The 72,089-nt window shown below is 36.1% G+C and overlaps 1 protein-coding gene across 1 annotated transcript; it reads right to left on the reverse strand.

The window, feature by feature from the left end:
* Positions 1-1,815: 1,815 nt before the first annotated feature.
* On the reverse strand, positions 1,816-48,215 carry LOC141491111 (dnaJ homolog subfamily C member 15-like). Its single transcript, XM_074191722.1, has 5 exons — positions 47,972-48,215; positions 25,756-25,807; positions 20,272-20,345; positions 8,528-8,604; positions 1,816-1,927 (listed from the first exon to the last, which is right to left on the reverse strand). The coding sequence occupies exons 1-5, from the start codon at positions 48,068-48,070 to the stop codon at positions 1,831-1,833; spliced, it is 399 nt and encodes a 132-aa protein (XP_074047823.1). The 5' UTR covers positions 48,071-48,215; the 3' UTR covers positions 1,816-1,830.
* Between the last annotated feature and the right edge of the window lie 23,874 nt (positions 48,216-72,089).

Genomic DNA, 72,089 nt, shown 5'->3' on the forward strand with positions numbered 1-72,089 from the left:
TAAGACAACCTCACCTTCAGTGGTTATAATATGGATGCAAGAGCTTTCATGTCTAAATTCTCTCTGTTATTTTGTGTTTTTATTTCATAACTCTCCTTATCTTACAGTTATTTTTATTAAAAGTATAGATTCATTTTTTCCTATTTCCTCTGATTCTACTATCCCATAAAAAAATCAAAACCAATCAGGAATCAGGTTCTATACAAATTCTCATTCTACCAGTTATTAGCTGGATGAACCATGGACAGATTAACCTAAGAGTTAGTTTCTCATTTTTCAAGAAGGACCATAATGTTTGGAGCAATCTACTTAAGAGAATTTGTGTGGGGACCAAAAGAAAATACATAAGTAATTGTTTCATAATTGAAAAGTTACATAAACATGAGTTATTACTACCATTAAGTGTGAAAATATAATCTGATAGAAGATACAATCATGAGATAAGAAATATGGGATTAGTTCTTTACAAAACTAAATAGAGGAAATCATTAAATAGAATAGTAAAATATAGTTAGTATATATAGTACTTGGACTATATATGGACCAATTCATGAAAATTATCACTTTAACATAACATTCCTTGTAGAAAGATACTGCGGCTTAAAAATAAAGGGAATGAAATCAAGCATTTATTTAAGCAAGAGCAGACCTTAAGGTATACTTCCCCCCACCATAGGTTTGAAAAAAATTCTCTTGTACTGTATTTAAAAACTCTGTTTCCTTCCCACCAGGCACAATCAACAACTAGTCCATCATACAGAGGCCTCAACTGCCTCAATTCCTGACCCCTATTACAAATCAATCAGTGGGGGTGCATCTATTTGATCTGGAAATGGTAGTTTTCTGGAGACAGGAGATTTAATGGAAGTACCTATATAAGGTTCTTTTGAAATAAGATACTTTGAAATACTGAATAAGAATTAAGACAGTGGAGCAGAAATTCCAGTGACTGATGGAGCTCTCTGAAAACATTAAAAGCAATTTTTTTCCACAATTTAAATTTTTATTATTCACACTAAAAAAAAGTATACAAAAAGCCAATGGGATGGTATTTGAAAAAATTATTTTATAGAAAATAATTAAGAAAGGAAAAGGTCAAATGGAAGACTATCTCATTTTGATAGGAGTGGGAACTGGTGGAAAGCCATGTTATCCCCCTACCCCATTAGAAAACTAAAATTGTCACAATAAGAATTTTTTAAAAAACCCAACTCTCCTCCCCCTCCCCCTTTGACTTCTGAAATATAGGGCAACTCTTTACCATCTGTTATTTTAAAGCAGAAACAGTAATGAACATATGGGCTTTTTCTCTCAACCAGCTGTAGTGTAGTTAAAGTTATAATAATAGCTTTTCTGTAAGATAAATTTACATTAAAAACCTGGCCAGTTAAAAACAAATGGCTCAGCTTCAGAGTCTTACAGAATAGACCTAAGAAATTCAGAATAATCCATACTATGTTATACTCCATGACTTAGAACAGATCCCTCAGAAACTCATCATCATGTTCAGATCAGTTTATACAATCAAATAGTCTATAATTCATGCTTTCTTTTCCTCATCCAAAATGCCAGAAGCCCTAAACACGTTCAGGTTCTTATATATAAAAAATCAGTAACTAAATCCTCTAAAGCAGATAATATAAATCTACCACTTCTGTGGGTCACTAAACTCCAATATAGTCTTATTTATTTATGACAGAAATCATAATATATGTGGAGTATAAACTGCCATCCCAACTGTATATCATTTAGTGAATTTTATAGTAAGTTATTCACAATGAACTTAAATGAACTAAAGGGAGTTCTTAGCATATTCTGATCCATATGATATTATAGAAAATAGAAATTCCATGTACCTTTATCTGGGTGATTCAAAATCATGATTCTCTTGTGAGCTGTTCTAATCTTGGCCTTGCCAGCAGATGGGCTGTAAAAATAAATTAAAGCGCTTACAATAAATAGTGTCAAATGCAGATTGTAAATTAACAGCTTATATGGGTTTCTGAAAATTAAAAACCAGTGAGAATTTCACCATCTTGTGGACAAACATGAAATGACAGTTTTTCAACTATCAGAATAAATTTTTGACCCAATTTATATATAGTTTTGTTTCCCTACACTTCTATTCTCTGTCCTCAAGAAGCTTTTATTAAATATAATATACAAGACATAGGAGTCACTATAAATATACACTAAGAGTATGCTAAGTAGCAAACTAGTCTTCTTTTTATAAATCAAATGATCTTTTTTAATAAAAAAAGATTTTATTTTGAATTTTACAATATTCCCCCAAATCTCTATTCCCTCCCCTCACGCCCCACAGAACACAGTCTGTTAGTCTTTACATTGTTTCCATGGTATACATTGATCTAAGTTCAATGCAATGAGAGAGAAATAATATCCTTAAGGAAGAAAAATAAAGTATAAGAGATAGCAAAATTACATAATAAGATAATGTTTTTTTTTTTTAATTAAAGGTAATAGTTTTTGGTCTTTGTTCAAACTCCACAATTCTTTCTCTGGATACAGATGGTTTTCTCCATCACAGATACCCCAAAATAGTGCCTGATTTTTGCACTAATGGAATGAGCAAGTTTGTTAAGGGTGATCACTACCCCCATGTTGCTGTTAGGGTGTACAATGTTCTTCTGGTTCGGCTCATCAGCATCAGTTCATGTAGATTCTTCTAGGCTTCTCTGAATTCCCATCCCTTTTGGTTTCTAACAGAACAATAGTGTTCCATGACATATTATATACCACAGTTTGTTAAACCATTCCCCAACTGAAGGACATTTACTTAATTTCCAATTCTTTACCACCACAACAGGGCTGCTATGAACATTTTTGTACAGGTGATATTTTTACCCTTTTCATGATCTCTTCAGGGTATAGACCCAGTAATGCTATTGTTGGATTAAAAAAGATGCACATTTTTGTTGCTGTTTGGGCATTAATTCCAACTTGCTCTCCAGAAAGGTTGAATGAGTTCACAGCTCCACCAACAATATATTAGATTTCCCACATCCCTTCCTGCACTTATCATTGTCCTTTCTGGTCATATTGACCAATCTGAGAGGTGTGAAATGGTACCTTAGAGATAACTTTAATCTGCATTTCTCTAATAAATAGTAATTTAGAGCAATTTTTCATATGACTATGGATTGCTTTGATTTCCTCATCTGTAAATTGACTTTTCATATCCTTTTGACCATTAATCAAATGACATTTTAACAGAGGATTCTTCGCAGTGATATAATTAGAAATTAACCTGACTCTACAAAATATTTATGAGAAATACTATGAGAAAAGTTTGGCTGTTTGTTTTTATTATCTAGAGTAAATATAACAGGAAAATTTCACTTATCTGGCATTATTGGGGAATGAAGCATTCCATACAATTGCTAAATGAAGTCTATCTCTAAGTGCCAAAAACATTTTGTATAGTGTAGCTAATATGCCTTCTCTACCTCCCTGCCTTCATGAATGGAATGTACTAAGCTTGACATAATCTTTCTTGATGACTCAGTATTCACCAAGAACATCAATTATCACTAACTTAGATTACAGTCTTATTGATGTGAATTACTTAGGTCAGTCTGATTACTTGGACCTATATTAAATGGTCCTAGATTGCTTCCTGAGCCATCGTCCTCACTATGTATAGTTAGTCTGTGGGCCCATTCCTTGTTCCAGGATATCACTTGTTTGCCACAATCAATGTACTTCTCTATTTTGCTAATTCTAATCTACTATGGGCTAAAAATCCAGATAGTCAAACTTTTTAGAACTGTATTTTTTTTTTTTTAGTTTTCTTGCAAGGCAAATGGGGTTAAGTGGCTTGCCCAAGGCCACACAGCTAGGTAATTATTAAGTGTCTGAGACTGGATTTGAACCCAGGTACTCCTGACTCCAAGGTTGGTACTATCCACTACATCACCTAGCCGCCCCTAGAACTGTATTTAAAGAGTAAATATGTTTTAAGTGAAATCTGACCTTTCTGAATAAAGTATACAAGCTTTACTTAATATAAAGTTTTTTTTATATATTTTGATTATTTAAAGGTCCTTTAAAAATTAATTTCTCTGAGGCAACCACTATGTCCCAAGATGTGTTGAGATTTCACAATGATAAGTGAAATATTACTAAATTAGAAGTTTAATTAGATTCTAGAGGTTAATGATGAATACATCAAGTTCATAGAATTATTAATGATCAAAAAGGATTACTGATTTTGATCTTTATCCTATAGACTGGACAGTTTTTACTGTGTTTTTTCTTAGGAAGAGCCTTAAAAATACCAAATGTTAGCTTGAAGAGATGGTACCTCATGTCTCCCAGAGGCAAAAAAGATATCCTATAGGAATTGGCACCATTGATCTTTTCCCCCCATGATACCAACAGAGTTTCATGTACAGTAAGGGCTGAATAAACAATTTAATATGTAATATGTGCTTAATATATATTTAATAAAGCCCTCCAAAAACTTTACTGCTATGGTTTAGTGAAGAGAATGCTTGATTTCATCAGAAGTCATGTAATCAAATCTGAGTCAGCCACCTACCTGTGTAACTTTTAGCAGAGAGACCGTCTGGTTATTTATTTATTTATTTATTTAGCAAGGCAAATGGGGTTAAGTGGCTTGCCCAAGGCCACATGGCTAGGTAATTATTAAGTGTCTGAGACCGGATTTGAACCCAGGTACTCCTGACTCCAGGGCTGGTGCTTTATCCACTACGCCACCTAGCCGCCCCTATTTATTTTATAAAATGATAATAATGGGGCAGCTGGGTGGTATAATGGATAGAGCATTGACCCTAGTGTCAGGAGGACTTGAGTTCAAATTTGGTTTCAGACACTAAATAATTACCTAGCTAATGTGACCTTGGACACTTAATCCCATTGCCTTAAAAATATAAAAATGAAAAAAATGGAAAAAAAGATAATGATATCTGAACTCATCCAGGGTTTTTATGCTAATCAAAGGAAATAATCTATGTAAATTGCTTTGTGTATTATATATATATATAATAATGGCGCTATATCAATTTGAACAATTATCAAGGATCAATTATTAAGGTTCAATGTTGGTGAAAAGGATGAGCCCTTTTTTGAAAATATCAATTAAGTTTTACTTTTCTTCTCAATTACATTAAATTTCTCAATGACATTAAAAAAATTAACATTCATTTTAAAATTTTGAGTTCCAAATTCTCTTCTTTCCCCCCACCTTGAGAACCAAAAAATTTTATATAGCGTATATATGTGCAATCATTCAAGACATATTTTCATTTTAGCTATGTTGCAAAACAAAACACAGACCAAAAAACAAAATTTTAAAAAAAACTTAAAAAGTATGCTTTGATCTACATGCAGATTTTATGAGTATTTTCTGGATGTGGATAGCATTTTTTCATCCTAAGTTCTTAGAGTATTGTATTGCTGAGAAAAGCTAATTCATTCACTGTATATAGTACTGCTGTGACTGTGTACAATATTCTTTTGTCTCTGCTCACTTCACTTTCCAATAGTCCTTATAATTCTTCCCAGTTTTTTCTAAAAGTATCCTGTTCATTATTTGTTATAGTACAATAGTATTCCATCACGATCATTTATTACAGCTTGTTCAGTCATTCCCAAATTAATGAGCATGCTTTTGTTTTTTTTTTTACAAATAGATCCTTTTCCTTTTTCTATGATCTCTTCAGGATACAGACATAATATTGATGGGCCAAAGAGTATGCAATTGCATTGCCCTTTGGGCATAGATCCAAATAGTTCCCAGGATGGGTGAATTAGTTCACAACTCTACCAAGAGAACATTTTTTTCAACATAACTATCAAGTCTCGAAACCACGTATTTTAAAAGCGACTTAAGCCGGGCCATTTGAAGTCAGAGGAGTTAGATTTCAGACTTGGCCTTGACATCTACTAAGCTGAGCTCTGCTTCCTCATCTGAAAAAGGAGACTGTACTACATGACCTGCAATCCCTTCCATCTCTAGATCCATGATCCTATGATCCTTGTGGCTCTAACCCCATGATCCTAGAACTTTCAAAGGAGTCCTGTTCTGTCCTAGTCAGACTCTACTACTTCCTACACGAAGTTCAATCGATTAGTAAATATTAAGCAGCTACCACGTGCCACACTATGCTATGCACTCTGCTAAGTGTTGGAGTCCAGACAGCCACTCTTTTGAAGGGCTGGGGCACACAATTCAATCAATAAGCACATTAATCATGTGTTGTGTGAAGAGGTGAAAGACAGTTCTGTCCTCAAGGAGTGTACAATATAATAGGAGACAGTGAAGAGAGGTTGGGAAAGGCATCCTGCAGATGGTGGGGTTTTAGCTCAGACTAAAAGAAGCCACAGAAGTCAGGAAGTCAAGATGAAATGAGACAGCAGAGCAGGCATGAGGAACAGCCAGAGAAAATGCCCAAAGTCAAGACCTGGAGTATCTTTTTCATAAAACAAAAGACTACTATAATCGGAAGAAAATGTTGTAGAAGCAAGTTGTAAGAAGACTGGAAAGTTAGGAGGGGGCTAGATTATTAAAGGCCTTGAGAGCCATACAGAAGTTTCTTTATTTGATTCTGGAGTTAAGGGAGTCACTAGAGGTTAATGAGTAGAGGTCAGCACGATTGGACCCTGCATTTTAGGAAAACCATTTAAGCTGCTAAATGAAGGATGAACTGGAATGAGGAAAGACTTGAAGCAGATAGACACACCAGCAGGTTATTGCAATAGAGTCCAGGTGTGAGGAGATAAGTGTGCCCCAGGGTGGCAGAAAAGGGTATATTCAAGATATTGCAGAAGTGAAACCAACAGGCCTTGGCAACAACTTGGCTATGGGGGGGAAGAGACAGTGATTTTAGATTATGAGCCTGAGAGAAGGGGAGGATGCTATAATAAGAAAGGTGGGGATGAAGGGAGGCTTTAGAGGAAAAGGTAATTGAGTTCAGTTGTGGATATATTGAATTTAGGATGTCTATTAGACATCCAGTTTGAGATGTCTGAAAGGCAGTTGAAGGAGATATGAGATTATAGGTTAGCAGAGAGATTCATCAGTGCTAAAAAGACAAAAAACTTGACAAAGAGTCAAGGAGAATGAGGATTGAGAAATGGTCACTGGATGGCTGTTGCTTAAATCTTGACCATTCATTTCTTTACCTAAAAAGTAAAAAGTCAAACTCCTACAGGCACATATCAAATTTGCTTTGAGAAAAATCCCAATAAGTAGGAGCTAGATGAAAATTTTACTTTCCAGGAAAAATAGGAAATGAGAAAAAAATGGAAAGTATGGGGATAGAATGAAAACATAAAAATGATAACAAAGAACTAATCAACAAAAATAAAAACAAAACAAACAAAACCATATCAAGTAAAATGTACAAGCCTTGCAAGTATAGACTGTTATCAGATGAATAATCTACAGGTTTTTTTGTTTTTTGCTAGAATGCATTAAATTGTTTTAAAAATATTTTCATATGCATTTTGACATAATTATTTTCCTTCATGATCCTGTTTTATTTTATGCATTTAAAGCATAAAATGTTCTATGCATTTATGATTCTGAGAAGTTATTCATCAAAGGGATCCTCGACACAAAAATAGTAAGAACCCCTGGTCAGAAAGAACAAACAGTCAAGGAAGTTAAGGGATATATCAAGAAAAACAGGATTTTCTGGAGAAGGATCAAAGTCTAGCTAAAATGTTAACTCTGAACACAACCAGCTTTTAAGACTTCATAAACCTCCCTCCGGATACCAAACCCCATTTAAGAAGGCCACAACAAATGGGTGAGATTCCTAGGGCTGCAGTTACCCAGTTGCCCACCACAGGGCCTCAAGACTCTACTCTCCTATAATCTAGTCAGGAGTCACGTCCTGTTGATGCAACCTCAGCAGCATCTCCACATCTATACCATCCTTCCTGCTTCCAGCCTCACTCTTCTCTAATCTAATCTCAACAAAGAAGGAAAAAAACAATCTTTCCCAGGCATATATGTGAATTGTGTCATTCTCCTGGTTAAAAGTACTCTCTCATAATGTAAAATTGTTACATGATTCCTTGTTTTCTGTCTTCTATAAATAATAAGTGAGAACTAAGATGAAATAGATGCAATGAAAATAAGCAACATATTAAGGGAGGGAGGGGGGAAAATAGGAATTTTTTTAGCAACAGATTCCACAATGCAAATTGTGATATATCAATTTAATAGTCAACCCAGTAAGCATTCGAAGTACCAGAGTCAGTGAAATTTTGTTTTCTGAAGGTTTATTATTTCAACAGCTGCAGATTTTTGTCCTTAAGGGATGAAGGCAGATCTTATGATTGTTTATACTTTCTGCTATTAGTAGATGCCTGGATTTGATATTTCACAATATAAACATTCAAAACATCTCCTTTCCCTCCAATTTTGAAATGCAAGGATAATTCTGTCTTATCCATGCATCTGGCATTTTCTCCTTCTGTTTAAAAGGGCAAACTTGGTCAAAGAAGAAAAATAATACTTACGCAACACACCTACCTTATTCCTAAAATAAGACTAGCTTCTCGCCTACTCATTTTCTGTTCAAATCCTCCTTTATAGTAGGATGAAAGGCTCTGTATAGCAAAAAGAGAACAAGACATGATTAGTTCCATATATGAAGTGGCATGACTTCAATCCCATCACAGAGCTATCAGAGAAATCATGTACTATTCTAGGATTCAACTTCAGATTGTGAAATAACATAAAACAATATTCATTTGAAAGCAACTATGTCAAGGTGAAAACCATAGGGCTAAAAGGACCAGAATACTTGATAATACTTCAAAAATACTTCAAAAAGACTGAATTGTTTCAATCAACACAGTGCATTATTAAAAAATTCATGTCAAAGACAATAAAGATGAAATTTTTATTTCAAAATAAACTACTTATCTGTTTTTAATTATTTGTATTTAAAATGGATCAGCATAGGTAAAAGAAAATACTTAATACAAATATATTCCCTTGTAACCATTTATTTCAGAATTGTTTTTTGCATAATTTTCATTGTGCATTTGCCAGACAGGTTTTTTTTTTTGTTTTGTTTTGTTTTGTTTTTTGGCAGAACAACAGTACTTCATAGGGCCACAGGTGGTGTCCTGGGCTGGAGGAGCCACCCCACTTTCAAAGTGCTACTTGAACGACTTCCAGGATAGCCTGCAAAGCAACATTTTAACATTTTCTTGTAAAGTAGTCTGTATCAGGATTTTGCATTGAGTTGTTTTCTGAAGGGCTGTAAACACATGGATGGAGGGTCCATTTAACAGACTTGGATCTCTTACACTGGCAGGAAATCTCAACTCCTCTGTAGAGTCCAAACCAGAGTCTTCTGCAGCAGCCTCTGGGTTTTCATTCCTTCTGCAGTTCTCTAAGGTTCTGACACCTCTGCTTTACACGATTGAAGGAAATAAACATCAAAAGATGTAAGATAATTGCTGCAGTGGTAACCATTCTTCAACACTACTACAGCAGTTACACTAGTATCTTGCTTCTACTATTGTCTTTTTTTCAAGTAAAAGAATTCATTGAACAAGTATTTGTTTTTGGTTATCTACTGCCAACCAAAATTTCAGGCCAAATTTGTCTGATTTGACATTAGTTGAATAAATTTACAGCATGTCTTGCAAGGCAGAAATTGCTCATCAGTTGCTATATACACACACACACACACACACATCAGGAATAAAAGCATTCTGACAATTTTTTGCAAAAAAAAAAAAGAATCCCTTGATGAGAATGCCAGACAAAACTTGTCCTAAAACAGATTTGACTCCCTTTCATTTTTCAGGTCAGAGAGAAGGCATCTCATTCTATCTAGGAATAAACTATGTGGCTTAATTTTACTGAAAAAGACACCTCTTACCATCTCACACCTCTCAGATTGGCCAGTATAACCAGAAAGGACAATGATCAATGTTGGAAGGGATGTGGGAAATCTGGGACACTAATACATTGTTGGTGGAGGTGTGAACTCATCCAACCTTTCTGGAGAGCAAGTTGGAATTACACCCAAAGGGCAACAAAAATGTGCATACCCTGTGACCCAGCAATACCACTACTGGGTCTATACCCTGAAGAGATCATGAAGAAGGTAAAAACATCACCTGTACAAAAATATTCATAGCAGCCCTGTTTGTGGTGGCAAAGAATTGGAAATTAAGTGAATGACCTTCAATTGGGGAAGGGCTTAACAAACTGTGGTACATGTATATCATGGAACACTATTGTTCTATTAGAAACCAGGAGGGATGGAAATTCAGGGAAGCCTAGAAGGATTTGCATGAACTGATGCTGAGTAAGATAAGCAGAACCAGAAAAACACTGTACACCCTAACAGCAACATGGGGGTGATGATCACCCTTAATGGACTTGCTCATTCCATCAGTGCAAAGATCAGACACAATTTTGAGATATCTGTTATGGAGAAGACCAAACACTATTACCTTTAATTTAAAAACAAAACCGCTATCTCGTTATGTAATTTCGCTATCTCTTATACTTTTTTTTTCTTAAAGATATGATTTCTCTCTCATCACATTCAAGCTCAGATCACTGTATACCATGGAAACAACATAAAGACTAACAGACTGTGTTCTGTTGGGGGGTGGGGGGAGGGAAAAAAGATTAGGGGAAAAGTTGTAAAATTCAAAATAAATTAATTTAAAAAAAGGGCATCTCTTCAGGAGCTAGTCCATATACTTTTTTATAAGTATGTTTCTTCTACCAATAATGCCATGAAAAACAAAAAAACCCTAATTTTCCTAATTCATCTAATATAAAAGACTATTTATTTAGAATTGTCTACCACTCATTGGTCATAAGCATTTTGTGCCATTTGTGCATTTCTAAATGTTTCTAAGTATTGGTTTACTAAACCAAATTAGGAAAGAAAAGGGCCTTATCTTGAAGATGTGGGTTGTGCAATATTCAGCTGGGGGGAGGGGCAGCTAGGTGGCACAGTAGATAGACTGATCAAATCCAGATTCAGACACTTAAGAATTGCCTAGCTTGTGTAACCTTGGGCAAGTCACTTAAACCCCACTGCCTTAAATAAATAAAAATGTAAAAAATGGAAGTATATTGATATAAAACTATTGCAAGTGTTCTCAAACTGCATGAGAAGCAGCTGAATAATCTTTACCTTTCAGACAGTTCAGCTCTTCATCTATTTTGTCATGAGTCTGGGTTTGACATGTACTATGCTGTTTATTTCTTTCTAAAAGGTACTTCAATGATGGACTTATCTCTGGAATCAGATAAGGAATTCTCTTCCTCACACATTACAACTGTAGCATTTACATAATCAAATTCTCTATATGTAAATTTGCCATGATTTTAGATGTGCTATTTCTTATTAGTTCTAAAATCTGTTGCTTAAAAAACACTCAAGATATTTTAGCAGCAAACATACAAGCAAATCCATATTATTATGATAACTGAACTGTAAATTCTGAAAAAAAAACACAAAAAAACTGAAAAACCCCAAAATTAGTCAAATAAGAGGACAATGCATATAAAGATGCAATTCTATTTTACTCTATAAATATATTAAACATGAGATATTTTAAATATTTGACAATTCTAACTGGTACACCAGGGGAAAAGACTAATATGAGTAAAGAAATGATCCAATAGAAATTAATGTTGAAGAATCTTCTTATTTGCAGCATAAGTATCAAGCATATAAGTATTTGAAACATTTGGTTCTTACTGATAGGACCACATGTTTTATTTCTTTTGTTATCTATTAAAACTTTAAAATGCTAAGCAAAGATATAAATTTTGACTTTGGTTTAGATAATCCCTTTTGTAATATGAAATTTAGGGTCATAGGATCATTCATCTGGAGTGGGAAGGGACCTCAGAAGTCATTTAATCCAATGTCCTCCTTCTATAGATGAGGAAACTAAAACTCAAGGAGACTGAATGACTTGCCCAAGGACACATAGGCAATAAGTGCTGGGGGTGGTGGTGGTGGTGGTTGTGTTTGAAGTCAGGTTCTCTGAATCCAGAGTCAGAATTCTCTCCATTGTATCAAATTTATCATTTACCAACTGATAGTGAAAAGAGAAGGACTAGCAATATGTGAAGACAGGCTGGGGAAATGTAGGTCAAAAGGAACAGAAAGAAGGGTAGCAATGGAAGAATAAGATGGAACTCGCAAGACATATTTTTTATGGTAAATCAATAATGACAGCTGTTGAGAGATAGTTACTAATGGGACACAGGGTGAGGGGGAAAAGGAGAAGGTGAGGTCAGTACTATAATTTGTTCCTTTAATCCTGAACTGATGGACAACTCCCTATTTTCTTGAAACTATGAAAAGAATTGATATGCATACTTGGCACATATGGATCTTTTCAATCTTTCTTTGATTTCTTTTGGATATGTGCTATGTAATGGCATCACTTCATTAAAATTTATACACAATTTAGTGCCGTCTTAGATAACTCTCCAAATTGCTCTCTAGAATGACTAGACTGTGCTGGAACTGAACAGCTACTCCATTCTGATGGGTATGAGATGGAACTTCTATGTTATTTTGATTTGCATTTCTTTAATTATAACTGATTGGGAGCATTTTTTTTTTCACATGGCTGCTAATATCTTGGACTTTTTCCTTGGTAACTGCCTATTCATAGTCTTGGACCATTTACCTATTGGAAAATGGATTTTTTTAATGTTCCTTATGTATTTTGGAAATCAAACTATTATCAGAAAATCTTTATGCAACGATTTTTCCTAATTAGTTGCAAGTTTCTTAGTTCCATTCCCTATTTTTTCTTAAACTATTATTATGCAGAAGCTTTTTAATTTCAAATAGTAAAAATTATACATTTTATTTTTGAAGTGCTCTATCTTTTGTTGGTTCATGAACTCTTCTCCTATCCATGGCTAGGAAAGATATTCTTCCCTTGCTCCTCTAATTTGTGTATGATATGACCTTTTAGATTTACATCCTGAATATATTTGGAGTTTACTGTGGAATCTGACCAAGTGAAACAGCATGTTTAAAGTGTTATGCTAGTCACTATAATTGTTCTTCTTGTTCTTCTTTGGTGTAAGACATTGATCTGAACCCAATTTCTGTTGAATCACTTTCCACTTTTCCTGGTATGGTCTTTGATCTTAGAGAGCACTATGCTACTCTTCACTTGCTTCTATATATCATTTACTTAATCTGTTCCACAAATGACCTTTCCATGTTTAGCAAGTACCTATAGATAGCTTTGATGATTACTGATTTGTAACATGGTTCAAGAGTTCATAATGATTCCCATATTTTATCACATTTTTGAGAGAATCATATATATGCATACATATGTGTGTATGTATATATGAAAATACCCCTATATATAGATATCTATATCTATTATATATTATATGTATATATTAGATATATCTATATCTATTATATTTATATCTATATAACAATACACACACACACACACACACACACACACATCCTGTAGCAAGTGAGGCCATCTAACTCCAACTACAATATTACTGACAGGAAACAGAAGAAAGTCCAAGTCACTACCATGGGTAAAGATGCATAAATGGCAGGGAGTTAATAATAACTTCACATTGTCAGTATTAAGTCCATCAGGGTAAAGCCACGTTGTTAAGTCACAGTCTTAGGAACAAGTTATTCCCACATTTAGAACTCTCCTTGCCCTCTAAGGGTATGCTCCTTCAAGTCTGCATCTTCCAACTCCAACCTCTACACTGAAGGGTCTGTCCATAAACCTTCTCTTCTCTCTAGGCACTCTCATTAGTTTTGAGTGATTCCATCTTTAGGTAGATGCTTCTTCTTGTTCTGCTCTCTTCCTCCTGAGCTCTAAGTCAATGTCCAGTAAGCTCCTCAAACAGATACAAAACAGAACTTCTGAGCTTCCCCGCCAAACTCGTCCCTCCTCCAAACTTCCAATTCATATCAAGGACACCATCATCCTTCCAGCCACTCAGGTTCAAGCTCATAATTGCTGCTGACTTTTTTAATCTTCCTTACCAAAAAATCAAACCATGGGTCCAATCTGGTCATGTGTATCTCCATTGCCTCTTTTCACACACATAAAGTTGGATCTAGTATAAGACTTTATTATCGTTCTCCTTTGTTATTACTGCTATAGATTTTTAACTGACTTTTTTTTTTGTCCAATCTTTCCCCTTTCCAATTCATTCTTCATAGTAGTTTTCAAACTTGTTGGACTTAGGATCTTACCCTCTTTAAAAATACTGAGGAGCTCCCAAAGAGTTTTGCTTTATGTGGGTAACATTATATTTATTCTATTAGAAATTAAATGTCCTCATATTACTATGAATATAGTTTTGACCTTATGGATTTCCCCTCTAAAAGGTTCTTAGAAGTCAACAGACTACATTGAGAATCATTGCCCTAGTTACTGTCTGGAACCCTGAATGAATGAATGTGGCTAAAATGTACATTTGCTTACTCCATGCCAGGTCCCTGTGTTTTCTCATTATTATCTTGTTTGACTCTCACAAAACTCACCACCTCTAGGAGATAAGTGTGATTATTGTTCCCTTCTTATAGATGAGAAGTGAAGTCCCATGCCCAGGTTCACAACTACTAAATGTCTGAGGTCTGATCTGAATTCAGGTCCAGTGGGAGAGCCATTGGGCAACCTGGCTGCCTGGAGACAGCTGCTAAAGTGACAGCTCTGATAGTGTCACAATAAGGGCACTTATTGTCTAGAATATCTCAGGGGCTCACCCAGCCACACTTGTGCTTGGTGGGGATCACACTGTCAGGTGTGTGGGGAATGGATGGGAATGAAGAGAGACTCAAGGCAGGATGCTTCATCTACTCAATACCAACAATTTCTGTTTTCATCTAGATTGCAATTCTGCTTTATATCTGAGATGGGGACAAGAAATTAGATAATCCTTGTTGTTGTAAGACAGCAAGTCACTAAATGATGAACCTACTGCATAGAATAATTCTCACAGGAAGCTGTGAAACTTTTCATTTTCAAAGAATGTTAATGCTTTGGCAAATGCATGGCTTTTCACAATTTGTGCTAGTGACAAACTAATAATAATGAAAGTTGATAATTTATCCATGCAGTTATTGTTGCTATTTTTATAAAGAAGACAATAAAATGGGAAAAAGTGCCTCCTTTTGCATGCCACTTATCCAGGGATGGCTACTCAAAGAAATATAATCAAAACTGGCCACAAACCATAAAACATCCATCTGTTTATAGAAAAAACTAATTTGTAATAACATAATTAAAGCAACTTACTCTAAAAAAATCACATATGCTTTAGAGATAAGAAAAGAGAGAAGAGATGAATAATGAGTCTGCTTACATTCCTCTGTTATACTTTTGCAAGCAGTTTCTCAGAGATAAAAGAAATCATCCTAAGGATAGGTGGGTAACCACTAATATGGCTGGCAAATATGTTTATACTGTTTATACTTAAATAGTGAAAAACTTATTTGTATCATTGTATAGTATTTTTATGTCATACTGTTTAATCAGTGACTGTATCCAAAAAGAATCCAAGATAACAAGTGTATATTTAAAAAAAAGTATACATGAAGCATACTGTTAACCTTTAATTATATTGGACCAATGAAGTATAGGATAATTGAAATTGAGCATCCTTAGGAAAATCTGAAGTTAATTTAGAACTGATAATACTAAAGTTTTTCAAGGGAAATATAAAGATATATAAAATGAGATCATGAGCAAGAAGAATAATCAGACAATATGATTTTTCTATTATTCCTATTGGAGTCTCGGGAACAGAATAATCCATCACTAAGGGATTCAACAACTCCTTGTAGCTGTCCCTCTGGAACTCTTTATGCACTCTTTGAAACTTTGGGTTATTAAAAAGCAACTACTCATTATCAAGTACTGAATAACTGTTAACCATTTTTCCAACTAATGCCTCCACATTCCACATATCAGCAAAAGAATGAGAAAATGGAAGTAATCTAAAACAAAAGGATTAAGTTCCTGCAATATTCCACAGTGTTGCCCAAACCAGATTAAAATGTAATTTGGGAAATATTTAAAAAAATAAATAAGACACAGATAATGTTAATGCATGTGTTTAAGTCAATACAAAGCACAAGGATCTTCAGATAAGGTTTAGTGGGGCCCTTTTTCCATTTGAGTTTGATACCACTATCCTAGAAACCATACCTTTAATCTCTCATCTGTCCCACTCAAGTCATAATCATATTAAAATCAGAGATTATTTTACACTTAAAATGATTATTAGATGACAACCATCATCAGTGAAACAAAATCCTTAAGTAGTTAATCCATTCAGTCACCACAGGTGCCTGGCCACACAATAAGTCACAAAGAGAACTAGCTTTTTAGATAACAGTATCACAGTAGAAGGAAGGCTGGGCCTGGGCATCTCACTTAACCAATCTGTGCCAGTTTCCTCGACTCTAAAATGATGAATAATAGCAGCAGTCCTAAGCATCCTGACTGGCACAGGGGAGGAAGCTCATCGAGAATTCTCTTCTCTTTTCCCTTTCCCCATTTCTGCTATTGAAAAGAACTTCTATGGTTCTTCTAACTAGTCTTTCTGCCATGTGTATACTGATTAAAAACACAAACACCAGTCCAAAATACTCTTCTCTTATTACTGCTCTAAACATAGTCACATGACAACAAATATAGAAATTAGAGAAACAACCTTTTCACTTCCAAGATGGCAAAAGCCTGGATGCTGACAGCACCACAGAGAAGGACTCCAGTCCTAATCATGCAGACTGATTTTTACTCTTTTCCATTAGAATCTTAATTGGATAAACTCATGGTTTGGAGGTGCTTATAGGTGCTCTAAAACCAAACCAAGGAAGCAGAAGCCAGTAGAGGTCTAAAACCAAGTTGGGAAGGGAGTCATGCTTCAATAAGAACAGGTCAAGGTAAATTCAGAGAGGCTCATCATCAGTTTATCCACAAAGGTAATGAATTTTCCAATAATATAAGTAATTCTTAAAGATGAGATCTTAAATTGTAGGGTTCAAATCTTGCCAATATCTCTTCCAGGACTGAATCTATGATCCTATGATACTAAATGGTGTGTCTAGATGGGGGGACTAGGGACTATTACCATAGCAACATCAAGAAACTCTAGAAACAGAAAACAAAATAATTATGATTGTGTATTCCATTAACAAATTCTAAGGAAATTATTTATAATGATACCAAAAAAACTAAAAGAGGACTTAATTATAGTTTTAATTGTGCATATGAAAGGAAATAGTATATAAGTGATGATTACTATTGTTTCCCGAGAAGGAAGATTTTTTAAAAATGGGATTAAGTTATTGTGTAATCTGTAAAAGCTGGATTACAATTGGAACTGAAATGAAATAGGTTCAAATCCCATACCAGATACTTAAAGCTGTGTGGCCCTGAATATATCTCAATCCATTTAAGTTTCAGTTTTCATTACCTATAAAGTAATGGAGTTATTAAATTCTGGGGTTCTGGGGCAGCTAGGTGTTGCCCTGGAGTCAGGAGGACCTGAGTTCAAATACAGCCTCAGACACTTAATAATTGCCTGTGTAACCTTGGGAAAGTCACTTAATCCCAATACCTTAAATAAAATAAAACTAAGGGAAAAAAAGAATTCTGGGGTCTCTTCTAATTCAATTTAAGATCCTACAAAGATGCAACTGAGAAAGAATAAAAGCTTTCATTTAGAAAGTGCTTTTCAGGTAGTAATATATGATCTCATTTGTGCTTCGAAATAATTCTGTAAAAGGCAACAGACAGCGCAGAGGATATTATTATCCTCATTTTATAGACAAGAAGACTAAGGTTCAGGAAAGGCAGGTCTCTTGCCTCTTACACCTCACTCAAATTTATGTCTACTGATTTCAAGTTCAATAAAAAAATTTTAATTAATTTATTTTCATCTATAAGCACATGTATTTTTTAAATTACAAAATTTCCTTCCACCCTCCCTTCCTAACACCCTCCTCTCAGCAGAGAACAGTCAGGTTAGCGTTGTACATACATATTTTGGATAAACGTGTTTATATTTTAGTCATTTTCGGTATGAGGAATTAGGATTAAGGGTAAGAGGTAATTTTTATAAAGTGTTCATCAGATTCTGAAGGTTTTTTTTTTTTGTTTTGTTTTGTTTTTCTTCCTCTGGATGAGGATCACATTGTCCATAGCCTGTCTAATATCTTAGCTCTTTGAACTGCTGAGAGGAGCTGCTTCCATTAAGATTGATCATCTCACAATGTTGTTATTAATGTGCACATTATTCTCTTGTAATACAATTTTTACTTAACTAGTTAGTATGTTCATAGCCCTATGGAAAGTCTCCTTACTAAAGAAGATTAGGAATGCAATATCAAAATTACAAAAAAAATTGTTTTAAGCATGATAAAGACTAAGCATCTGATAGCTTCCATGATAAAAGTGATGATCACATGATTAGCAAGATGACACAGTAGTTTTCCTCACATCTCACCAATCCAAAACCTCAACAAGAAACTGAAATAGTAAAGAACTGGAAAAAGTAAATGTCTTTTGATTGTGAAATGGCTAAACAAATTATAGCACATGAATGGCATGTATACTATTTTCACACTGTAAGAAACAAATATGAAGAATACAGGAAAACTTAAGTGAACTAATGTAGTATGAAGTAGAACAGGAAAACAAAATACATAATGATCGTAATAATATAAACTAAAAGAAAAAACTCCTGATCACTGAATTGAGCTGAATAAATATACCTCCCTTCCTTTACTCAAGAAGTAACAAGTCTAGGTTTGTTTGCCTGATTGAGATGTTTTCTCACCTGTGTATAGTATCAAGGATAAAATAGGGAGAGGATGGGTTCATAACCTGGTATCACCCTAGATGACCAGCCAGTTTTTGCCTCCACGATAGCTCTTATAAATGTTCCCTCCTCTGAGCTCAGAGAGCCACCATGAGCATTCAGGTCCTCATCATCCCTACACTACTCTACTGAAACAGACTCCAAATTTGGTCTTCCCATCTTAAGTCTTTTCCCAATCCAAACTATCTTCCACACAAAATGATTTTCAAAAAAAAGGAAAAGTCTGATCATGTCCAGAAGCTTCCTAATGAAAAAAAGTATAAAAGTAAATGTGTTTTCTAAAAATGAAAGCAAATAGGATCAAAGAGACGCTTCTATTTGAAATTTAATTCTCTTCACCCCTGGGCCCTCATCTGACCAGTCAGTTTCTCATTATTTCCTGCTGTTCCACATACATGATCCTCCATCTCTGATCTCTGGGTATTTGAACTTACTATCCCCCCCCCCCCCCAATGTTCTCTTCCCTCATCTATAACCCTCAGAATCCCTGGTTTCTCTCAACCTCAGCTGAAGAGCTATCTTCCTGTTCCTTTGGGGTATGAGAACATCTCCACAAACTGGTTGTTATCTTTGTTCATATTCAGTGTCTGACTGTACGATGTATGAGCTCAAGGGCAGAGATGGTTTCATTCTTGTCTAGGCAGGCTCAGCACCTAGGACAGTGCCTCCTACAAAGTATGCACTTAATAAATGCTTTTTTCTTTTAGGTTTTTTGCAAGGCAAATGGGGTTAAGTGGCTTGCCCAAGACCACACAGGTAGGTAATTAAGTGTCTGAGGCCAAATTTGAACTCAGGTACTCCTGACTCCAGGGCTGGTGTTCTATCCACTGCACCACCTAGACACCCCCTTAATAAATGCTTCTTGATTGACAATGAAAGATATGGAAAATAATCTTTGGGATTATTACAACTGAACACTCAAAGAAACCTTGTAGTATTACAGGTTTTTATGACCTCTTGTTCCCCTTATTTCATCTGTTCTTCATATCTGCCCTGGTGAGATAAGCCACACAAACTGAGAGGTAAACAGGTTAAATAGCCTGTCCAGGTACCAGGTAAATAGCTAGCCACTGAGTGAGGAAGAAACATTTGAACACAGATCTCTCCTCTCTCCAAGCCCTCAGAGAAGAAGAGCACAATCTTCCCCCTGCCAGAATATTAATGCTGGAAGAGAAATTAGAACTCAGCTAATCCAATCGCCTAATTTCAGTGTTGAGGAAATTAATCTGGCTAAAATGACACAGCTAGTGGGTAACATTAAGCAGTAAAGTAAGCTAACTTTTGCTAACAAGACAATTAGAATTAAATAGATTTGCATAAGTCATGTCAAATTATGGAAATATGGTCAAATCCAAATGAGCCTTAACCAGGCAACTTACAGGAGGCTGAATCTTCTTTGCAGTTTCTGTAATTACTTGTTCCAGAGGCTTCCATATTTGAAATGCATAACGACCTATAAGAAGTAAAAAGCAAATGCATTTTCTAAAAATTAAAATAAGTAAAAATCATTAAGATATTTATCATAGCATTTATTTTATGGGATATTTTACCTCAACACATTATCTCCAAAAATAGCAAGAAAATTCATCTTTATATATAAAATATATATAGTTAATCATATCATATAGTTAAATCAAATCATATAGTTAAAAAAATTTAGTTGGTCTTAGAAATAAATGAGTGATTTTAATAGAATTATTTCTAGAGAAAAAAGTTAAGCAGAAAATTTTTTCAAAATCTAACCATAACTTCTTACTCCCTTTCCTAAATAATAGTTTCTTTTTTGTTTGGGAGTTCTACACAAATAAGAGCAAAGCAAGTTTTCTTTTGTATTTAGGGCATCAATTAAGTACATAACTTTATTATCTAGACAGTATTCTTCTTATTTTTCCTTCTGAAAGTCTGCCTTCGGTCTCTTGACAAATTACTGATGGGAATATCAAGGTCTAAGGGAAGGGCCCAAAGCATCATCCAGGCTTTGTGTCTATTTTTCCAAGAATCAAGTATCACCAGTACACAGATATAGAGAGCAGTTATTATTCATTTGCAAATAGATTGCTTTAGGGTGCAAAATACAGTGACAGAACTGGGGCATCCACGAGACCCAGCTCCACCCAACAATGACAACAAAAAGCTTTCTGAACAAAGGAAAACATTAAATAAGGTTAGCCTCCAGCCCCATTTCTATCCACATTCTGCACCAAACCTTTAAGCATGTTCACTACTGCATCTTTCATTCAATTCTACTCTATACATTGCCATAAGATCTTTCCAACTTGGAACATGAAGCCACTATCCTGAACCTGAAAAAGAAGCTGGATATTTTAAACTCATTTAAAAAGAGGTCACCAAAAACTGGAAGATTTTTTTTTTAAATCTTAAGTATATTTTTCCTTAGACTTCTACTGAAGGAATCCATGGATTTGAAAAGTGTGTAATCATTAAATATGCTAATAATAAACATTAAACCATTTTGCCTTATATAGAACACAGGACAAGGCGCTGTATGTTTGATAGAGCATACTCAAAGCAGAGGTAGAAGATAAGACAAAGTTATCTTCTCTACTTCTGAACCAGTACCTCCTGCTGAAATCTTAAAAACTTTCCCCCACAATACAGCTCTAATCACTGTAATTCCTTAGGTTTATTTTATTTAGTTCCATAGAGAACTGATCCCAGACTCCAGAAGCCAGTCAACTATGAGCATATGAGGACCAAAGGTAGTAAAACTCTGGTAGCCTAGCAGGAAAAAGAAAAATGCAAATATAAATATAAATCATTTAAGTTCTCTTGGTAATGTATACTAAATCAGCATATTGCTAGTGAAATTAAATATCCTGATATGACAATAGCAAAAGAAAAACAGTTTTTATTTTCTAGTTTTCTAGCTGGATGTAAAGTGGACTTGATATATCCACATCCAAGCACAGTTTCATCTAAAACAGAAGATTCAGCAGAAAAGACCACATGGATAGAACTTAAACACAAAAAAGATTAAAAGAAAGTTTAACATGCAAAATGCTCTTAGGTTCAAGTTCAATGAGCAATGGTGTGGTTCACAAAAAGAAAAGTCACTAATTTGGGCAGGCACCAACTTTGTTTTAAATCTTTAAAACTGTTCTATCTTAAGTAGCAATGAACAATAGTAGTGAACATTCTTCATGACTTCAAAGACATTGGGCTAATAATGTTGCCATCTCAAGTAAAGAGGACCCGTGGCATCATGGGGGGGAATTGCATTTAAGTGAAGGAAGTAGCACAAAGTTCCCAAGTCATTAAAGACCAGGGACAGGACAAAAGTCAAGCTGCTAGCACAGCAATGACCTTGGCATCTTCTGCTTCTGAGCAACCTTGAAGCACCCTCACCTGTCCTTATGACTGTTAGAACACATTGTTTTCATTTATTCTGGGAAAGTCTTCACATGCTTGGGGTGGACCTCACCCACCCTGTCAGTTAGCCTCCATCTGATTGAGCCCACGTGCTGAGACGGGCACCAGGTGTGGCTGCTGACAAGCTCCCCTCCCTTCTTGAAGCCACAGATGAGAGTTGGGTGAAAGCTCAACACCCACGGAGGTGGGGCAGCCTCCATTCCCAGCAGAGCTGCTCCGTATTACGTATTATCTACCTACAGAAGATGACCTTGAATTCCCTTCTATTTATAAATCTGAGATCTAATACCCTCTGACAGTCCGTGTGTGTCGATCTCTATGTAGATAACATTAAAATAAGGCAGTTGGTGGTGGTGGGGAGACACTAGTGTAGGAGGAGATATTTCAACTGAATTCTGAGGGGTGGTAAGGAGAGAAGATGCCTGCAAGACACGAGGGATGTCTTGTCAACAGTCACAGAGACAGGGTCATTGAGTATGTAAAGGAGAATAATTGATATTGAGTTTAGAATTGCTTGGGGTCACAGTGTGAATAACTTTAAATTCCCAAAGAGGAGCCTGCATTTGTCCTGGAGTTTATGAAGTGGAAGAAGGTCAGGATAAAACCTGCATTCCAGGCTCACATCATGGGTGTGCAGGGTGGATTCAGAGCAGGAAGACTAAATGAGAAGTGCATTCAATAGTCTGGCCAGGAAACAAGGAGGATACATGGCCTGGCCAAGAAACATGAGGAGAGTATAGAGAAAGGAAATGAGACATTGAGATGTTGTGGTGGGAGAAACAGCATGATGTGGCAACTCATTGGTTGTGTGTGGTAAGAGAAAGCAAGGGATCAAGAACAATGCATGCCATACGGGAAGCACAGAACCCCATCTTCCTTAAAAAACATTGACTACCTCTCAGAATGGCCGATATGACCAGAAAGGGCAATGATCAATGTTGGAAGGGATGTGGGAAATCTGGGACACTAATACATTGTTAGTGGAGCTGTGAACTCATCCAGCCTTTCTGGAGAGCAAGTTGGAATTACACCCAAAGGGCAATAAAAATGTGCATCCCCTTTGATCCAGCAGTACCATTACTGAGTCTATACTCTGAAGAGATCATGAAAAAGAATAAAAAAACATGACTTGTACAAAAATATCTATAGCAGCTGTTTGTGGTGGCAAAGAATTAGAAACTGAGTGAATGTCCATCAATTGGGGAATGGCTGAACAAATTATGATATACATACGTTATGGAACACTGTTGCTCTATTTAGAAATCAGGAAGGATGGGAATTTAGGGAAGGATGGTAATTCAGGGAATCCTGGAAGGATCTGCATGAACTGATGTTGGGTGAATTGAGCAGAACCAGAAGAACAATGTACACCCTAACAACATCATGGGTGTGATGATCAACCTTAATAGACCTGCTCATTCCATCAGTGCAACAATCAGGAACAATTTTAGGGGATCTTTGATGGAAAATACCATCTGTATCCAAAGAAAGAACTGTGGAGTTTAAACAAAGACTATTACCTTCAATCTAAAAAAAATGACTATGTAATTTTGCTATCTTTTATATTTTATTTTTTTCCTCAAAGAAATAAATTCTCTCAACACATCCAGTTTTGATCAATGTATAGCATGGAAACAATGTAAGGCTTATCAGACTGCCTTCTGTAGGGAGGTTGGAGGAAAAATTGTAAAATTGTATTATTGTATATAATTGGAAAACAAAATGTTTATATTAAGAAATAAAAATAAAAACCATTAAGACTGAAGAAATATCACATATAGAGAAGATTATTCAGACAGCAATAAGAATGATGAACTAGAGAGGGAACGAGTACAGACAGAAAAACTGATACCACTATGGTCTGGGTAGGTGGTCAGACTGAGGACAGAGAAGAAGGGATTGTGCAGGTATTTATCTGGAAGGATTTAGATAAGAAAAGTGAGGGAAGAATTAAAGATCAACCAAAATTATAAAGAGAGTGATGGAATTCTGGAAATAGAGATACTAAAGTCAGAAGGAAGAGCAAGCTGAGGAGGGGAACATGGCTTAGCTCTAGATGTGTTAAGTTTCAGACGCTAGTAGGATGTCAAGCTTAGAGATGTACCGTCCGCAATTAGAGATGTGAGTCTGAAAGGAAGATGAGAGGTCAAGACTTGAGGTCCAAATTCTGAGAGTCATGACTAGAGACTGAAGCCCCTGGAGAGGACGGGCTTGCTTAAAGACAGTGTGCAAAGAAAAAAGCCAAGGATAAATTTTGGGGAACACTCAACATTATGGGGGAATAAGAGTCAGGGAAAAAGATAAAAGAAACAGAAATATAGGAGAAACTAGAGACTGTGTGTGGAGAGAAAAGGAAATATTCCAGGAGAGGGAGTACACAACAGTCAAAAACCACAGGGAATGTCCAAGAAGATGAGGACTGCAGTTTTGACTCAAGTACTTACATGAAGCAAGGTACTTCCTTAGGCAGTGAGGTTACAAAGCAAAAAATGAAAACTGTCTTTGTTTTCAGAGAGCTTATTTTCTCCAGAATGTAAGGCATAGGAAAAGATCACTGTACCTAGCAATGAGGAGCTCAATGGCAAGTTCCCAACTCTTAGGAATCAGAAGAGAGAGAAGACATCACGATATATAAAGCTTTTTAAAGCTCAATAATGAAAGAGAAGAAAAAAAAATTGCTGGATGCAACAGGAAAGCCAAGTAAAGGTTTTTGGCTTTTTTTAAGTATTACAAAGACCTGGATATGCTTATGAGGATAGGGAAGAAGTCAATTATGACTGGAGAACAACAAGGAGACCTGAAGATACATGAGATGGTAGGGATAACTTCTAGAACAAAGTTCTGGAAGAAGAAGGAGAGAATCAGATCAAAGATGGGTAGAGGGTATAGCTTTAGAACTTAGTAAATCTCTTCTATAAGCAGCGAGAATTAGGAGAGAAAAGATGACACTACTGAGAAAGTTTGAGTAATTAAGAAAGAATTGAGGATTTTAGAGAGACAGAATTTGCAATATGGGTGTTTTGGCCATATTTCCACAAGATTTCTCCTCCATGTCTGTTTCCAGCCCTTTGTTGAAGGACTAGAACTTCAAGGCTCTAAGCTCCATACTCCCTTGCAGCCAGTTTGGGGGTACTACCATTTTGGTTTTGAAGTCTCTATACCACCTTTATTCTCTGGGCTTGCTGAATTTAAAATTTAAAATGCTGATTTACATAAAACATTCCAATCCATAAAACAACACCCAAATCTAAAATAATTCACCTTTGATGAGGCTATTAAGCCTCTCCTTTAGAACAAGACTTAGAGGGACTTTCCACCATCCCAAAGCAGAGATGAATTTTCAGTGGCTAAGAATAAGGAACTTCAACAGGAATTGAATTGAGACCTCTGGATACGAAGAGCTCCAAGAGTTTCTATGAATTATAAAATTATAGAAGAACAATGGGAAAACATTTACAGTTTATTTCACTTACCTGCAAATGCAAAAGTTGCAACCCCTAGTCCCACTGCTATCAGCGTCCTGGCCTATAACAGAAGAAGGAGGTCATTATGCAGTGTTCAAAAGGCAGTTGGTACAATATTTTGAAATGTTCCTATGATGACAAAATGTGCTTTAAAATCTTAAGAGTTAAAATAAATCACCCCTTTTCATCACAAAACAGGCAAAGTAATTTTCTTTTTTTCTTTTATGAAATTTTATTTAATTTTTCCAATTACATGCAAAAGTAGTTTTTTTTAACACATAGCCTTTGCAAGTTTGAGTTCCACATTTTTCTACTATCCTCCCGTCCCTTTCCCTTTCCCCATAGTGACAAATTGTCACTGCTGTACAATTATAATCATGTTTAACATAAATACATATTAGTCATGTTGTGAAAGAGGAATTAGAATTTGGGAGGAGCTCCTTGAGAAAGAAAGGAGAATAGAAGTTTTTAAAAGAGTGAACATAGTATGCCTTCCTCTGCATTCAGAATCCAGAGCTTTGCTAGCTGATGGTAGCATTCTCTCAGGATTGTTCTAGCTCTCTGAACTGCTGAGAATTATCAGAATTATCCAATTTATAATGTTCTTTATGTCTTGTTTGGTCATAAACTTCTCCCCTCTCCATAAGTATTTCTTGATCTCTGATTGGTCTAGGGTATCACTCTTTATGTTTAAATTCTAAACCCATTTCAACCTTATTTTGGAGAGGGTATAAGATGTAAGTCTATGCCAGCTTTTGCCATGCTACTTTCCAGTTTCTTCCCAGCAGTTTTTGTGGAATAGTGAGTTCTTATCCCAGAAACCAGCATCTTGGGGTTTATTAAACAGTAGATTACTGTGGTCATTTACTACTGCTTCTTTTGTACTTAATCTATTCCACTGATCTACTTCTTTATTTCTTAACTAGTTTTGATGACTACCACTTTATAAAAGTTTTAGATCTTATATGGCTAGGCCACTTTCCCTTGCATTTTTGGAAAAGTAATTTTTAATCAATTGATATAATTTGTAATATCCCTTTAATGTCATATCAGAATTCATTCTTTTTCTTTTGGTTTTTTTTTTTTGAGGCAATCAGCCATAAGTGACTTGCCTAGATTTACACAACTAGTAAATGTCTGAGGCTGAATTTATGCTTGTCCTAATTTGCTGCAAAGTAGCTGCCCCATATTAGAATTCATTCTAATCAAGTCTTCCAAAAAAAAACCCCCCACCAACCTCTAAGTATTGTTTTTAATTTTTGAGATTATTTTAAAGTAATTTTATTATCTTCTCTAAAAGTAACTAAAATTTTCTTCCATTGTTTTTCATTTGGGATATTTAACAACACTTAGTACTTTTAAAAAGTTTAATAAAGTTTTAGTAAGATGTTTATTAAGGAGAATTAGAATTGAAAATTGATACAAAACAAAATTATTTTAGAAGTTAAATAATCTTTCTTTATAATTCTATGACATGGTAAAAAGAGTTATGGATATAGTATTCAGCATGGGAATTTGGTGCATCCACAGGATCAATTTGAAGACAATCAACTTAAATCAGAAATCTGCCTGTCCCTTTATATTTCTTTTAATGAGAAATAGCTGTAATCTCACCAACCCCATTTTTGTCAAGGCTACTCCTAGTTTCCCAGGCACCTGGGTTCTTCAATAAATGCTTACTAAATTGAAAACACCAACTATGTAATTATTCTTTTCTCTATCCCTAAAGAAGCAAAGGAATGCTAAAAGCTTCCTAATTCCCTCCCATTCCCCAACTGGCAGATGATTGGAACAGGAACTCCTGACATTTTTTCAGTTAACTTTTCCTGAGAACTGAGGGAAGTTCAATACTCAAAAGTGGTCACTGATTTTGACTTAAATAAGATACATGGAGACAGCAGATAGAGCAAATGAAAACCTGAGAAAAATACATATATACTTTAAAAGGGTAACACTATTTTTTTTCTTCTTGACCAAATGCTTTTTCATTTTTCCTTTTTGCTGTGATGCAGAAAACAGGTCTTCTGCTATTATTACCTAACCCACTGACACAAATAACAATGGAATTGCTCACCTTGCTTTATATAATAGATTTGTTTCTTGAAAATCCATATGCACACTGTTATTCTGTATTTTACTTAAACCCAAGGAAAGCTTAGCAAGCTATCCAATGAAGTAAAGATATCACAAAGGATGAAGGATGGAAATGGAAGGACAACAAATACAAGAAAAATAGAAAAGATTTGGAAAATCATTACAGAAAATAGTTTTCTCCATCAAGGGCAATGGAATCAATACACTTGAATTCTAATACATTACCAAATATTTTCATTACAGGAAAGGTGAAAATAGTATTAATATAAACAAAAAATGGAAAAGCAGCTGGAATGGACTCTATGTACTGTGACACACAGATAGATGGATATATAGATGATGGACTGATAGAAAGAAAAATGGATAGAAGGAAAAGACAGAAACCATGCTGAAATGGACCTAATTCTGAGGGTATTACAGGATCAGTTTACAAGGCTTAAAAGAAATAAAAAATATCAAAAGCGTGGAAAAAAATCTTGGACCTCATTAATACTAAAAAAAAGGAATTAAAGGAACATCAATATGTTGACCCTAGATGCTGTTCCATTTTTACAAAATTATGATAGTCATCTAAACATAAATTGAGGTTATCTTCCTGAGGGCATTAATAGAGAGCAAGCTTTTGCTAAGAGAAACTTCCTGCAATGTACATAATCACCCCCTCATTTATTTGTTTTATAAGGGCTAATCTTTGTAAATTGAGTTTTCCTAAATTACTTTAATGAAATGTAGCATATGTAATGAAAAATGAACAAATTGCTCTTATTTCTCTATTCTACAGCCTAATCACTAGAATCAATCAATTCTTTAATTCTATCATTTCCTAAAAACTGATAGAGATCTTTCCTATCCCCCCACATTTTTCCACCCCATGTTTAGAGTTGACTTGAAGACAGCATAATTTATCTTTATATATATCTAAATGATTAGATATGTATATAATTATATACATGAATAAGCATACATATACATACACACATATTTATATATGCATATATACAGACATGTATCTATGTGTGTGTGTGTGTGTCTATATGTAATTATTCTAACTATGCCATCAATGCTAACTATCCTTTCCTAAAGGAAATAGCAAAATTCCTTGTATTTAGCTATGTTATTTATTTATTTTAGAAAGATTTTATTTAGAGTTTTACAATTTCCCCTCTTTCTTGCTCCCCCCCCCACAGAAGGCATTCTGTTAGTCATTACATTGTTTCCATGATATGCAGTGATATCATTTGAATGTGATGACAGAGAAATCATATCCTTAAGGAAGTATAAGATAGCAAAATTACATAATAAGATAGCAGGTTTTTTTCCTAAATTGAAGGTAACAGTCTTTGGTCTTTGTTCAAAGTTCACGATTCTTTCTCTGGATACAGATGGTATTCTCCATTGCACAGAGTTCAAAATTGTCCCTGGTTGTTGCACTGATGGAATGAGCAAGTCCATCAAGGTTGATCATCACCCCCATGTTGCTGTTAGGGTGTACAATGTTCTTCTGGTTCTGCTCATCTCACTCTTAGCTATAAGTTATTTAAATCAATGAATGCAATTAGTATTTACTATTCAATAGTGAAGTTTGCTTCCATTCAGCCCCAGATAGAGAGGTGCTATCACCTGTGAAGCTCCTTGCAAGTAGGACTTGTTTGGTTCTTTGTACATGTGTCCCCAGCATAAGGCTTGACATAGATATGTTTGACTGATTACTTAGCAGAGCTAAAAAGTTTTAAGTTATTCTGTAGTTTTCTCATTTCAAAATATAAGAACAAGCTTGCCTTGAAGGTAATAACTACATCTTGGCATTTCTGAGTTATGTACATTTCACATTATTTTGAAAATCATTACAAATGTGTTGTTTCTGTACTATTAAATCATTTTGAATAAAAACATGAACCAACTAGGTTTCCTGCCTGGTCAGGGCCATCGCTTGAGTTGCTGCTCTGACCACCAGCCCCAGGAAAGGCAGTTAGTTAATCCAGCCCTGGCTCAGCTGGTCTCTGCTGCAGTCATCTGGTTTAAGATGCAACTTCGAGGGGCTCAGAGTGAATCTTGTCTGGCCCTTTCCACTTCTGGACACAGGACACAAAGTTCTAGGGTCTCATACTGAGCAACGATAAGATGGACTAGAGTTTTTTCTGATCATTTGATTAATTCAAAATCAGATCTCACTAAAAGGAGAAACCAGATATGAATAATGCCATCTGGACCCACTTCTTTGAAAAAACAAGCATCAAGACAAAAAAGGCAGAGCAATATACTGGTGATCCTTCATGATCACAGCAAACAGAAGGCACTGATTTAACTTGTATATTCAGTGTGGGTACAAAGTACTGGATTCTTTACATATTGAGTCAGAAACTCAAAGACTCCCTCGAATAACCAGCTGTCCAGTCACAAGTGAGTCAGAAAGTTCTTGGAGAAAGCCAAAATACTAGATGATCTCCTTAATGAGAAACATACTGGTATCCAGATAGGAACAACCAAGTAGATGAAGGATGCATAGTTCCTAGATTCTGACAGCAATCTGGATAGCCCATGTATCATGGAGAGGTGGTGGATATGGATAATGAGTTGGGTCAAGATCTGAAGAGAACAGCCAGAATAGCATTAATCAAATGGTATTTTCAGTAATCCACAATTTGTTCCCTAACACAAACATCAATTTTTTCAATGCTAATAATATTCTCCTTCAGTACACAAAAAGTGTGTTCCAAGATGTTGTAATGAAAGCTTTCCAACATTTTATTAGGAATATGAAATGTTTAGGTGAGTCAATATTTGCTATTGCCCATACCAAAACCCTGAATAATAAAATTGAGACATCCAAAGAAATATTCTTGACAGCAGTCACAATTGAAAAAAAAATCAGCCATTTCTGTGGGAGCTTTACTACAAAAAAAAATGAATGAACTACTCTTATTTGCAAACTTGCCCCTTGATGAACCTCCCACTAAGATCTCTTTTCTAAGAGAATCAACTTGCTCATTTTCAGAATTAACTTCATTTATTCTGAGGCCAATGAACAATCATGGGTTGGGTTAACTAGCTCTATCCATTTGACGCATATTTTTTTTAATGACTTTATTTCAGATACCCAACTTGACTCCTCTTGTATTCCTCCCTACCATGAGGAAAAAAATTCATTCACACACACAAAATGACATCCATTATAATTAAAGAACATTCTCACCAAGGGTAAAAGAATCATATTTTTGAGAAAAATGTATAAAAAAGGAATATGGATTGCCCTATCCTGAAAAATTTCTTATCGTTTGTCACTAAACAAAAGCAATGGTATAAAGGGGTTACTTTTCAAATAGGCTGAGAAACCATAAAGAAAAAATACAAAGGAGACCTAACAGAAAGAGAGAAGTATATAATTTTAAACTTTGAAAAGAAATAATGTTAAGATTTTTAAGCAAGGAGTTTATACAGAATCACTGGACCCTACCATTTTTGAGCATTTAATTAAAACAAAACAATCCTAAACACATTTGGTTGTAAAGTTCTCACATGGCTCATTTGACACAAATGGTATAAGCATTTAGATATTCTCATCTTTACTATTACTACTACTACTACTACTACTACTACAACAAACAAAAACAAATTACCACATGAGTTTTATCACATCTTTCACATTTACTTAATCTTAAATTTTATATCCATAGTCCACCATCTTTTATTTATTGTCATCCATAAAAATGGACTTCATTCTTTATTTTAAATACCTTTTATATCATTTTTCAAAATTAAACTACTATTAAGAGAGCACAAAAAATATATTAAATAATAGAAAAAATAATTCTAAAGCAAAATAAAAATTATTTTCATGGTCACCAGAATCAGGGCACATTATTAGTTTGCAAGGGCAAGTGCAATTTTTATAAACTGAAATCACTAGGTAAAAATATTTGCTTTTATGACTACATGAAATTATCTCAGAACTTCAGTGAATTTTTCATACTGCAATTGAATCCTCCTTGAAAATGATTTATACATAATAATTGAGACTATAGACCTCATTTGAGCCTAATTCCAAGCTATTACTACTACTACTACTACCATCCAGTATTTATAAGACATTTAAGATTTGTAAAGTGCTTTATAAATGCGATCTCATTTTATTCTCCCAATAATCCTGAGAGAAAGGTGCTATTATTATTCCCATTTCATGAAGGAGTTAACTGAAACAGAGATTAACAGGATCTCAAAATCTGAGGACCAATTTTAACTCAGTTCTTTCTGACTCCAGGTCTATCCATATCACATGCCTGCTGAATAAATCTAGCTAAAGTCTTATGATAAGTAGTAGGAAGTTCAACCCCTAAGAGTATTTTAAGATGATCCTGGGCACTGTGAAAGCCAGGAGAGGTTTTCTGTAAAGGCTCTGGACCCCCTTCTCCTTTCCACCTCAACTGCCCACAAGGTTGCCTTAGACAAGTATTAGTTTTTGTAAGGTTTACTATTAATATATAATTGGGATCTGAATTCATAACTCCCAGCAGCCAGTCTTGCAGAAACAAATGGAAAGTCCCCTACTCTTACCCACATAAAAGAAAATGAGTCTCCCTTCCCACCCAACCCCTCTTTGCAAAGATTGGGAAGGTTGTGGCCATGAAATAATGTACATACTGTCTGACTTGGTTGATGATGGGCTGTTGATTAGTTTTGTTGCAATTTTTTCCCCCTTACCTTTTTTATTTTATTTCAAGGAATGATGATTGACTGGGTAGGAGAAGTAGGAGGGATAGGGAAGGTAATGTAAAAACTTGGTAAAAATTTTCAAAAAACAAAAGGAAATTTTTTTTCAATGACTGATTTAAAAGTGTTAGAAGAATTACTAAAATCAACATTTTCTATGAGGATACACTTTTCCAAAGTTGTTCTATATTTCCTGTTGCCATATAAACCTTTTGCAGGCAAAGAAGTGAGGCAGACATTTTACTTTTAGGTTTGAAAACATGACTGGTAATTTTGCATTTTGAATCTGTTGTGTTGAGAGGAGGTATCAAAATGAAGACTTGTCTGCCTAAGTGTAATTAAAGGATGAAAAATGAAAAAAACTTCTCTATCTTTTCTTTAAAAGGGTCACCAACTCATCAAATCTATTTGGTGATTACCTACTAGGTGTTCACTGTAGAATTAGTATTAGGTGATACAAAAGGAAATAACAAAGACCCTCTTTTCCAAAAACTCATGATCTCATTCAGGATATTGAATGTATATTCAAATGGACTTTGGGATCCTGATTTGGATATTCCTTCCTGGGATGAAAATGGAAACCCACACACGGCTGCTCATCTGTGAAACTCTTGTCTAGATCTTCTCACAGGACTGCCAAGTTCACTTCTGCTGTTTCCTGACTTTCTGCTGACTTTAACAGTGTCATTCTCTGTCCTTGATATCTTTTACTCTCCCTCTTTTTACTGCAACCCCTTCTTACCCATCATGCATCCTTCTATTGCTTTCTGGGCATTATTTATTTTTATGTTTTTGGAGACATGGATAGAATACCGGTATGAAAAAGCTGTATTTTTTCCACAGAAAGCCTAGTGTCATCATTAAAATAGCTTTACAGTTTTCCAAAGTTGGTCCAGCTCGGTCTCCTCCCACTCAATTTTGGACTCAACCAAGTTGCCATGTGTACTGGCCCCAATAGGACAGCAATAAATTGCCATGTAAGTGCATACCCTAATGGTGTCAACAGACACTCTTCATTCTCTTAATCTTTTGTGTGAAGAGTCAAACCAAACTCTTTTGGATGGCAACTTATTAAAAAAAAAAGTGAAGTTAACAGACAGGGGAAAAAATGTAATGCTGATTTTGGGGTTATTTTGGCTGTCTGTGAATAATGAAATTACTGATTTGTTAGAACAAAGATTAGAATGAACAAAACGCTAGAGAAAGGAATATAGAATGAAACATGGGGTGTAATTAAAGAACTCAATCTTGAACTATTTAAACATTTTTTAAGTGTACCATGGGAAGTGGACAACAGAAATTAGTGTCAATTAGGATAATTTTATATAGGAATTTAATTTATACAAATCAATTGGCACCAAAAGAAGACCAAGTGAGAAGCACCATAGTTAGTAAAGATCTGCTATATTTGCCAAGTAGAAAGAGATGGCAAAGTCAACAATATGAATATGAACTCATTTGTAAAATCTTATAAAGAAGAATGCTGAATTATTATAAGTAGTATCATTGTGTAAAACAGAGGAAAAAAAGGTGGAGAGTAAACTAATTTAAAGAAAGCTTGACAGGCTATCCAACTAAGCAGTCATCCACAGAGTAGGTATTTAATAGATATTTCCTTCCCCCTTCCTTTCTTTTTGCCTTCCCTCATCAGGATATACTTTCAAGAAAAATACTTCATTATTCTGCAGAACCACATAACTTAGTGAGTACAATCTAATGCAATTCAAACAAACCTAAAGTGAAAAGGAGTAGTCCAAGTAATAATAATGTTTGTCCTTCATTTTCTTTTCTTAAAATTTATTTAAGACAATGGGATTAAGTGACTGAAACCAGATTCAAACTCAGGTTCTCCTGACCTACACCAGCTAGCTGCCTCTGCCCTTCATTTTTGTAGAAAACCACGACATCAGGGAGGTGATGACACGACAAACATGTGAATTGGATTTGAGTGTGTGTGTGTGTGTGTGTGTGTGTGTGGAGATACTGCACTAAATCACCAGTGTTCCTTTCTCCTCCAGAGCCATCCTGGGTCCACTGGTCATATATGAATTAGGACGACAGGAGATGACCCTGAATTCGAGGCAAAGTTAAGTGACTTGCTCAAGGCCACATAGCTAGTAAAAGTCAAATGTCTCAGGCTGGATTCGAACTCCTGTCCTCCTGACTCCAAGGCCAGTGCTCTATCAACTGTGCCATATTAGGGTTAATGATAAGGAAACTGAGGCTCAGGGAGAGGAAATAGCTAAATCAAAACTTAAAATCCAGGTCCATCCTCTGCCGGTTTCAAAAGTCTGTTGCCTCATAGGATCTAGAAGGTGTAGATGTCCTAGCAGAACTTTGGGAAACTTTGTAAAAATTTGTAAAAGTTAGTTGTCGGGCGGCTAGGTGGTGTAGTAGATAAAGCACCGGCCTTGGAGTCAGGAGTACCTGGGTTCAAATCCGGTCTCAGACACTTAATAATGACCTAGTTGTGTGGCCTTGGGCAAGCCACTTAACCCTTATTTGCCTTGCCAAAAACCTAAAAAAAAAAAGTTAGTTGTCATCGCTTAGCTTGGTTATAAATGTAGAACCTGTCAGAAAAGGAGGAAGGGAGGAAAATGTAAAAACTCAAAATGTTGCAAAAAAAAAATATTACAAAAAACAAAATCCTTGGTAAAAACCTACCATTATGTGTAGCTGGAAAAACAAATAAATTATTTAAATTTTTAAAAAAGTGAGTTGTCATCCTTGATTTTCTCAAGCAACGGATATAAACAATATAAATCTCCCAGATCTTCACACTAGAAAAGGTTGGGAACCACTGGATCACATCCAGCTATTCCCAGTGGCCATATTTGCCAGGTGCTTTGTTGTTATGTGTGAGAAGAGATGAGTAACATTCTGGAGCCAGAAGTTGAGCTTTTCTTTTCAGAGAAGGAATTCTTTTGAGGGGAAAAGGGCACACTCAGTTTGCATTTTCTCAATAAAAAAGGGAGGGAGGGGAAGAAGGAACATTAAAAGAAAAAAGGACTATGGCATTTGCTTGCTGCCAACTTTGTGGCTGAGTAACAGAAAATGAAAAAAAATCCAAAGCTAAAAATATGTCAGAGAGAAATATTTAACAGTTGGTCTTATCAATGGAGACAGCTCACAGATTTGATATTGTACTTGATTTACCCTATAAAATACATGTCTGTGCTTCCCCAATCCAATCACTTTTCCTAACACAGCTCTCACTCACTACCCAGAAATGACACTGCCTGAAGTTAAGAAATGTATTCTGTCAAACTAAAATGCCCAATCTGTGTGAAAATAACTAAAACTATGACTGCTCAATGTTGCCTATTTTAGACTAACTGCCAAGTATTAATTTTTATAGCTAAATAATTCTATTTAATTGCTGACATCATGATCTAAACAACTCGTAGTCGAAAAAGAACTTCAAAATTTAATAAAGGGAAAGCAATTACATAACACAACCAATTACAAATTTGTTGTATGCATGCTATTAACCATGTTCTTATTCTCAAAAATGTACCATAAAATATAATATAAACACAACATGTAACAGAATCTTCAATTCATAACACCTGAGAAACAAGATTACATCAAACTAATGGAAAAGAATAAGCCAGATGTCTCACATTTTTTTTTTATTATCTTGCAGTGATTCAAATCTCATGGGTTAATCATTGGCAAACCAGATTCTGCTGAAGTCAGTAATTTCATGCTGTCTTATTGTTTAGTTCAATTTCTACAAACAAAGCTTTTTGAATTCAAACAACACAAAGTTGAGGAGAGGAAAAAGGAAGGGGAAGGATAAAGTGTTGCTGAACCAGCAAATACTGTTGTGGGAGGATGTTATAAATGTAGATTTTTTTTTTTTAAATTCATATTCAGGAGAATATGTCAGGTATGACAAAATGTTATTCACCAAGCAGAGGACTCACAGGTTATCTTCCTCCAAATCTTCACTCCTGTCACAAATTTCACAAACTTTTAAGATCTGCATCTGCCCAAGCTAGGGAATCCATCCCAAATACTGGTGTTACACCTTCAAAAGCAGATAAGCCAGAGAGCCCCACTACAAATTTCTATGAAAATACTGCAATAACTTAAAGGAAAGAGAAGCATTATCAATTTTCCTTTACTCTGGGCCCATGATGGGCTCCATTTCCCTTGAATGACTGCCACTGGATTCAACACCTCGTCCTGGCAGCTCCTTCAGCCCCCATGACATCCTGGACTGGGAATATTCAGTCCTCCTTATGCCTTTCCTTGCATTTCATCCCGTAGCACCAGGCCCTTCATAAAGGTTTACTGATTGTGGAGGGAATGCTCCCTTCCCTTGCCCCCTCATCCTTCCTCCAGTCTCCCAGCTGGTGTGCTGTCTTGCTCCATTAGCATGATGCTCTTTGAGAGCAGGGAATGTCTTTTGTTTTTCTTGTATCTGTATGCCCACACATCAGTGGAAGGCCTGGCATATGGGAACCACTTATTATTTCCTCCCTTTCTCTAAGACCTAAGCTGCAGAGGGGTGGACTGTGTTTCCTTATCCAAGTTTCCTGTTCCAATGAAATCACAAGTCCTCCCTACCTTCTTTTAGGCAAGAGACCTAAAAAAAGCTATCATTCAGGAACAACCCAATGGTAAAAGGGGTGTGCTCTCAGAGAGCATTCAGATACAGAACCAGAGGAAGGCCTCTAGAACAACAGGTTCATCCTCTGTGGAAGGAATGTGGGACAACATAGCATAAGAAGTGATGATGGACAGGTAATGATCCGCATTGTGGAAGGAATAGCCAAATGTATCACATCACACATAACTAAAGTAATGGAGTAATAAGCATATACTAACTTCCATAGTGAGATTAGTAAGTGAATAAAAGAGAATCTCTCAGGCTTACCAAAATCAGTTGCATTTTATGCATAATTTCAAAAAAAAATCTTAAATCCTCATTATGTATAGTGATTGCCTAAGAATAATCTTTTAAGTACTACTCTATATTTATTCAGTGTGCCACTGATGTCAACATGGTTTCCTAATTAAAGCAAGAAGCTTTCACTGATGACATTAAACTAAAATATGAATAAATGTGAAAATAAGGGTTGGCAAAAAATAATACATATAATTGCAAAGTCCCTAGCCTCTTATGAATTGATGAACACACTCAAGATGTTATAGTAAGAGCAATAGTACTAGATAATATAAAGGCTGGTCAAAGAAAGTCTCTCTTAAATTTTCATAATCTTTGAGTAAAGAATCTTAAAGCTATAAGGAACCACAAAGGAGAATTGGTACAACCAAGCCATGCCCCATAATCTTTTACAATATACACGACAAATGTCATTCAGGAAAACTTCCAATTAAGAAAAAAAACCTTAAATTCGCTTTCATTTTTTCCAAGAAAACAAATACAACAGATCAGCAGAGTGGTACTTCATATGAGCTAGAAAAGGAAGTTGGCATAAGGGTCATGGTAGGTTCACTGAAGTTATTGAGTCAATGAGTTGCTTCAACCTCAAATACCAGCAAAATATGTTAAGCTCCATAAAAAGTCTTGTATTTATTTATGAAACTGTATTTCTCTAAATCCATGTTGCAATGATAGCAGCTTTACAACATCCTAATTCAGAGTGCCATTCAAAATACTAGGAATATTTGTTTGGTTTTAATGGGAAAAATATTCCAAATTTTAATAAACAAAGAAATTAACTTTCAGGACACAATCCAATTTTAAATTTGGAACAACTTCTATTTAGTTGAGGAATTTGTTTACCATCAAAAAATGAGACCAAGAAAAGAACGTGTAACAAAAATTACCTATAAGCACAAAAAAAGTAGTTATTTAATTTGATTTCCATTGATATTATGTAAATATTTAAAGAAAAGGTTGGGGGAAAAAAAAGAGTGCCATAAGGCTAGATAACTTTATGTGAATTCCAGTGACCTAGTAGAACATTCTTCATCAGCAGGAACAAGGTACAAATGAAAATTGTTTACCAGGGAAGTTCTTCACCTCTCTCAGATAAGAATTTTATCACTAATCTCTCAAGTATTTAGTAGTAGTCAATACAACAAGCATTTATTACACATTTATATTATGCTCAAAATTAGACATAGGGATCACCATTCAATTCCCATAATCCTAAGTGTAATTAAAAAATATAACACTATAGGAGAGATGGATTTATACTGAGTTAGGTTCTGAAGTCAGACCATAAGGCAAACAAATTGAAAATTGCTGTATAGAAAAATTTCCCTTGAATATCCCTTAAACTTTTCATAAATGAGATTCCATAACTAAAAAAGGGCTAGGTCCATTTAAAAGAAGGCATTCACAACAAATGAAATATATCTCTAAAACGTAATTTAGAGAAATCAATTAATAAGTACCTATGTGCTAACAACCATTAATTGATTCCTGTGAAGTTAAAAGCATCATCTCAATGTTTGTAAAGAGACTGGTTTGTCATTTCCTTCTCCAGCTCATTTTACAGACGAGGAAATTGAGGCCAAAAGAGTTTGGTGACTTAGCCAGGTTCTCCCAGCTATAAAGTGTCTGAAGCTGGATTTGAACTTCGGAAGACAGCTTCCTGACTCCAGGACCAGCACTCCATCCATCCACTCTGCCACTTCAATGTTTATTCAATTTTATCCCATACTGTATTGGTAGAGCAAATAGAGTGCTGGGTCCCTAGCTCCTTCAGCTTCCACCATCAATGAGAGCTAGTGCCAGTGTGCTTCAGCACTCCTTACAGGCCAGATGCTGCATACCACAGGGTTTGCTATGTAGATATTTTGCTGGTTTCAGCCAATTCCAAAGCAGGTTCAGATTATTTTGCCTCAAATCAATTCTACAAACATTTATTAAGCACCTATGAGTGTGTATGGGTGTGTTCACACACACACACACACACACACACACATATATGATAGTGGGAAGTAGAAAGGAAATATCAGCTAGAAAAGAAAGGGTACATCTAGGTGGTGCTTGAACTGAGCTTGGAGGGAAGGTCGAGATCCTGAGAAATGAGGCAAGAAGAAAGCTCAGTCCAGGCCTGGGAGCACCCTGCAGATGGAGGGTCAAGAGGGCCAGACTGGCTAGAGAAGAAGTGTCAGGCTTCTTTCATTGCTGCAGTTGAGTTGCTTGGTCAGTCAAGTCCATCCCTCTGTGACCCCCATTGGGGGTTTTCCTGGCAGATACTGGAGTAGTTTGCCATTTTATTCTCCAGCTCATTTTACAGATGAGGAACCCACCCAGGGACACCCAGGTAGTGACTATCCAGGAGCAGATTTGAACCCTGTGTGTCACCACCCTGTCCTGTCAAATCATAAAACACCTGAGTGCCACTGATCCAGATTTAAAGGTAACTGAAAAATGTGTAACAAAGAAATAAAAATATAATAAAACATAGATGTTAAGTGAAGTTCAGGAGATGGATGCATGGGGGGTGGAGAAGCAGGGGGAGGAACAATTGAGTTCTGTGCTAAATTTGGGGTAGCTATGGAGCATGCATCTGGAAACAGCCAATAGACTGCAGGTAATTTAGGACTTAGGGGATCACCAGGCAAGAGAGAGGAGAGAACAGGGTACAGGACAGAATTGTGGGTTTGGGAATAGGAGATAGTGAAGATCCAGCAAAGAAGAATGAGAAGTGAGACAGGTAGGGATCATTCAGTTTCTTTTCTCTGAATCATGTAGTTCTTAGTCTGAACTATGCAATTTAAAACTTGATGGTTTATTATCTTGTACTGTTTGTTCTCTAGCTGTCTCACACAAATAGGTATGTGAACATCATTATATAAATTCTGTCTTATATTTCTTTTGCATCACCAATGGCACTAGGGCTGAACATAAAAGTAGATTTAATTAATATCTGTAAAGTCATCTACAAACGTTAAAGCATTATATAAAGACTGGCCATTATTTTTGTTGTTGTTAATACTAATAAATACTTCTAATTAACTGATTTATTATATAAGAATTTCTCCCAGTCTTGGAAAGATGCTGGTTCACCCCACCCCCAAAGCCATGAAGTATGCAAAGAAGAGATGAATCACCAGATAAATTTTTAAAAAAACATACATATATATATATATATATAAACACACAGATATATGTCTAAATACATATATGTATATTATGTGTCTCTATATACACACACTGCTTTCTATAGTCTTCAAGGTATAAAATAATTCTTATAAATTTCTTTTTTTTGGGGGGGGAAGTGATCCATTCATGAATAAATCCTATTAAATATAAAGTATATAATTAACTTTTACTTCATCTGTTTGTGAATGATGTTCATTTCATACTATGGAAATAAGACAATAGCAGCAGGAGTTAAATGTTTCACAAAGCATTGTTGTCAAAAGCTACTTTTCTATGTGAATTTAAATAAGTTTTCTTAAAAAGGTCACCTTAATATATTCCTTGTATAATATGGAATCAAACCTCCTTTTCCATGAAAATGAGATAAACCAATAAAGACTGAAAATAAAATCAGAATACAGTTTGTACCACAAAATGCCATATTATCTAGAAACCAAGTAGGTATTTTTGCCTTCATCTTAAGATTTTTTATTTCCTCAATTGCCTAAATGAGTTTTAATTCATAAATTTGAAAGGAAGTTTAACTGAAAAAAAGAAAGATTGAAATAATTTATAATTTTTAAATTTTTTTAAAATCTCACTCTTATTAAATAAGTTGCAACTTTCCTGTAATTATTATGACAAAAACTATTTTTCAAATAGGCCTCCAAATAGGTCTAAAAAGTTCATAATTTTATCTCCTAACCTTTTCTTCTTCCTGGACATATAGTAGAAATTATTCTTAATCTGGAAACAAAAATTAGCCTGTAATTGTTTAAAAAAAAGTCATTTAATCACTGTTTTCTCATCTACAAAATAAAATCAGTCTAAAGTAATTTAGACCTTATGAGGTATGTCTCTGTAAATAATTTTTAGTTTATATTGTAATGAAATAAAATGAAGAATTATTACAATTCTATATAAAATAAATCTTAACCATAAAAAAAACAAAATTAAAATGACAATACTCTATTTGCTCTCAAGGGATTTACTGGATCATATATGGGCCCTTCAAGTTCTAGACCAATGATTCCATTTTACATTTGAAAAAAAAATAAGACCTAATGAAATTAAGTAATTTGCTTGTGATCATACAGCAAGTAAGCAGAAGAACTAGGAGATGAACAGATGCCCAATGACTATACTCTTACAGCTGTACCATACTCTCTCCTAAGTATAAAATGGAAGGCATAGTGGCAGGCTGCCCTCCGAATCTAATCCAATCTCTGAATCTGGATGGGTTATAAACTTGGGATCACAGGCTGGTAGGTTTTGACTGGATATTTGATAATCTGTCACTTTTGCTTAGGCCAGTTTCAGACCATATAAACCAAGAAACTCTTTAAATCCATTTAAATCCATAGGGGAGCCAGCATGGGCTTCTGCAGCATCCTGTATGGTGGCACTGGGTAAACTTCTAGAAGTGGTTACCACCTCCCTTCAGCATGTAAATGTCCTTTCCAAGGGGCGGCTAGGTGGCATAGTGTATAAAGCACTGGCCTTGGAGTCAGGAGTACCTGGGTTCCAATCCAGTCTCAGACAAGCCGTGTGGCCTTGGGCAAGCCACTTAACCCCATTTGCCTTGCAAAAACCTAAACCTCCCCCCCCCCAAAAAAATGTCCTTTCCACCTCCTACCAGAACATAGGTTTAGGGGCTGGAAAGAACAGTGGATTTTTGAGTCAAAGGTCCAGGCTCTGCCACTTACTGCCAGTATGACCATAAGCAAGTCACTTAACATCTAGGGGCCTTACATTCCTCATGAGTCAAATGAGATGGAAGAAGGGAGCATGACTTGATGACAACCAAGATTCCTTCCAGTTCAATCTATAAACCTTGACTTTATAGAAACAGAAGGAGGTGAGTGGAATACTCCTAGTAAAACTTACAGGGTTAATATTCCTAGTGAACTCCTCTCAAGGTTAAGAAATATTAAGAAAACCAAACAATTATTATTGGACTATTCCTAGAAAGACTTTTCATTCCAAAAGGGAAGCTCATGAGCCACCTGCTTTACGATAAGACTATTTTTACTAGATTTAGACATTATTTCATTTTAGATAGTTATAGATACAGAGTTCATTGAAATGTTTTTTTGGTGTCCTCACCATCTGGATTGGTGAGGTAATATTTTATGAAACCCGTTTCCTTCTTTTCTTTGTTGCTGGGGTAGATTTCCAAGAATAGAATGTAACCCTGAAAAACTCAGCCAATGAGTTGAAGGGGAGGGGAGATTTCGTTAAGTCATATAATCTCACTTGACTCTCCTTTAGGTGCAGTTCAAACTCTCACCTCTTGACAAGAGATTGTGAGTCTGTCCTTTTCTCAAGAAAAGCAATTAAAAACTTCGTTTTTCTCAGAATCAGTCTCTGAAGATTTTCTTAAGTAGATTTTTATCCCACACAGAGGTGATGACTACACAAAGGCACTTTGCCAGCAGGTCCTCATCGTTAGCTTCCACTGCTACAGGTCCACATAATGAAATGATCTTCTGCCCTGCCCTCTCTACAGGGGGATCAAATCTTATGTTTGTTTTCTTTCTGTGAATTTGGATATGAATTTTGTTTCCACTGGAAGGAAAGGGGCATATATTATTATTATGAGCTGAACTCAATGACTGGTTCACCACCCCTCCTAGGTTAGGTTCATTCTTTTGTCCCTCTAGCTGGTTCTGGCCACCCTATGGAACATTCTGGGCTGTAGAATCTCTAAAGTCTCTTTCAGCTCTAAAGTCAACATAGTAACAATCTTTACATTTTTCCAGCAAGTGAGTGGCTTACTTTCTATTGATTTCACAACTACTTCACCAACTCCCTCACACATGTTTAAGGGCCTGGCCTCTTCCTCTTCTGTTTCCCACATCTGTCATAATAATAATTCAAGTTTACTCTGCCCTTACTTGCATTTACATATCTTACCTTACTTGATCATCAAAATACAAAGCCACTTCTCCCATCTATTAGTAGTTAAAGCTCACAAACACAGGTCTATAGTACCTTACAGCAGCCCTGGAAGCCAGTACTGCAGCTTTATCCTTCCTATGTTTAAAAATGAAATTCAGAGAAGGTGGGTCAACTTTCCTAGGTTCACATGAACAAAGAAGGATGAAGGCATTGTGCTAGGTCCTGAGGAAACAAAAATGAGACTGCGGTCTAACTGATTTGAGAGAAGGAAAGGGCACTCTTTATTGAGAAAAGTAAATATATGTAAGGGGAGATGGGAAGTGGGAGTGGGGTTGGGGTGAGGGCAGCACTCCCTATGGGTGGAAAAGTCCTTGCTGATTATGTAGCAATAGAGATTTCCATGGCGGGCTGGGGAGGGGAGAGGTGTTGGTCATGCAAAGGTACAAAAAGAAAACAGGGAATCTTTGGTTAATCTGCTTTAAAAAAAATCAAATTACCAGTATCAAAAATGAAAAGGGTGAACTCACTACCAAAAAGAAGAAAATTAAAGTAGTAATTTAGAGCTATTTTGTCTAACTGTATCCCAAATATTTGACAATTTAAATGAAATAGATGAATATTTACAAAAATATAAAGTGCCCCAATTAACAGAAGAGGAAATAAAATACTTAAATAATCCTATTTCAGAAAAAAGAAATTGAACAAGTCATCAATGAACTCCCTAAGAAAAAAATCTCCAGGATTTACAGATTAATTCTACCAAATATTTAATCTAACAATTAACTCCAATTCTATATAAATAGGTGAAGTTCTGCCGAATTCCTTTTACAACACCAGCATGGTGCTGATACCTAAAACAGGAAAAGTCAAAATAGACAAAAAAAATTATAATTCAATCTTCCTAATGAATATTGATGCAAAAATTTTAAATTAAAATTTTAACAGAGATTACAGTAAGTTATCATTAGGAAAATACACTATGATCAGGTAGGATTTGTACCAGATATGCAGGGATGGCTCAATATTAGGAAAGCAATCAGAATAATTGCCCATATCAATAATAAAATTACCAGAAATCATATGATTTTCTCAATAGCTGCTAAAAAGCTTTTGACAAAATACAGTACCCATTCTATTAAAAACACCAGAGAGCAAAGGAATAAATATTTTCCTTAAAATGAATAACAAGCAGTATATAACTAAAACCATCAATGAACATTAAATGTAATGGGAATAAACCAGAGGTATTCCCAATAAGACTGGGGTGAAACAAAGATGCCTGTTATCACCACAATTATTCAACATAATATTAGAAATGTTAGCTTTAGCAAAAAGAAAAAGAAGTTGAAGGCATTAGAATAGGCAATGAGGAAACACAATTCTCACTCTTTACAGGTGATATGACAGTATACTGAAAGAATCCTAGAAAATCAACTAAAAAACTACTTGAAACAATTAGCAACTTTAGCAAAGTAGTAGGGTATAAAATAAATCCACATAAATCATGAGCATTTCTATATATGACCAACAAAGCCCAAGGACACTGGATAGAAAGAGAAATTCCAATTAAAGTAATATCAAATACTTGGGAATCTACCTTCCAAGGCAAACCCAGAAATTATATGAACACAATTACTAAACACTACACACAACTCAAGTCAGACCTAAACCAATTGGAAACTATCAATTGCTCATAGTTAGGCTGAGCTAATATAATAAAAATGACAATTCTACCTAAATTAAATCATTTATTCAGTCAAACTTCCAAACTACCAAACTTCCAAAAATTTACTTTAGTGAGTTAGAAAAAAATAACTAAATTAATATAGAGGAACAAAAGGTCAAGAATACCAAGGGAATTAATGAGAAAACTGCAAAGGAGGATGGCCTGGTCTCAGCAGATCTAAAAACTATGTATTATAAATATAGGGCCGGGCATGCCCAGGGTCACACTTCTAGGAAGCATGTTTCACGTTTTTGTTTTAAATGTCTTCCCCTTTCAGTGGGGCTGATTTGATGTTATGAGTTCCAAGGACAGATGGACCAAGCATTCATCAAAATTGTCTGAAACTGACTAAGAAATAGAAAATAGATTAGGCACAAAAGATAGAGCAGTAAATGGCTATGGTAATCTACTGTTTGATAACATCTCACACCCTATACCAAGATAAGGTTGAAATAGGTACAGGATTTAAACATAAAGGGTAATACCATAGTTCAATTAGGTGAATTTAAAAAAAACTGTCAGATCTATGGAAAAGGGAGAAAATCATGGACCAAACAAGAAATAAAGGACATTATAAATTACAAAATAGAGAATTTTGACTACCTTAAAGTTTTTGCATTAATAAAACCAATTCAATCAAGATTAGAAGGAATGAAGCAAGTTAGGAAACAATTTTCACAGCCAGTGTTTCTGATAAAGGACTCATTTCTAAAATATAGAGAATAAAGTCAAATTTATAAGAATACAAGTCATTCCCCAATTGTCAATGATCAAAGGATATGAACAGGCAGTTTTCAGTAGAATAAATTAAAACTACTGATAATCAGATGAAAAAATGCTCCAAATCATTACTGATTAGAGAAATGCAAACAACTCTGAGATATCACCTCACAACTATCACATTGGCTAAAATGATAAAAAAAAAAGGAAAATAATCAATGTTGGGGAGGATGTGGGAAAACTAGGATACTGATGCACTGATAGTGGAGTTGTGAACTGATCCAGCCATATTGGAGAGCACTTTGGAACTGTGCCCAAAGGGCAACAAAACTGTGACTACCCTTTTGACTCAGCAATACCACTACTAGGTCTGCATCCCCAAAAAAACACTCCAAAAGGGAAAAGACCTACACGTTCAAAAATATTCATAGTAGCTCTTTTTGTAGTGGCAAAGAATTAGAAATTGAAGGGATACTCATCCATTGGGGAAATGGCTGAACAAATTATGGTATATGAATATGATGGAACACTACTGATCTGTAAAAAATCATGAATGGCCGACCTTCAGAAAAGCCTGGAAAGACTTGCATGAACTGATGCTGAATGAAGTGAGCAGAACCTGGAGAACATTGTACACATTAACTGGGTGATAGTCAGCTATGGAGACCTTAAATCCTCTCAGCAATACATTGATCAAGGTCAATCATGAGAGACTTGCTAGGAAAAATGTCATCCACATGAAGAGGAAAAACTGAAGTCTGAATGCAGAGTAAAGCATACGGTGTTTACTTTTTATAATTTCTTTAATGTTTTTGCTTTCTTTCTGATACTTTTTCCTCCTCTTAGTTCTAATTCTTTTTCCCCCCCACATGACTGATAAGCAAATATGCACAACTGTACATATACAATCCATATCAGACCATTTACTGATGTGGTGGTGGGGGTGGAAAGGGAGAGGGGTAGAAAAGTGTGGATCCCAAAAGTCTGCAAAGGGAGGGATGTTGAAAACTCTCTTTGCATGTAATTGGGGGGGAGGGGAATAATTAAAAATAATAAAAAAAAAGAAGCCAAGAAGGTCATTTAGTCAGAACACATGTCAGCCAGTAGCAACAGAGTATAAGGGGAGCTTTGGAAATAACAATCTGGCAGCTGCCTAAAGGTGTGATTGAAAGGGGCAGGAAACTAATTAGGAGCTATTACAATAGTCCAAGTGAGTGGGGAAGAAGACCTGAATGATGGTGCCTTGGAACAAGTGGAGAAAAGGGGCAAGACAGGATTGAGCTCCAGGTCTCCCTTCACTCTAATGTTTAGTTTAGAACAGTGGACAGAGCACCAATCCTCAAATCAGGAGGACCTCAGTTCAAATCCAACCTCAGTCAATTATCTAGCTGTGTGACCTTGGGCAAGTCACTTAGCCCCATTGCCGTGGAAAAAACCAAATAAAGTTCAGAACAAATTCCTTGACACCAAGCCTTAAAGTAAGTCACAAAAAATTCAAATCAAATAGGATGATGTAGGTAAATGTCAATTAAAATTAATTATTGTAATTGGTTCTTAGCAACTTAATTAGAAAATATTATATTTTAAAGAAACAAAAAATACATTTAGGGACCAGGGAGTCGACAGTGGGTTGAAGAGAAAGGGAGCAAAGCGAGAAGGATGGGAGTGAACCAAAGAGGAGGGGGCCTTAGGGAGGGGAGCAGAGGAGGAATCAGAGGGAGACCAAAAAGAGGGAAGAGTGGGGAAACCAGGGGCGGGGGGAAACACAGGGGGAGGTGATCAGACAAGGGGGGACAGTCTCAAAGACAAGAGGGAACTGGGGAGGGGTCCAAGGATAGTAAGAGCAGAGATGGGGCCAGAAAGCGAAGGGGAGCTGGAAGTCAAAGAGAGAGGGGCCCCCGAGAGGACACGGGGAGTGACGGGGCGGGCACGCAGAGTGGGCCCAGCCCCCCAGGCGGCCACGCCCGGCGCCCCCGGCTGGGCTGGACCCTCGCGGGACTCACCAGGCCCTGGTCGAAGTCGGCCTCGGCCCGGCTGGCCGGGGGAGCGTACTCGGCGTGGCGCAGGCTCTCGCCGCCCGGCCCGGCGCCCCTGGCGGCCATGGCGATGCGGGGCGGGGCCGCGGCTACGAGGCGGGGCCAAGGTCACGGTCTAGGAAGCGCGCTTCAGGCTTTGGTTCTAAACGGCTTCCCTGGTCAGAGTTCTGAGGCCAGAAGGCCCAGAAGGGAACCGGCGGAATAGAAAAGGCGACGTCAGTCTGGAATCCCTGAAGCGGATTGGACGGCAGTGAACCTCAAGGGCCCCGGGTCATCATGGGGTCAAGTTCAAACCCAGGGCGGGGGAGGGGAGAACTCTGCTCAGCTGTCCCAAACGGGACCCTGGTGTCCCACTCAGCTGTTTTCTCACTTGTAAAATGGAGGTGGGAGGGTGGAATAGCGACGTCCCGGTCAGCCCTAGAGGAGCCGGGAAAGGTTGAAAAAAGGAGCAAACATCCTCGGAGGAAACAAGTGAATACATTGTAGCCTTCGCCGCCTGGACCACCCGGGCCGCCGCGCCGGCCACTTTCTCTAATTGGCCTGAGCTTGGTGACAATGTAACAACGGGGTGGGGGAGGGAAGGGAGACTGGGAAACGTTGTAAAACTCAACATAAATAAAATCTTTAATAAAAAAGATGTAACAATCAGCTCTGCAGCAGGTTCCAACTAGCTCCAACGCGTCTAACGTTCTTATGTTGTATAATTCTGTTCAATATACTAATTACTATCAGTTTTTATAGACTATTTTCCTGGTCAAAAGGTTGCTCTTCTTAGTTATTGTGGGGATTGGAATGTTAGAATGAAATGAAGACTTGTCCTGTAGGTCCTGTACTCTGAAAAGAAATAAATCTGTTAAATATAATAATTACTATAAGTCTTTATGAACTATTTTTCCCTGTTCAGAGGTTGTTTTTCTTAGTTATTCTGAGGATTGGAATGTTAGGCTGAAATGAAGACTTGTCTTGCAGTCCAGGCCCTCTTTCATCCCCTTATAATCTGAAAAGAAATAATTATGTTCAATATAATAATTACTATAAGTTTTTATAAACTAATTTCCTGGTCAATGGTTGTTTTTCTTAGTTATTGTGAGGACTGGAATGTTAGACTGAAATGAAGACTTGTCCCTCTTTCATCTCTTTATAATATGAAAAGAAAATTTTGTCTGATCCTTCAACTCCTCTATAATCCTCATATTGGAAGATTTTTGTCACTGATAATTAGGCTAAATTTTGCAATATCTCTTGCTGCATGTTTTTTTTGCTGTTAACATTTTCTTCTTCCCTTGAATTATTTTCTCAGCCTTCCCCCATAGAATATAAGCTTCATAATGGCTCTTAGACTCGTTTTTTAAGTTTTTTTGCAAGGCAATGGGGTTAAGTGGCTTGCCCAAGGCCACACAGCTAGGTAATTATTAAGTGTCTGAGGTCAGATTTGAACTCAGGTACTCCTCACTCCAGGGCTGGTGCTCCATTCACTGAGCCACCTAGCTACCCCTAGGCTCTTAGACTCTTGATTTTATCTTTGCCATTTCTATCAGTGCCAGATGATAGCCTAGGGAGAAAAAAATTGAATTCAGAGACTATTGTGGATCTGAGAAGAGTGAGATTGGGGAAAAGATGTATAATCAATGGAGCCACCTTGGTCTCTTCATTCCTTGACTGCTTTAGAAAGCATTCAAATGCAGTGATCTATAAAGAACTGAGAATTAGCTTTAGTTTGAGTTTTGTTTTGTTTTGTTTTGGTGGAGGGAGAGTACAAAGATCCTGAACCCATTTCCACATTCTTTAATACAGAAAGGAAAAGATTGATGATGAAATACAAAAAAAGCAATAAAATAGACCAACCCACAGAGAAACTGTCAACAACTAATAAAAAGTGTCAAGAGGAGTGGGAGGAGGGGACACAAATTAGCAGTCTAGAAAAAGATAAATTTTTCATCAAAAATTATATGCAATTTAATATGAAAACATTACGTAAGTTCAATGAAAAACTTAAGAACTTCCACATTGGTTCAGAGGAGCAATAAAAGAATTAAGTGAGCATTAGAGAAAAAAAAGAGAAAGAAATTATTGGTTTCATGGAAGATAGTAGATAGTTCTGGACTTGAAGTCAAAAACTATGAGTTGAAATCAGGTTTTATTAGTCACAATTCCTCATTTGTACAATAAAACTTTGAATTGATGGCCTCTGAAGTCCTTTCTAGTTCTAAATCTGGGATCTTATATGTCTGATAAGAGAGAAGCTAAATTAGAATGACAAAAACTTAGAATGTCAAAAACACTCATCCAAACAGATGAAAATTAGAACAAAATTGTAGCAAAAAACCCCAAAAATACAGAGCCTGAAGAATTAAGTGAAAGAAACCAAAAGACAGCAAAGCTGGAAGAATATGTGAGTCTTGCTAATCTAAAATTAGAACCTTAAAACAAGTTAAAATAACATAAAAACAGCAATAAAGAAAAATAGATTAGACATGAAGTTTTATTTCTCTGGGATTTACTCACCACCATTAGGTAATGGAGACCATTTTAGGAAATGATCTCCCCAACCAAGTGAGATCAGAAAATTTATTCACTAACAAGGAGAGGGTAACAGTATATAAATTTAAAGAGAATAGCCAAAAACCTTAAACTTCCCTGGAGACCATTCTATTATTTGATCTCAGAGGAACATTCTTCTACAATGCTATTTTCCAAGAGGGAGGTAACTTATTTTTGAATTTTAAGGTTAAGTACCAGGAGGGGAGGATAATTATTTATTTTTGAAGTCTAAAGGTGGACTGAATTCTTGATTTAAGAAGGGTCAGACAAACTTTTCTTTTCAGATTATAAAGGGATTAAAGAGGGCCTGCAGGACAAGTCTTCATTGCAAAGTCTAACACTCCAATCACAATAACGAAGAAAAACAACCTTTGACCAGGAAAATAGTTTATAAAAACTTATAGTAATTATTATATTTAATAGAATTATGCAAAAAAAAGAATTTTAGATGTGAAGAATAGTAGATCTGAAGGGATAGTCTAATCCAGAGATTATTTATCCTACTGAAAAACAAGATTAAAAACTTTTGAAAAACAATATGAGGGTAATGCCTTCATATTTGCTGATGGCAAAATACATACTGATTGAGAGAATTAAGGATTGTCAAGTTTAATTCCCAAGAAATCTTAAGATCAAGCATCAGGACAACAATAAATAACAACAAATATTGCAGACATTTAAGGTGAAAAAAAATTTCAAAGAAAGTCAGAATAGTTCAGCAACCCTCCTCACTTGTGTGAAATCAAAGGAAAATTTGAAGTGTGATATTACAAGAAGCAGAGGAGATCATTATATTCCCCAGAGTAAGAAATACTGCCAAATTTAGCCTAATTACCAGTGGAAAAACTTGAATATTCATCAAAATAGAAGAATTATAATTAGTTCTCTAAAAGTATAGGTGGTAGGGTATTCAGCTTGAAAACATGAACATTTAAAAAAAATAAATAGATTCAGATAGCAGTGAATGATGAAGAAAAGAAAGGAATATTTTCCTATGTTTAGGGCTAGGCATGGTCATGAGTATAGGGCTTTAGCTATTCATTTGTCTTTAATCTCCTTAAAAATGATTTTCACGTTTTCTTGAGACATTGAGAAAATAGAAAATATCTAGATAAAAGATTATAAAAAACAAAAGATGTAAGGTGGTTAAAAAAAGGAGAAACAGTCAATACCTCTGCTGTAAGGAATTTTGTTAATAGGGTTAGGGGAGAGGGAGAATGGAACAGGAAATATGGTTTCCTAAGAAAAGATTATTTAGGATTTGAGAGGAATGTGGATGTGAGTTTTTCTCCTCCTGTCCAGTGGGAAGCAGTTCATAGAGAAATGAGAGTCCAATTTTGTCAGTGGAGGGGTAATATTTAATGAGTTTGGCAAAGCAGTATTGATAGAAATGTTAGAGAAATATTTGTCTAGCCTTTCCTGTAATATTAAGGAACAATTTATCTGTGCTTATCTGACATTTTAAAGAGCATCTGACTTAGTCCTTAAGGTTCAGTCTAACCCTCTTCTCAAATGCAAATTCACTAAGATAATAGAAAGTAACCTCAGCCCCTTCCCCCATTCCTCCTCCACCTGTCATGCCCAGGTGGGTGACTCCTTGACTCTTCCCCCAGACTCCTTTCCTGCACCTGAGGTGGACTAGGCTCCCTATAAAAATTCTGCCCACCCTCTTCTTCTTGCTTGTTGGATCCAAGTGATCCCAGCCAACTGCCTTCTGACTCTTTCCTTTCCCCAAGTCTTTTTCCTTTATTAACTGTCTTTGATGTTCTCACCAGCCCAGCTTTTAGCTGTTTCTTCTTTGCTTAAACTTACTATTCTTAAAAATTCATTTTCTTTACCTTCCTAAAGAACTCTGAATTAACCTGTGCATGTTTTGCATTAACCTGTAAACTTTTTCAGTAATCTGTGAATTAAAATTTAAGCCTGTTTGTACCTTCCTGAGTCAAAGAGCCTTTGTAATTTCTTCACTGATAAAAAGAACCCCCTTTGAACCTTAAAGTCATTTAAAGTCCCCTCTCCCAAGTCATTCTGTCCACTTTAGAACCAGAGAGGGAAGATGGAATACATACACCTGGGGTCACACTATAAAGCAGAAGGAAGGCGGTTCAGAGAAATTCATAGAAAGATGGAAAGATTCAAATGAAATAATTCTGTGAAGTAAGCAAAACCAGAGGAATGCTATACCCAGTGTCTGTGTAATAACTTAAATGCTAAAAGGAATCCAGGTTCTGGGTAATTGTAATGACTAATCTTTATCCCAGAAAGTCAATAAGGAAACCTGTCTTTCTTCTCTTACAAGGAGATGGGTAACTATGGAAAACAGTAATTATGGATCCTAAGAATTGAAGAAGAGGAAATTTCAGAGAAAACTATTTTATTTATTGTTTTCTTCAGTGATGGCCTTGCATATCCTGTGGGTGTCTGATTTCTATCCCATTGTAATCTAGATAAATCATTCCCATTATGGGCTACTGGAAACTATACATGGGAAGCTATTCCATCAGAATGGGTACTAGATTTAAATACCTCAGTCCTTTACCATCACCCCAAAAACTATCCCAGGAGAAGGGATATCGAGATGTAAACTTGTTGAGATGGGAATTACCTCAACCTCTTCCCCTAACACCACCCTTTCCCAGGATGTATCCCGTATAGAAGCCTGGTCTTATTTCCTGCTATGTCTGCCCTTATCAGCCCAGTTGCAAGAATGGTTTTGCAATTTGTCCTTAATTTCTCTCCTTTGCTATTGGTGCTCTGCTAATTCTTTCAGGAGATCAGTTACTTCCAAATGCCTTTATTGTCTTTCTCCCTCTGCTTCTATTAGCCACAGTAATGTCCCTAAATTCTTCTGGGTCAAGAGTCGACAATCTTTCATGAATTCATTCACACATTCTTGAACCCCAAATCAGACCACAGTCCAACATTTTTCCTTTCATAAGAACTATTCCGCAACCGACATTTTCCTTTTTGAAAATACTCTGTTTTTCGGGGGCGGCTAGGTGGCGCAGTGGATTAGAGCACCGACCTTGGAGTCAGGAGTACTTGGGTTCAAATCCGACCTCAGACACTTAATAATTACCTAGCTGTGTGGCGTTGGGCAAGCCACTTAACCCCATTGCCTTGAAAAATCTTAAAAAAAAGTGCTCTGCTTTTCAATAAGTCAGAGAAGGTAAAATTGAAAACTATCATATAGTGTGTTGGCATCTGACTCAAGCAGGTTGCAGCCTGTAAGGTAAAGAAATGAAAAGGAAAGAAAAAGAAGGAAGGAAGGAAAAAGATATGGGGCTCCAATTAGTTGGGCTTCAGTTGATGATTCAATAATATTAAAATTGAAAATCAGTCCCAGAAAAACAAGTGTCCTGAGGAACTGGCCATAATTAGATGGAGCAGGATATATATCACTGGGGTGAGATAACATGCAGAATGAATAAAGATTAAATTGATTTAAAAAATTATTTTGGCAAGGCAAAAATGATTTAAGCTGAGAAACTAATATTTGGTTACTTTATAGAGAACTTTTGTATGTTTAGGTATGCTTAATGGGTTACAAGCAGCTCCAGGGCTTCTCTGAGTCTGTGCAGGCCACTCTGCTGGGCTATTTTGCTACTGGATTAGACCTTTATGCTTTGGGTTATGCCTCTTCTAGGCTAGTCTGGGCTACTCCTCTCCTGAGCTGGATGCAGAGATCAGTTGGAGACAAACTTTGTAAATCTTTTGTTTGCATTGTATAGGGAATCTTCCTTCTTCCTTCCACTCCTGAGGGCCTGACCTTCAACCTGATTTGGATTGCATTGTTTTCTGGTAGGGCAGCCAGGGAGCACAGAACCTGGAAGAGCAACCAAAAGAGACCCCTTCCCAAAAGACAAAATCTCCAGTGAGGGACTTGGGTCACTCCCAGGTCACTACGCCCCTCCCATGGACTCTGGGAAAGAATTTAAGGAGATGGAGGGGCCTTGTCCTCTTTCACCTTCCCTGGTCAATTCAATCAGCTATCCCTGTGGTCTTCTCTTTAAACTCTTTATAACTTTTCTATTACTTTCTTAATATGCTATAACTTCCTTTAATAAAATTGTATTTTCTTTCCAAAACCTGCATTTCCAAGTCTGAGTTGAGATTCATGGTGGGGCAGAACTGAACCCAAGAAACAAATCAACGGCAATAAACTGACCCTCTGTAAGAGGTCCTTTGGCCTGGGATTTGCAGAGACTTCTCTACTTCTACCCCCTTGGCTTGTCCTTTGCAGGGTCCTTACCATGCAAGAAGCAGATGAATGTACTATGAGACGTTTATCCTTTTTCTCCAGACTTAGGTCTTCTCTTTGATCAACCTTCCTGATTCAGGGTTGAATTCCTTTATGAGAATGAAAGATCTCACTATCAACCTATCCCTTCAATAAATCTTTACCTCAGTAGGCTAAATCTTAATGAAACTGGGGTCATTTGTCCAACAATCAGAGAACAGTTCTGGGGCTCAGGGTTACCTGATTTTTAACTGAAAAGTTCTCCTGTCTGGGGCAAAAGAGCAGTTGGGAAATATTAGTCTTTCCCCTGATAAAGGGGAAAGCCTCTATAGGAGGCTTTCTTAGCTTTTTTTCATATGCAAGTCTCACATTTGTCTTTGTTACTTTTAGTCCCTTTCAGTCAATACAGTAGACTGAAAGTAGGCTACCATTGCATTCAAAATTCAGAGAATTAAAAACAAACCAAAAGATAATAATGAAACAAAAGAAAATGACATAAAATCCAACACTTAATGGACAACATTTAACAATCCAAAATGACAGACAACTAACTAAAGATGGAGAAAACAGCTTAACCTGGTTTCATTTGGTCAAAGTTCAGACAAAATGAGCCGTAAAAGCAGGCTAGTGTGAGGACCACCATCACAAAATGAAACCACATCAAAATTCCAACTTGTCTCAAGCAACACACCTCACTGTGATAAACAAGAATCTGATAGTAACAGTTTTAACTTTCATGTCCTATTAGTCAGTCAATCAGATTGCCAAAGACAGAGAAATACCGTATACTAATCTTCCTTTTATGAGAATGCTCAACCATCCTGGGTGTTGGTCTTGATGGTTTTATTGTTCAAGATGGCAACCAACAGATTAAAAATGAGCTTATATTGAGTTAGTCTCAAGTGTTTAAGTATTAAGAAATTTGTCATTGAAATAGTGTTTTAGGAAATTTGGGGGGGGAATAAACTTATGTGGAAGGGGAAAGAAAAGTAAGCATTTTATACCACCTATTTATGTACCAGTCACTGCTCTAAGCATTTTTTATAAATTTGAACCAATATGAATTCTAATTGGGAACAGCTAGGTGGAGCAGTGGATAAAATGTTGTGCCTACAGTAGAAGACCTGAGTTCAAATCCAGCCTCAGGTAATAACTACCTGTGTGACCCTGAGCAAATCACTTACCATTTACCTGGGTTTCTTCATCTGTAAAATGAGCTGGAGAAGGAAATGGTTAACTTCTTTGGTATTCTTGCAAAGAAAACTCAAAAATGGAAAACAAAGAGTGGGATAAGACTGAAAACAGCTGAACGACAACAATAACAAGGTTTAAGTATGGTCTAATTTAAGGGCTGTAGACCATGATACTAGAGATATGAAAAATGCTATTTTTAAAGGATAAGCATTTGAGACAGCTTTGGAAATAAAGATTTAGAACTCAAAAAAAGGAACAATAAGGAAATCTTTTGAGGTTTCCCAACTGATGACTCTAAAATAATTAATTTTGAAAGTAGATTTTCATTGTTTCAATGAATAGATAGATATAAATATATCTCAACAGTAAGTAAATTCTGGACAAAATATGTGCAGAATAAAAATGGAATGTTTATTCAGCAGTTAGGCTATAATTAGTAAAGTCTCACTTGTTAAGAAATTACTGATCCTGAAATGCCATCCAGAAGCTGAAAGTCAGTATTCAAAGGACTATAAGCAACCAAAATGATATCACAAAATCCCTGAACTAAAATTCACATCTTTTATTCTTTGGAGGACTAGGGTCTTCTCTTGGAACCCATTTTCTAGTACTCTACATATCATTCTAAGGAGTTTGTACAGCCTTTATACTATTTTAAACAATCAATAAACTGTGTTAAGTTCTAAGAATAAAAAATACAATAAACAAAATAAAATTTAAAAATACAATAGAAAAAAAATTCCCTACCCTTAAGGAGTTTCCATTCTAATGGAGGAAGACAACTCATAGATTGATTACCTAGTTAGAGCATTTATTATATGCTTATTAGATAGCAATCACTGTGCTGACTTCTGGGAATGCAAAAACAATTCCCAGCACTAGGAGTCTTCATTTTTTTAAATATAAATAATATTTTTTCCAATTACAAGTAAAGACAATTTTCAACATTGATTTTATGACTTTGAGTTCCAAATTTTTCTCCTTTCTCCCTCCCTACCCCTTCCCCAAGATATAGTATATGCATGTACAATCATATAAAATATATTTTCACTTTAGTCATGTTGTGAAAGAAACAAAAGGAAAAAGCATGTGCGCCACACACACAGACAGTCAAAACAAAGAAACTGAGAATAGTATGCTTCAATTTGCATTCAGATTCCATCAGTACTTTCTCTGGATGTGGATGGCATTTTCCATCATGTGTCTTTTTGGAATCCTCTTGGATCATTGTCTTGCTGAAAGGAGCTAGTCAATCATAATTGATCATTGAACTGTTAACAGCTGTTAATATGCACAATGTTCTCCTGCTTCTGTTCATTTCACTCAGCATCAGTTTGTGCAAGTCTTCCCAGGTTTTTCTGAGGAACCAACCTCCTATTGAAGAAAGATATCATCATCATCAAGGAAGATGGAAATTGATGGTGGACTGGGGTAGAAGGGTACCCATTTCGGGATGTGTGGGGAGGGTTCGGCAAGTAAGGCAGAGCTGAGCCTCACCTCTGATTACAAAGAGTTGAGCTCAGGTGTTGGGTGTATGCACTTGACCCTTCTCAGTCAGAGATGAGGTTCAGTTCTGCCTCACCTGCCACTCCTTTCACCAAAAATTTGGGGAGTGGAGCTAACAATGAAGTAAGCCTCAATGAATGGGTATACTTGTGAAATCTATAGAAGTGAGCTAAGGCTCATTCTATATATCACCATTTACTCTTCCTCCTTTCCACAGCTCTCTCCCCAATTTAAAAATAAAGTGATTCAGAGCAACAGCTGTTAAGAGTTATATAACTAGCAAGAGGAAATCCAAAAGCTAAAACAGAATTTGGAAGGAAACTTCACTAAACAGAATAAGCTGGGGTTTTTGTTTTGCCTTGTTTCATTTTTATTTATTTTTCCAAATATATGCAAAGACAGTTTTCAACAATCATTTTTTTAGTAAAGTTTTGAGTTTCACATTTTTTTATCCCTCCCTGTCCCTCCCCTTGACAGAGCAATCTAATATAAGTCATACATCTTATATAATTGTTAAACATCAGAATAAGCTTTAGAAATCAATTTCTTCCCTACTCAGAAAAGCAAAAAGTCAAGTCTTTCAGCAGGAGTCTTCCATCATGGGGAGAAAATCAGCATCACCAAGTTGCTCCATTGCTCATAATGAGCAGAGATGGCCGCCACAGAATTCATGGTGGTGGATCAATGCCAGTCCCCTCAGATGTTCTAGTCGCCTGTCCAAACCTCCAATCTTTCTCCTTGTTCATTCAAAATTGTGTGAATTCCCAGGGTCTTCTCTCAATGCTGTTTGTCTCCCTATGAGAGTATCTTCATCCCTCCCTGCAATGGAACTACATCTTCCAGAAACTCAGATGAGCTGGACTGAAAATTTTTCTTCTGCCCACAGAATCTACCTCCAAAAGCCACTTACATTTGGTATACAACTGGTTGTTCTATGACAATGGATAAAGAGTCCTAATCATCTGCTAATTTAGGCAAAGAAAGGATACTTTAGATGGAAAGTAGAAATAAGAAAGCTAAAATAAAACCAGTCAGCAAGGGGAGAGAGGGGGGGAAAAAACCCTGAAAAACAACATAATTAAATGGACTCATTTAGTATAGAGATAAACACTCCTATATATTGGAATATATGTATATATATATATATATATATATATATATATATATATATGTCTATGAGGACCGAGTTGCATCACAAAATGAAACAATTTATTGGTAATTTTAATGATGATCCTCAGTCATCAAGAATAAGCTAAATAATTTCCAAGTCTATACTTTTAATTATGTTTAAATAGACCCCATTTAAGCCAGCAGGGAAATCTGTAGTACATTTTTGAAAGATTCCCCTCAAAGGGGGTTTAAATAGAATGTTGTCACTTGAAAGGCTAAGGCTTCAATTATATGGAATAACTCCTTTCTGACAATGTTAGATAAATGAGGTGTCACTAGAACTATTTTCCCTACCTCATTGTTCATTAGCTATCTATTTGCTTTTCTATAGTCCATAGTACTGTGGTATTTCTATTGTGTTTGGGTTATGTTTAGAAAAAGCGTTCTGCAAAACTGTGAAGTCAGCAATGTTTTTCTTCAGTATCTCTCATTTCCCTTTTGATTCTGCTCCATCCCCTTTGTAAATGCTTTTCCCCTAAGCCGAGAGTGCCCCCATGCATCTGGTCCATTCAACAAAGAGAAAAATGGTCAAACAGATGCATTCACAACACAGTGTAGGGACCCCATGGAAGTGTTTGGACTTTAAAGGAGTCCTCCATAAAGAGCAATGCTTAGTGGTTAACTCCAATGTTCACCACTCCAAGCCAGTAAAGCCAGTCTTATGTACCTAACCCAAAGTAAAGGGAAGAGCTGACACCTGTATATTTTAGACTGTGTAGAAATAGAGGATTTACAGATCAGAAAAAAAAGCACCTAGTCTAGGGCTCACTGAGAATACTCGAGGACATAGACCTGTCTAGGAGGACATAGTTGTATCACAAAAATGAAATTGGGATTTTTAATTATGATCCTGAAGAATTGCCCAATTGCTCAATCCCTCCTTCCCTTTGTACAGTGAGGTCATCATTTTAACCTTAGATATGCTAAAGCCATAGAATTACCAGCTTACTCCCATGCTTTTAGACATTCTCATAAAGGGGAAACAACTCACTAATGTTTTCAGTTAGAATTTCTAGCCCCTCAGGAAGATAAAAAAACAAAAACAAAGAAATGGACCTAAAAGGGAGCCACCAGGAGGCCAAGCAGAAGGAAATCCAGCCAAACAAGATCGTGTTTTCATTTTTTTTAAGCTTTAACATATATTTTCAATTGACTGCCCGCCAACTCATTGGCAAGCTTGCATTGGCCTGTGACAAAGGCAGTCAAAGAAGGACTTTCACGGCTCTGTCCACTGTCTAATCGTGAGAAATGGGTCCTCTACATCATGTAGATTTGTCTAATGGCCACCCAGAGCAACATCTGTGGCTCAGGTGCCAGCTAGAGATAATCCCATGAAAGAAAAGCTGGCAGTGCCACACACATGTTCCCTTCTAAAGCCAATTTACATTTTGCGCTTTTGTTGTCTGGAGCCAAAACAAAATGAACAGTGCCAAACCTGGTTTTCTGATTATTTTCAAGCTGATTGAATCTGGCACATGACATGGGTTTATCTAATTAACCCACATGTGGTACAAAACAAAACAAATTTAAAATGGAAAGCTCTTTCTGCCTTTATTGAAAGACTGAGGGGGAATATATAATTATTTTGTCCTCTTTTCCTAGCCAGATTTATAGTTGGTAGTGGGAGGTCTCTTAATAGAAGATAGAAAAACAACTCCTATATTATTACCTCTATAATATTATTATAATTAAAATTTATTACAGGTTATCCCTTTTCCCACATCCATTCTCTCTCCCTCCCTATCTTCCTTGCCCTCCCAATTCTTTCCTTTTCTCTTTTCCCCTCTTTCCCTTCCTTCCTCTCCTCTCTTTTATCTTCCCTTCTTTCTTTCCCTCCCTCTTTCCTCCTCTCTCTTCTTTCTTTCTCTCCCACATTCTCTCTCCTTTCCTTTCCTTTCCTTTCCTTTCCTTTCCTTTCCTTTCCTTTCCTTTCCTTTCCTTTCCTTTCCTTCCTCTACTCTTTTCTCCTCTCCTTTCCTCCTCTTTTTCTCTGTCTCTTCCCCATATTTACCCCCAAAAGGCAAGGTCATATGCCAAAAAGCCATATCCCTAATAAACTAGTGAGTTATTTGTCAAAGATGGTGAAGTGTCTGGGCACTTGCTACACAGCTCAAGAAGTGAATAATCAGACTTTTAGAAAATTTAGAAATATTTGGCAGTTCTACTGCCCTTCTAGGATAACACCCAATTCCTTTATGGCAGTTGTACCTTCCCTCTGTCTCTCTGGCAACAACAGAGTTAAATGACATCTATACTCTCATGTTTTCTGCCCCACACCCAGGACTGTGGGAAGGAAATGGTCACATTCAATAAAATTCTGCTTGATCACAGTGCTAATGTTGTTAGTGGGAAGGAACACACATCTCTCTGTAATGAAAATAAAGAATTTCTTTGAATTGACCTTTAAAAATCATTTAGTTTTATTGCCAATAACATCAGGATTTTCTTTTTATGAAATTTTCATATCCAGAAATTTTTGAGGAACAAAAAGAAGCCATTTGTTCAGGAATGTACAACTGTATACACTTCAGTCAGTTGGTTTGTAACATGACTTATCTATTTCCAGTCTGTCTACCTGTCTCCTGGAGCCTTACTTGCTTTAGTCTGGATTTTAGAACTATGGGAGACCCTCCAGAGATGTAGATCATAACCCATTAAGGTCATCTCATCTTCTGTTTCTCTTATCTCTGTCCTCCCATGAATCCTCCTCAGGGAGTCCATCCAGCATGATGGGGTGGGAGGTCTTCTTTTAAGTCTTTTAAAACAGTGTGGATGCCAACACATCATATAGACCATCTATTAAAACTCATTCTTTTTACATATTCTGGATACCTTTTCTAGTCCATATCTTTTATACTTAAATGCCATTGGATTCTGTGTGCACAGTTGGTCATTGGTAATATGTTATGCCACACTTAGATGTGTTATGAGTCTCCCCATTTCCTCACTGGGTTTCTCAACAATCTTGTGTCCTCATAGATTTTGTTAATCCATGGTTAATTATAGCTTACCGGAAGTCATATAGCATCACTGACATCTTATATGATGATGATTCACACAAATATAAACTTTTAAGGCATATTTTTCTTACCCAATCCATAAATTCATAGCATTATGGAATTTAGAGTTGGAACTTAGAGATAATCCTGACCAACTTTCTATTTCTATTTTAAAACATGATTGCTATCTTTTTTTGTTAAATCACTTTTACTTCCAATACATTCTTCTTCTCCTCTCCCATACCAAGTGAACCATTTTAATGAAAAATAAAAAAGGGAATAAAAGCAGTTCATCTAAGTCAACCAACACATTAACCAAGTTCCCAGACTATGCAAAAAAAAGGAGGGGGGGAGATATACTTTTTCAGAACCAACCTTGGTCATTAATTAGAACTGCAAAGAAATTTTTGCAAGTCAGCCTACATATTGATGAATTCTTCAGAGAACTCATAAAGGCAGTTTTTGCAGTGTATAGAGTTGGATCAGGAATCAGGAAGGTCTGGGTTCAAATGTGACCTCCCATACTTATCAGGGTGTGACCCTAGTCAAGTCATTTAATGTCTTTACCTCAGTTTCTCAGTTTGTAAAATAGGATTAATAATAGCATCTAAGTTTAGGATTGTTGTGAGGATAAAATGACAACATTTTCAAGGTACTTTGCAAACCTGCATTTCTTATAGCATAACAATATTTCATTAATTAACATTCCAAAGTTTTATGGAGCCATCCCCAATCACTGGCCATCTATTTTGTTTTTAATTCCTTACTACAATAAAAGCATTCTTCTATGAAATATTTTGGAGTATATGGAATATTTCTTTCTTTGATCTTTTTAGAGTATGTGACTAGCAGTAGGTTTTCTGAATCAAAGTATATGAGAGTATTTTAGTCACTTTCTTAGCATAATTCCCAATTGCTTTCCAGAATGGTTGGATCAATTCACAGCTCCAAAAAACAGGTGTTAGTATAATATCTTCCCACTATCTCTTCAAGATGGACAACTTAAATATTTTCCCATTTTCTGAGTTAAAACTCATATTAGAAAAATGTACATTCCTATTAATATTAATGTTTTAGATCAATCTTCCAAATGTTTTTAAAATTAATTTTTAATTTTTTAAGAAGTCTGTTTATGACTTTTGACTACAAGCTATTCATTTGGAAATTGTCCTACATATTTATGTCTTTAATCAACTTTTTGAAAAATCCTTTAGTTTTATTGCCAATAACCTCAGGCTTTTTTCTTTATGAGACTAACATTTTTGGAGGGGAAAAAAATCACATTTTTTAATTGATATTTTATTTTTCCAAATACATGTTATGAAAGTTTTCAACATTCATTCATATGCATATATCTATATCTATATATTTTTTTAAGTTACAAAATTTTCTGCCACCCTCCCTTCCCATCCCCCTCCCCTCAGCAATGAAGTTATATTGTACATAGACATTTGTGTTAAGCATGTTTACAGATTAGTAATTTTTAGTGTGAGGAATTAGGATTAAAGGAAAGAAATCATTGAGATTTTTTTAAAAAAGTGAATGTGGTGTTCATTAAATTCTATAGGATTTTTGTTTTGTTTTGACTTGTTTGGACAGGGATAGCATTGTCCATAGTCTATCTAATATGGTTGCCTAGCTCTCTGAACTATTCAGAGGAGCTGCATCCATCAGGGATGATCATCTCATAATGTTGTTAATGTGTACATTGTTCTCTTGGTTCTACTTCTTTCATGCCCTTTGCTCAGCAAAAAAGAAGCATCTTGTACTAAAATATACTATTTGGTGTGCTTCACATAATTGGTTAGTGATTCATTGATTATCCTATATCTGCAACTATATATCGTCTATAGCTTTCTTTTCCATATCAGACCCATATCAGATATATTTGATTCAAAAAATGTTGTCCCAATTGGTAGATGCCTTTCTTATCCTAGCTATGTTGATTTTGTTTGTGCAAAAACTTTTCAATTTAGTGCAATAAGAATCATCTGTTTAACCTTTTCTTATCTCTCTCCTATTTGGGTAAGAACTCCCCTTCTAACCAAAAGTGTGAAAAGTGCCTACAGTCTTTCTATTTTTGACAGATGAAGCAGTAACTCCAAGGACACACAGATAGTAAGTGGAAGATTTCCATTCTATAGGTCTTAAAAATACCATCATCCTTAGCTTATGGAAGAAGAAATGGACATAGAAAAAAAGGTGAGTTGTCCACAGTTACACACCTGGTAATTATCAGAACTAAAATTTGAAACTAGGTTATTTCACTCCGAGCTCTGTCCTCATTCTACAATGTCAGAGCTACATGTTACAAAATAATAATTGTTCATATATATATATATATATATATATATATACATATATATGTATATATATATATATATATGTAACCTTAAAATTTACAAAGCATTTTTTCTTCAAACAACCCTGAGAGATAAAGCATATACATTTTGTTTGCCAGATTACATATGAACTAAATGAGACTCAGAGGGCTTAAATTACTGGCAAAGTCAGAATTCACACCCAACAACCCTGATAAGTTTAGTATTCTTTGCTTGTGTTCTGATTTTATTTTTATTTCTATAATATTTTCAGATGTGACATTCTGGAGATTTTTGAATTTTTAAAATGATAATATTTGATAACGTGAAACCAATGTTTTCATTTATCCTCATATACTAACATGAATGCATGAAAATAAACTTTGATGTTATTTTCTTTGAGCTTTAACAGTAAATAGTTTATAATATTCCCTTTTCCAGGCCTATTAAGTCAGCAACTCAGAACCTGCTGACTATATAAATACGCAAATTATGCAAAACTTTATCAAAAGAAAAAACACCAACCATGTGAAGCAACACCTGGAGAATATTATTGTTATCTATTTTTATAACAAATATTAAAGAACGTTTCTGTTTCAGTACCTTGCCTCTATTTTTAAAAATCTTATCTCTACATTTTCTAGCTTTAATTAAATATTTCTTGCCATCAAAAGATCTCTGAATCCAAACAAGAATAATTACGGTAACACTTCACCTTTTTTTCTACAGTTTTCTCTCTAGGGAGCAGTGAAATTTCATTTCTTTGGCAATATGGGTTCTTAAAAAACACTAATGTCAGCCTTTTCAAGCATTCTTTCACCACAACAAAGCAGTCTTGATGGAATATGGCATCTTGTTTGAAGGATAGGCTGTCAATGATGCCCACGAACCAATCAATCTATCATGAGGAATGACGGGATACATTTGATCAGTCCATTTATTCCCCATGTGGGGTTTAAGCTCAGGTTTAATATCTCATAATTCCAAAGCAAGTTTTTCTTGAATTAAACATTTGAAAAAAGAATTACAACATCAAGATCTAAAGCTCTGAACCAGAGAAAAAATACTGGAAAAGTTCAGCAAGTGGAAGAATAAAAAGTATTGATAAATCCACTTGAATTTAAATTTTTCCTTTGGTTTTAAACTAAGTTATTTGGTGATTAGATTGGAGTGGTGTTGGGAGCCATTGTGTATGGGAGTATTGTGAATTATCTTTACCTGGTGTCCTTGAACACCAGAGTCTTATCTTGCTAAGTGCCACAGGAGTGGGATTGGGTTAGAGACTGAAAAGGTATTTAGGCCCTGGTGTTTTGGTGAATAAACAGAGCATTTGGAGATCTTGATGGAGTACTTGTCTCCTTTGTTATCCTTGTCTCCTGCCCCTCCAATATTGCCTGGGGAGGATTGAAGGAGTCCAGAAGTGGGACTCAACATATGGTGTCCAACAGGGACTAAACATATGGCACCTGTAAAAGGACAATAAAAGTGTTAACTGAATAAAGGCCAGCGGAAGGACATAGCAGATACAAGCAAGAGAACCAGGCGACATCCCAGAGCAGAGGCCTCTGGAGAAAGTTAACAGGTTTGTTACTTAGGGGGCTGATTTTAAACAAAGAGGAACTAGCTAAAGTGATGAAACAATTAAGTATTTAACACTGAGGAGTCAGCATGAAGTAGTCTCCGAGGCAGTGCTGCAGAAGATGAAATTTCTTCCTTAGCAGGAGTCCATACCAGTGCCATGAATAGGATGCAGAGGACCTGCTTGCTGCTCCCTTTTGGCCAGGGATGCCCGCCTGACTTCGCTATGTGTGTTAAGCTTGATGCAAACCCCTAAACCTATGGGCAACCGTAGAGACTTGTCGTTGCCAAAGACTTTGACACAGACCCTGACAAGGAATTGCACTCTGGAAGCCACAACAAGTTTCACTTGCCAGCCTACAGCTGGCTGCAACTTGGCAGTTGCTGGAACAGCAGAGGGCTGTGAATGGAACACTTGCTGCGCTTCCTGTGTGGAGAGCGAAGGTGTCACATGCTGTTGGACAGTTTGTAATGGTGTTGACTACTGTTTACAAATGCAACAACATCCTAAGTAATTTCAAATGATTTTTCTCATTCTCTGCCATTCCCACCCTCTGCAGAGGTGGGTGGGGGGAGAAGGGAAATCTTCCTTTTTGGAACTTCAAAACTCAAGCTTATGTTTCAGATAGAATGTAGGCATTGCTACAAGGACAAGACCCCTCCAAAATCTTATTTTAGAAATCAAGGGACCCCCATGCCTTCTTCCTGGTTTGGGGAGGTGGGGGGAGTTGGGCAATGACTGGTTTTTCAATAGGTTATTGATTGGGAAGCTTCATGGTTCAATTAGTTAAAAGGGGAAAATTTTTTTTTCTGGGATTGGGAAATTTGGATTTTGTCTTATGAAGTCTGTGCCTGTAGCTTATATTTCTGTTGACTGGTCTTAATTGGTGTGTCATGTGTATGTGTATATGTGTATTTTAATCATCAATAGGATGTTTTTACATCTCTCCGCTGGCCTGGAAAGGTGGGAAAATGTTTCTATATTTTGAGATTTTGGTGCCAGCCAGGGTGTCCAACAATCTCACTTTGTTAAGTTTGAAATACAAGAGTTGTTTTCTGTGTTGAGAGTGGGTTAGTTTCTAAACTCTGAAATAGGTAAAGTTAAATGTTACTCCTTTTTAGTTTGAATTTTGAATTTGATTGCTTTGAAAGTTTTTTTGTTGCCAAAAGAAAAACTTTGTAATCTTTGTAAGCTGGGAATAAAATGTATTTCAAGGAATTTGGGAATATTGGTTTTGTTAAATTGACTTTTGTATACTATTTTTGAACATTATGTAATAATTTTTGTTTCAAAAACAAGAAGGGGGATATGTTGGGAACCATTGTGTATGAGAGCATTGTGAATTATCTTCACCTGGTATCCTCCTGCCCTTCCAATGCTCACCTGGGGAAGATAAGGGAGTCCAGAACTGGGACTCTACAGAATTGTGAATATAAAGGCAAATCATCTTATAGTGGATGTTGGGTAATGCCTTGTTTATATGTGAACAAGGCTTAAAAGGGCAGAGAAAGAACTTTTATACATTAAAAACTGACAAAAATATAAGTATGAAGGAACACACTTTTATGGACACAGATTGAGATGGAAGAGTATTTTGAGAACTGTTAAAGAGTATCATTGTCATTCAACTATTTTAAAATTTAAGATAGTAAAAAACTCACAGAGTGAAAAATCATACTATTGGAGTCTGAGAGATAATTATATAAGGTCAAGAGTTATTGATTTCAGAGTAGAAATTTGGTGATTTTGAAGGTAAATCAGTATCAAGAAATTGATTTAATCTAAGCTAGAGGTTGGGATAGAGACTCAAGTTATATGTGGTAAAGAACCTAGGAGATGGTTAAAAAAAGATTAACTTTGCCAGAGTTGATTGAAGAAATCATCAGTAGGAACAATTGACTGTTATCAAGACTTTAGTTTCTAGTTCCTGATTACCTTGATAAAGCTTCTTAAAACAGGGATTGGCAAACTGTAGCCTCTGGGCCAAATCTAGTCTACCACCTGTTTCTGTACTTTTTTTTACATTTTAAAAATACAATGAAACTTTTATTAAAAAATGTAAAAACCATCTTAACTACTTGGTTTGCAGGTCTTTGCTTGCTGATCCCAGCATTAGAGAAAAACTTTAGTTTTAGTTATTGTCCTTCAGCATCACCCAGACCCCTGCCATCTGCTTGCCATCTTTCCTGTTGGAAAGGTTGAAGTTCATGGTATATGTGAACTCAGGAGTTATGAGATAATATATGATATACAAAGCTCCTCATCCTACTTCTTCTGGTGTCAATATGGGAGTTGCTATTGGTGTTTGACCTTCATTCTTGAAGAAGACCATGACTCAGGAAGCTGATGCCATGACTTGCAAATGAGTTGAATTTGAGGGAGGGTCTGTATTGTGATTGCCCTCAGCAATGAGGGGCCACCAGGAGGAAGAGGAGAAAGAGAAGAAATTCTTTCAGAAATTTCTGTGGCTCTTGGTTGCCCTTGTCTAGTTCGAGAGGGAAAAAATCATGTAGTGGTTTCATAGCTGCTTTTCTGTATAGTAAGAGATTCTGAGGAATACAAAGCACTCTGGTGAGTAGATAAATGGCTAAACTTCTATATATGGAGCAGAGCAAGCTTTATGACTTTTTGTGGTTCTCTGGTTTAAAGGTAAACTCAATAGTGTAGCATTCTTCCAACACCCCTTTAAAGGTTATTGCAAATTGAAAAGTTGTAACTTCTTCGTTGGTTCTATAAGAAAACAGAACAGTGAAAACCACTGGATAAACAGTAGAGAAGTCTTTGTATAGTATGGATATTCCTTAGTAGACCAATGCTTCCAGTCTAAAGTTGTGATTTCTCTTGAGTACATGGGTTTTCCTACCTTATGTGCTTTTTTCTGGCTGTACTTTTTGTGTACTCACTTCCCCCTACATATACTGAGTGCGTTGGTCGGGATAATGTGACCCAAGACTAGGAAGCGCAGTAGATAGAGCAGGGGACCTGGAGTCAAGAAGACTCATCTTCCCGAGTTTAAAATCCAATCTCAGATGTTTACTAGTTATGTAATCCTGGGCAAGTCTCTTGTCTCAGTTTCCTCATTTGGAAAATAAGTTAGAGAAGGAAAGTATCTTGGTCAAGAAAACTCCAATTTGAGTCACAAAGAGTTGGATGACACTGAAATGGAGTGAAAAACATTATCAACATCTGTTCCTGTATTGCCTTATTAGTGGCATTTATTATTATTATTATTATTATTATTATTATTATTATTATTATTACTCTGCCATATTTCTAAGGAAATATTTATGTTTCAGATCTAGAATTGTTAGTAATTGACAAATGGAACCTCAGGAGTAGAATCAAGAGCCAATATGGTGAGTAGAGGGATTAAAATCTGCCACAACAGGATTACCCTTAAGACTTTTTCGATTTTGAATTTAACCTTGTAGACCTGGGCTTTCCTTAGGAACTTGGATGTGAGTGTGAGAACAGATTGGAGTTATTCATCCCAGAAACTGGTTAGGTGTCCATATATTCATGTGAAATGTGTAAGCCACATGAGTTATAATATACTAGATTGTGTTTCTCACAAAAGAAATATTTTCCCTAAAATGCCATAGTTTTTCATGGGAGCTCAATTGATCTCTGCCACTTTTGATGCAACTTGGTTACCTAAGGGAACCAGGACCCACTTGGGTGTCTTATTTGCTCATCTTTATCTCTCTATCCTCTCACCCCACCCTCACATCTTGTTTCCTAATATTTTTACCCTGGGAACAATAATCAAACCAATTCTATTCCTCATAGTATCACCAATACCTCCACTCAGATCTTACCCCTCATACCAAAATTCCCTTTATCTTATCTGTATGTAAAATTCTTGAGGTCCAGGATTATCTCATTTTTGAATCTAAAAATAGGTGTCATAGATAAAATGTTGGTTTTGATATGTCAAAGAAAATTTGCCCTATTTTTCTATTTAACAGGGATGCAGGATAAAACTCCATAATTTTTGTAATATCAGAGCATTCATTTTTTTAAAATTGAAAATAGCATAACCTTAGGTCTGCATTCAGACTCCATAGTTCCTTATCTGAATGTGGATAGTATTTTCTATCATGAGTCCTTTAGAATTTTCTTTGATCATTATATTGGTGAGAAGAACTAAGTACATCATGGTTGATTATCACACAATGTTGCTGTTTATGTGTACAATGTTCTTCTGGTTCTGTTCACTTCACTCAGCAACAGTTCATGGAAGTCTTTCTAGGCTTTTCTGAAGTATGCTTCTTTATGATTTCTTTTTTTCTTTTTTTAGGTTTTTGCAAGGCAAATGGGGTTAAGTGGCTTGCCCAAGGCCACACAGCTAGGTAATTATTAAGTGTCTGAGACCGGATTTGAACCCAGGTACTCCTGACTCCAAGGCCCGTGCTCTATCCACTATGCCACCTAGCCTCCCCTCTTCATGATTTCTTATAGAACAATAGTGTTTCATCACATTCGTGTTACATAATTTGTTCAGTCATTCCATAATTGATGGGTATTCCCTCAATTTCCAATTTCTTGTCACTACAAAAAGAGACACTATAAATATTTTTGTACATATTTTTATAATCTCTTTGGGATATAGACTTAATAGTAGTATTGCTGGATCAAAGGATTGCCTTTTGGGTGAAGTTCCAAATTGTTCTCCAGAATGGTTGGATCAATTCACAACTTCACCATCAATGTCACATTTTTTCACATCTCCTTCAACACTGATCTTTTCCCTTCTTTTGACATATTGGCCAATTTGATGGATTGTGAGGTGGTACCTTAATGCTATTTTAATTTGCATTTCTCTAATCAATAATGATTTAGAGCATTTCTTCATATGAATGACAGAGCATTCTAAAACCTGGAGCAGCTTCACCTGAAGTTAGAGAATAGATCTTTCTAGAACACATTTCAATGTGGTTAGACTGTGTCAATGGAACACTCCTGAAAAGAGTTTGAAAGGTCACAACTGACTGATGATGGTGTGATCTGAACTAGAAAACTAGAAAAAGGTGACTTTGGTGAATAAAGCTTTAATTCAGGGAAAATAATGTAGAAAGGAAAGTTTTGCCTCTTTAATTAGAGTAAAAAGTTCAAATGAAGAATTTTTCTTTCAAAAGTACTACCGAAGTGGGGAGACTTTGTGGAAAGTCAGAAAATATCATTGCTACCAGAGGAAATTTACCCGATTATAGGGAAGGCTTTCCCAGAAGAAATTTCCCATATTGGGAATTCCCTTACCATTTATCAAGTCTTCAGAAGTTCCCCCAAAGGTCAGGGGACATTCCTTCTACCTTTTCCATCAGAATAAAGTCAGCAACAATTTAAAAGGATGAATGAGTTGCCTTCAAATAATGAAAAGACTGAGAAGCCATGACCTGATTTTATCAAGAGAATTTAAATTCATAAAGGACATATTTGAGCATCCATTGTGAAGTCAGGAAATGTCAGCAGCATATTTTCAATATTTCTCTTGTTGGGTAGGCCCTGACCTGGCAATCAGGAACATATCCTTATCTTTCATTTCCTAAATAGAATCTACTTCTAGTATTTTGACATTTGAAAAGAAAATGCCATTTTTTAATCTACATAGATCTTCAATATTTGAGACAGGGTAGTTAATGCCTCACATTAAGATCTGGCTTATACATCAGGAAGATGAATTTCTCTTCCTTCCTGATCTCTCTGGAGCCTTTGGACACTGCTGATCACTCTCTTTTCCTTGTTGTTCTCTTAGCTTTTGATTTTTGAAATATTGCTCTCTCCTTGTCCTTCTCCAACTTGTCTGACCATTCCTTTTTCAGTCTCCTTTTCTGCATCTTCATTTAGGTTTTATGGGACAGCTAATATAGTGGATAGAGTACTAGGTACTCAGGAAGATCTGAGTTCAAATCTAGCCTCTGAAACTTACTAGTTATGTGACCCTGGGCAAATCATGGACTATTTGCCTCAGTTTCTCATCAGAAAAAGGAGGATACACTAGGGAAAGAAAAGACAAACTACTCCATTCTCTCTGCCACCATGTTGTCCATGAGGTCATGACTGAATAATAACACCAACCAGGATGTTTCTGCTAACTGTGGGATCCTCTGAGGTTCCTTCCTGAGTTCTTTCCTCTTCCCCCACTAACTAGTTTTCTTGGGAAATCTCAGTAGCTCCCATGTATTCAATTATAATCCCTATGTGGGTGAACTTTGGATTTATTCACAAAGCCCTACACCACTCCTCCTGAGTTTATTATATACTTAGAACTTGATGTTCTTCAAACATCGAAAACTCAAATAAAAAAACATCGAAAACAGTATATAAAGAAAAATGGAATGTTATTTTTATTTCAAGACTTCCCCTTTCCCTAGCATTCCCATTACTGAAGAGAGGTCCCTAAGGACCAATCCTAGTCATCATCTTTGACTCTTCACTCTCTCTCTTACCTGTCTGAGTCAAGTACTGTAAAGTCTTTGCAACATTTCTCATACACTCCCTATTTTCTCCTGAGATATTGCCATCCCCCGATGAT

Source organism: Macrotis lagotis, chromosome 6 (assembly GCF_037893015.1).
Source record: "Macrotis lagotis isolate mMagLag1 chromosome 6, bilby.v1.9.chrom.fasta, whole genome shotgun sequence".
NCBI lineage: Eukaryota > Metazoa > Chordata > Mammalia > Peramelemorphia > Peramelidae > Macrotis > Macrotis lagotis.

Coding starts and splice junctions, on each gene's coding strand:
- LOC141491111 (XM_074191722.1), bottom strand. CDS start 48,070: ATGGCCGCCAGGGGCGCCGGGCCGGGCGGCGAGAGCCTGCGCCACGCC. Junction 20,346..25,755: donor TGCAACTTTTGCATTTGCAG/GTAAGTGAAATA, acceptor TACTTCTTATAG/GTCGTTATGCATTTCAAATA. Junction 8,605..20,271: donor CAAAGAAGATTCAGCCTCCT/GTAAGTTGCCTG, acceptor TTTGCTATACAG/AGCCTTTCATCCTACTATAA.